The following is a 71199-nucleotide window of genomic DNA, read 5'->3' as shown; positions in this document are numbered from 1 at the left end:
AGTGAGTCTCCTTGACACGGCAAAATAAGGAAATTTTCGAAAAGGCCAAAATACTAAATTCTGTTTTATGTTGTAAAATATTTAACTAAATTCTGTTTTATGTTGTAAAATATTTAACTAAATTCTGTTTGTAAAATACTTAACTAAATTCTGTTTTATGTTGTAAAACTAAATTCTGTTTTATGTTGTAAAATATTTAACTAAATTCTGTTTTATGTTGTAAAATATTTAAATAAATTCTGTTTTATGTTGTGAAATATTTAACTAAATTCTATTTTATGTTGTAAAATATTTAACTAAGTTTTGTTTTATGTTGTAAAATATTTAACTAAGTTTTGTTTTATGTTGTAAAATATTAAACTAAATTCTGTTTTATGTTGTGAAATATTTAACTAAATTCTGTTTGTAAAATACTTAACTAAATTCTGTTTTATGTTGTAAAATATTTAACTAAATTCTGTTATATGTTGTAAAATATTTAACTAAATTCTGTTTTATGTTGTAGAATATTTAAATAAATTCTGTTTTATGTTGTGAAATATTTAACTAAATTCTGTTTTATGTTGTAAAATATTTAAATAAATTCTGTTTTATGTTGTAAAATATTTAACTAAATTCTGTTTTATATTGTGAAATATTTAACTAAATTTAAGCCGCGTATAAATCCCCCCAAAACCGGTTTCAATTGAGCGCCGGCTTAAATCTTCAAAAATTGAATACAATTTTAAGTGATACAAAATATATTTAAGCCGCGGCTTAAATTTAAGTTGCGGCTCAAATTCTTGAAATTCGGCCTCAGGTCATTTTAACATTTTTGTTGATTGGTCTGCAATGCATATAAAAGAGAACATGTTTTAAAACTCAAACCCAACAATATCAGGTTGCCAATACAAGGATTAGAAAATTAGAGTTTGAGAAAAATGAAAAAAATAATAAATAGGGGGGAACAAGTTGAATCGCGTAGACGTAGTCGAACTACTTCTCTTTTTCACTGGGTCTTATTAGTTTAACTAATTCGTGCATTCCTAAGGGAGTGACCGGCAATGTAGGGTTGTTGAACTGAGATTGCAGTATTGTCGAGAAATTTTTTTGGATTAATTTGAGACATATAAAAAGCGATTTAAAGGTCTATAATTACTAAATTTGAGCACAAAGTCAACGTTCAAAAACGTCAATTTGAGTGGGTACTTTTTGAGAATCGGCTTTTTAAAAATTATTCAATATGACGGCGACAAAAATTGAAACAAAAATTCTTCTGTAAACTAATTAGTTGTTTAGGAACAGGTTGAGAAAATAAAATTTAGCTCTTACAAGTTGAGAAAATAAAACTTAATCTTATATCATAGATTATAAGTAATCTTATTAAATTATTAGTTTCTATAATCTCTCATTATTCACAAAGATTTTCTGCAGATTTTCTAGAATTTTTATTAAAAAGAGGACATTTGAAGAATTTGTAGAAATCCGCGAACAAACTCATGTAAAATAAGAAATTCAATATAATGATGAAAACGAAATAATTGATTCTAGCATTGATTTATTCACAAAGGAATTGAGTCTTTGCCACAAACTCTGATTTTCTAATCACTATATCTTTGGAACCAAATGTTGCATACCTTAGATATTTCAAACTATGAATTCTGTTAGATCAAGTAATCTGAGTTTGAAATATCAAAGGTTTACAACATCGAGTTCAAAAGATATTGTGGTTTAAATATTTGATTTCGTTCCAAAGACTCAATTCCTTTCTTTTGAGAAATATGTTCCTAAACATCTTAAAGTTTACTGAATAATTTTTACTATATTTTTTGTCGTCGTAACTTAATAATTTTAAAAAACCGATTCTCAAAAAGTAACCACCCAAATTGATAATTTTGAACGTCGACTTTGCGCTCAAACTCAGTAATTATAGATCTTTAAAACGTTTTATATTTCTCAAATTAATCCTAAAAGAATTTGTCTACAATACTGCAATTTCAGTTCAACCACCATACATTGCCGGTCACTAACTTTACACCTCGTTCAAGTTTCTTTTCATAAAGAAACAAAACAAATGTTCAAGTTTTAAATTTGAATCCATATTTTTGTTATTAATAATGTAACCTACCCGTATCCTCTCATTTCTCTGACGGTTTTCACTTTCGCATTCATTATCAGAGTAAAATCAGGATTATTTACAATCTTTTTCATTATCTGGTCAACAATAACTAAACATATTACATTTTTAAATTCAAAATTTTAAAAATGTCATAGATATCGTTTCTCTTTCTCTTTACGGTAGGTTTTTAAGAGAACCCTAACAAGAAAGCCGCGAAGGCACATAGATTCAGATTGCTTATTGAAGCACATAGATTCAGATTGCTTATTGAAGGCACATAGATTCAGATTGCTTATTGAAAGCACATAGATTCAGATTGCTTATTGAAAGCAATTTTTCAGACAGGGTCGACTTTGAAGTGTCGCAACGCTTTGGGCTTTGATTTTACCGTTTAAATTCACGAATGCTTTTCTGTACCCCTTTAGATATATTATAAAGTTTTTCTTCTTAATCAGGTTTATAAACTTATCTCTATAAAACTAAGACTTTTCTAAGGTAGTATTTAAAATTAAACAATTACAACCAGATATAAGAAGATACAGCAGATACAGGCTTTTGTTGTGTAAAATTTTTCATTTGCACAAACCGACACCATAAAAAGTATGTACATTTTAGCCACTTTAAAGCACTTGTTTTTAGCTTTGGTTTTTAAGGTTATTCTCATCAATATATGCAGTACTCTTTTAATGAAGGAATTTTAAGAATTAATTTAGGTGTATTTTATGTTAATTTTGAGTAATGCCAAACTTACGGGAAAAAACTTTGTTAAAAAACTTTAAAAATGAAATTTAAAAATAACTGATGACTGATGCAACCTGATGACGTAGGCCTTAGATATTTTAAATCTTGAAGTCTGAATTATCAAAGGTTTACACCATCAGATTGCAAAAATATTAGAAAACAGAAAATTAAAGTTTGATGCAAGTGATGAGTGAATCGGTATTGACCTGCTGAGCCGTTAACAACCTCGGACCAATCATTCGGAGATTTAGTTAGATTTATTAAATATGATAAATCTGAATCTGTTATCATTTCATCCACAGATAGCCTGCAAATATGGGAAATTTTCAATAATTTAGTTTAGGGTTTAAAAATGAAGTTTTCATCGACCTAATAATTTTTTTTAAAACGTTGAATTTTCCGCTCGATCCCATATGTATTTTTTATTTTATTAAAAGATGCTAAAAAGCTTTGGAATTTCTGATATTTTATTTTATTTAAAATACTTGCCCGACAAAAGTACGAATATGTTTTAAGATCGCTATAAGGGAACCAATTTCCTAAAACAAAATTAACTTTATACAAAAATAAATTTTATTTTATGTACTTCATTATTTCCAAATTATCAATTCTTCAACTTTACTGATACAATATACTGCTACTTTATACTGCCAGTTTCTATTTTATACTGCTACCATATACTGCCAGTTTCTTCTTTATACTGCTACTATATACTGCCAGTTGCTACTTTATACTGCTACTATATACTGCCAGTTTCTACTTTATACTGCTACTATATACTGCCAGTTTCTACTTTATACTGCTACTATATACTGCCAGTTTCTACTTTATACTGCTACTATATACTACCAGTTGCTACTTTATACTGGTACTATATACTGCCAGTTGCTACTTTATACTGGTACTATATACTGCCAGTTTCTACTTTATACTGCTACTTCATTAATTAACTTTGTTCTAAGGGAACAAGATAAATACTTCTCTGTCACGTACTTTTTAACCTTATCATGATGGGGGGGGGGATCAATGTTAGACAAAATTTCCAATTCAGGATAGGGTTAAGCATTTACCTCTGGATATCCCATCTCTAGTAGTTTGATTCTGAAAAAAAAAGATCAAAATCTAAAAAAGTTTCTCAATATAAAAAAGAATCTACTTAAAAAAGTTGCCCACTGTTTTGTCTTCACCGCACAGTTTTTCATCTTCTGATTTATCCAATATTTGTGATCCAATAGTGTCAGGGGATAGGAGTTTACCAGATTTATCTTTATTTAACAATATTATTATTATTTAGTATAAACTTCTTTAAAAACAACAATTGAAATTAATTGATTTTCAGATAAAAAGATATTTTTATCACATGTTCTCAGACAAAGGTTTTAAAGGGTACCGTTGTAAATTTGTAAACAGTTTAATAACGTCGTAACTCCACACCTACAGTCCCTTTAGAATGATGCGTGCAAACAACGACGACTTTGAAATCCAAAATTTTAATGACATTTCAAAAAAATATAGAAATATATAGTATACACTATACACTTTAGTTTCAATATATATTGTTTTCGGAAAAATTTTAAGTCAAGGTTTTAGAAATGTATTTAGAAATGTATTTAGGAATGTATTTAGAAATGTATTTAGAAATGTATTAAGAATGTATTTAGAAATGTTGTTAGAAATGTATTTAGAAATGTATTTAGAAATGTTGTTAGAAATGTATTTAGAAATGTATTTAGAAATGTATTTAGAAATGTATTTAGAAATGTATTTAGAAATGTATTTAGACATGTATTTAGAAATATTAATTTTCATGAGAAATCTTAATTGTATTGTTCCTTTTGGCATATTTTCTCTTTCTATTCCAAAAAGTGAGTAAAGTTCTGCTATATGGGTCTGGTTTGTGTTATTCCCAACTATTAAAAAGTAGAAAACATTAATTTTTATAAGTTTTAATCTTTTTTTGATGTTTTTTACCGAAACTCTCTTTTGGATAATATTTGTTATTGATCCAAAAATAACTGCCCTGGTCCCCTTCATTCTAAAAATATCAATTATTTCTTTAGACTTTTTTAGAAATTTAGGAAAAACTTTCCATCAAAATCTCAAAAAAAATCCTATCTTAAGCATTAAATATTAAATATTTAGTAATTGACTAAACTCGTCTAGTTGAAATGTATATTACCGTATTAGTAAATAATGCTGTAGGGACATCAAACAATTCAAAAGTCTAAAATTATATAAGTTAGAAACTCAAAGCCAAACAAAAATGCCAAAGCAGAAAACTAAAAAGAAGTGAACTTCTTATTTTTCTCCAAGAAACCTATTTTATTTTTCATCTACCTTCTGAGCCATGAGATGGAAAGGAGGGAAGCGCATACAGCCTGTAACAATTCACAATCGGAACTTTCCTCAAAGGAATTGAGTCTTTGCCACAAACTCAAGGTTTCTAATCCTTATATCTTTGGAACCTGATGGTGTAAAGTTTTAATATTTTAAACTTAGATTATTTGATCTAACAGATTTTATAGTTTGAAATATCTAAGGCTTGCAACATGAGGTTGCAAAGATATATAAATTAGAAAATCAGAGTTTTTTGGGAAAACTCTGAAAAACTCTATTCCTTTCAGGATCGTTTCACGTGCAAGTTTTACTCTGCAAGATTTTAAGAGCCAAGCTAAGGACATTACCATTGTTCTACCGAGATACCCAATAAGGATTTGAACCTACTTGGTTAAGGTGTTGATGAGTTATGATCAGATAAAAAACGACGTACAAATAAAGATTACTACTTTATAGACGAAGATGTTACCAAAATCTGTATAGTATCCATTTCCATAATATGTATAAACTCGACCACCAATTCGATTGCTAGCTTCCAGAACCGTCACCTTCAAATGATAAAGACAGTGAAGAGAATTGTTTATGTTGCTCTTGCCGTAACAACCTTTACCATAATGGTCACATTTTTCATAAAGGTAACAATATTATCCTGAGCACTGAGAATCACCTTTTGTTTTCTGTTTGTTTGTTACGAAGTGTACTATTTGTTTTTAGTTTGTTTGTTACCAAGTGTACTATTTGTTTTTAGTTTGTTTGTTACCAAGTGTACTATTTGTTTTTAGTTTGTTTGTTACCAAGTGTACTATTTGTTTTCTGTTCGTTTGTTACCAAGTGTACTATTTGTTTTTAATTTGTTTGTTACCAAGTGTACTATTTGTTTTTAGTTTGTTTGTTACCTAGTTTACTATTTGTTTTTAATTTGTTGGTTACCAAGTGTACTATTTGTTTTTTAGTTTGTTTGTTACCAAGTGTACTATTTGTTTTCTGTTCGTTTGTTACCAAGTGTACTATTTGCTTTTAGTTTGTTTGTTACAGTGTACTATTTGTTTTTAGTTTGTTTGTTACCAAGTGTACTATCTGTTTTTAGTTTGTTTGTTACCAAGTGTACTATTTGTTTTTAGTTTGTTTGTTACCAAGTGTACTGTTTGTTTTTAGTTTGTTTGTTACCAAGTGTACTAGTTGTTTTGTTTGTTTTGTTTGTTACTGGGTGTTCTATTTGTTTCTGTTTGTTTTCTGTCCTATTTGTGATATAGGCCGTCCTACTTGTTTCTGTTTGTTTGTTACTTTGTGTCCTATTTGTTACCTTGTGTCCTATTTCTAGAAGAAGGTATGCGGACAGAAGGCCGGACAGTCCTGCCCCAACAACAACAAATTCAAGTTTTTTCCCAGATGTTTCAGCTTTAGGACCCTTCAGAAATTTCCTGCAAATCAAAAATCCAAACAACTAAAACAACTAAAATAATTACATAAACGCCGGAACGCACTTGTACAGGGTTACCCTTAAAGAATGAAAAAATATCTACAAAATTAAGAAGATTATTTTCTACTACCTTGGCTCTTCTAATACTTCCACCATATGAGGAACAAACCTATCCTTTCTTTCTAAATATTTATATTTAACATTGGTCCAACTAATTATATTTTTACAGTGGTCGAAACTTTTTTGAAAATTGCAATTTTTCAATGCCTTAACTTTGATAACTCAAAAGTTTCAGCCTCCTATTACATATTGCCCCCTTTATAAGAAGTTAGATAAATTTTGATCATAAAGAAACTGAATTCTGCCACAAATTCAAATTATCTACGGTGGTCGGTGGATGGCGATTATATCAATATAATGAAGACGGCTGTCTATTTCAATTTTGATTTATTTAAAGCTTTTAAACAGCATGGATGCACAAAAATATGAAAGCAAAGAGAAGCTGTAAATTTAAAAAGCTTCTCTTTATTTACTCGAAAAAAGCATGTTAACAATTAAAACTTAAATAAAAAATACGTCTTAATTGTTTTGATATAATTGCCTGCCACCGTGGTGCCTTGCAACCCCTGGTTTACACCCCTTTCATATTTAAACTTGAATTATTCTATAATTACAATTATTATAAACATCAGAGTTTGTGGCTAGCACATATTATACCTAGTTTGCAAGGTGTCTTTATTAATTTCCTACATGATGGTTCTGCTCCTGAACAAACAAATATAAACTATTACAGTCAATCAAATAATAATTCATTTTACCATTTTTTGGGGATTTTGTTTTGGTAACTGATAAATATTCCTGGCCAAACACTATGTTTGTAAAAACAAACCATAATGTTAAAACTAAATTGAATATCATTTTTTCTGAAATATTTAGTCTTGCTGATATGAACGAGGGGGTGGTGGCAGATTTGAGTTAAAATTTCAGAGCTTTGAGTTAAGATCTTTTGATTCGAAGATAAAGTACCAGGGTTTGGAGTTAAGACCTGAGGGTTTGGAGTTAAGACCTGAGGGTTTGGAGTTAAGACCTGAGGGTTTGGAGTTAAGACCTGAGGGTTTGGAGTTCAGACCTGAGGGTTTGGAGTTCAGACCTGAGGGTTTGGAGTTCAGACCTGAGGGTTAGGAGTTTAGATTTGATGGTTTTGAGTTAAGATCCCAGGGTAGGAGAACAGATACATGGGTTTTGAATTAAAGATCTCAGGTTTTGAAGTAAAGATCTTAGGTTTTGAAGTAAAGATTCAGGTTTTGAAGTAAAGATCAAAGGGTGTGGAGTAAAGATCCCCGTGATTAAAATCAATATTACAGGATTTGGAGTAAAATTCCCAGATCATACGCTGGAAACAAACATAAACACATTTTATTAATAGTTTTCAAGTAATTTTCATTCATAAACATTTTAGACTTTCACTGGAGTATAAGTATTGCTTTCTATCACAGATTTTCTTCTTTAGATTCACAGTTATGCTTTAACTGACTAATTTATATTTAATGCTTGGATATATTGTTTCAATACTTTGACAATTGTGAAATAATTCAGTACTTTATTTAATACATGAATGGAGTTTAAAAATAACCGAATATACATGGATCTCATTTCATTTCATCTCATCTCATCTCTATGGACTTCGAAAAAATGCATTAGAGATTAGAGATTAGGGTTTTTTTTTAAATAAATATTTCTACATTGGTAAAAAACTCTAGAATAATACTGTTAAAGTAAGTTTTTTCTAAATAAATATCAAAGCATAAACGTTTCAACTGAATATAAAACTATTTTTGTATACTTTAGTCATTCTTTGGAAGAATAAATTGTGAGACTCGTCTGTGATATGAGCGGCAATAATTTGAATGAAAAAACATGATACTTATTGAGCTAAAAACACAGCCACTCATTTATTTTGGATCATTTTTCTATTATTTCTAGGTGATTTTTCCGTGTGTCCGTAAATCCCCGAAATCAATTCAAATTCTTTAAAAGGTTTACACAATAAATATTGAGATCAACCAAAGGTTTTAACCTCTGAATTCAATTTATTCAAATGATTTTTCGACTCACTTTTCAAAATTCATAAAACTATTTATTGAAATTGTCACTTTTTAACATAGACAACTGTAAAAAAAAATTAGATTTAAAGCCTTAATATTCACTATCTTCTTATCTATCTCTGTTCCCCCTAGCTACTATATATGACCTATGACACCGGCTAAATACATCAATGAATCACATTAATTCAACACTCGTAATGAATTCATTTTTTGCTAGACATTCCTTGCTGCATTCAAGTCTTTCTTATCATAAAACTTCTGTAAGAAACAACAATTCTTGTCTCATGTTTATTTTGTATAAACTTTTTAACCAACTTTTCAAATATTTATAAAAGCGTAGAGTAGAGTTAACCTGTGTTTATTTATGCGCCTGTTTTCACGACCTACAGGAGTAATCCTATTTCAGGTTCTTGCTTTCATTTTTAACTAGCAAACTTATTCTAGCAACATAAGATTAGTCCTATTGTGGTATCCATTCGTTCATTATTTGTAAAATTCACTTGCCATTGTTTAATTAATTTTCCATTGTACAATTTATTTTCATTGTACAATTTATTTTCATTGTACAATTTATTTTTCATTGTTCAATTTATTTTCCATTGTACAATTTATTTTCCATTGTACAATTTATTTTCTATTGTACAATTTATTTTCAATTGTACAATTTATTTTCTATTGTATAATTTATTTTTCATTGTACAATTTATTTTTCATTATACAAATTATTTTCCATTGTACAAATATTCATTCATTCATATTGATTGCAATTCTTTTTTTACTGTTTAATTAATTTTTAATTCAATTGTACGATGCATCATACCATTAAAAATACACTCTTTCATTAAACATACAAAGCATTCCATGAAATTCACAATTCTTTTTCTGTTCATTATAAAATTCATTTTTCCATTATAAAGTTTCATCTCTCAATCTTCTTGCATTTAAAAATAAAAATTTCAAGTAGACAATCTGTACTTTTATCCTTTAGTTCATAATACAGATTATTTTTCTGTAATAATAAGATGCAATAATCTTAATTAAGAATACTTTTACATTGTACTGCATAATATAAACAGCCTAGAGGTATTTACAACTGCCTTCAGATATATGTATTCACAAAAAGCATATTTTGGGGAAAAAAGGGAGAAATATTGAGGGGGATTATCTACCGAAAAAAAATTGATTTTTAAGGGGAATTTTTATAACTTGAATAACAAGGATCCCCCCCTTTTTTAATTATAATCTTATCCTACTACAGTTTCTAAAAATTACCATAAATATTCGCTGTGTTACAACTTTTTTTTGAGAAATTTTCAAAAATTTTCAAACAACTTTTTTAATAAAAAAACAACCGACAAGACAAACATGTACACAGGGGGAAAGTAAAATTGTGCACATCTTCCGTACAGAACCTTTATGAAACCATGGTGTTGGAATTAAGGTTTATGAATGGATTAATGCCATTCTGTAGATACTAGATATCATTTATTTTGTCAGACAATATCAAAGATTTGAACGGTTAAAGGGACAAATTCAGCTTTTATTACAAAATCTGGTTTTCTAACCCAATGTTGAAGACCTTAGTTATTTCAAACTATGAATTCCGTTAGATCAAATAATCTATCTTTGAAATATTAGATTTTAAATCATCAGGTTTCAAAGATATAGGGATTAGAAAATTTGAGTTAGTGGCAAAGACTCAATTCCTTTATCTAATTTTTGTCTTTCTTAAACTTTAATAAAAATCATAAAACAAAAGATAAAGATGTATATATATATATATATATATATATATATATACATATATATAATCCTTTAAACATATGTTGAAATTCAGATTTCCAATTAAAAGTCTAAAACACGATACAATGTCTAAATATTGTTAACAAGAAGGAAAGCCGTAAAAATATGTTTGGAAAAATTAAAATCAGAAAAATCAGATTGTTATTGCCAATCATCAAGGTTTTTTCTTTTCAGGAGAACATTGCGAACATTTCAGGCCAAGAATGCCCATAATGTGAATATTTAAAAAGTATACACACATTTCTATATTAACTAATTTATTTAGAATAGATACTTGTATCACCCTCAACTAAACTTTAGGTCTGTTCTACAGTGACCGAAGAAATAGTTGGTTTCAGTGGAGAGTGTTATCTATATAGACAGGGGTTAAAGCAAAGTGATGGATGATGGCGTAGTGCTCGGAAATATTGGTCAATCTTCTTATCTGAAGATCTAAACCATCTTTCAATTCTCTCCTCCAATCCTTCAGTACTATCCTTCTCTTCTTTAATCCTTCACATCTTCAATCCTTCAATCCTTCATATCCAGCTCATATATCTGCTATCCTTAATTTTTATAGTCTTACATTTCTTCAATCCTTTATATGTATAATCCTACATATTATAAACAACAACAGTTCGAGGTGATGTACTTTTTAACCGTCAATGTAAGAATGCACAAGACTGTATTCTGTATTTACATATATTCCGTAGGTTGTTCATTTATGCAAAATACAAAATATGAATTAAATTATGGTTGTCCACCACACACGGCCTAGTCCAGCAGAATGAATGGTTTTGGGTATATGGTAGCTGTCCTGTTTCTAAATCAATATTTAGGGGAGTATTGGGGGAGGGGGGGAGGGTCCTTTATAGACTTGTTATAGTTAGTTCTTAGATGTAAATCATCTGAATCTTGGCGAAAACTCGTCTTTCTCTTGAGTTTTGCTTTACCTCGGGCTCCCGTCACCAATTTGAACTGCAAAACATTCCTAGTATTACACTTTAGAATACTTGAAGAAATTAATTACTATCCTTAAACCAGGCATTACGTTGCAATGTTATAGGGGTTAGAAAGTTAGAGTTTGAGGTGATTAATAATTATTTTCATCTTGAACCCCATAAACTGTGGATTAAATCATTAGTATTCATTAAAATCTTTCATACGTTCATTTTTATCCATTATTAGAACTCAAGACTGTCAAAATCTATATCATAATATCTAAGAATCATGTTTAAGGCATATATGCTTATAATTTACTTTCGCCCCCCCCCCTGCCTCATCCTCAAAATTACATTCCTATACTTTGATGTATGATACCGCGTATAATATATTCGTGACAAAACTGCCCAAAAATCCACCAAATCTCCTTTGGTCACTGAATTAAGATATCGATGAACAAAATTCAGAGCTAGGAGTTCAGAAATCATAAACGCGACTCAAGATTTAATGACAAGATTAAGAAGTATAATTTTCTCAAGAGACCTTTTTCATTTTTCTTGTAGTAGTGTCCATTTTTGAAATACAATTTGCTATTTTATATCATGTTTCATATATACATATAAAGACTATGGTTGTCTATGGTAGGTTGGCTGTCACGATCTCAATCCAATGTTTAAACTTTAAAAGAGGAGGGTTCTGTATCTAACTTTACAGGAGTAGGGTTCTGTATCCAACTTTATAGGAGGAGGGTTCTGTATCCAACTTTATAGGAGGAGGGTTCTATATTCACCTTTACAGGAATATGGTTGGTTCTATATTCAACTTTACAGGAGGAGGGGTCTGTAGTATCCAACTTTATAGGAGTAGGGTTCTATATTCACCTTTACAGGAATATGGTTCTATATTCACCTTTACAGGAGTAGGGTTCTGTATCCAACTTTATAGGAGGAGGGGTCTGTATCCAACTTTATAGGAGTAGGGTTCTATATTCACCTTTACAGGAATATGGTTCTATATTCACCTTTACAGGAGTAGGGTTCTGTATCCAACTTTATAGGAGGAGGGGTCTGTATCCAACTTTATAGGAGTAGGGTTCTATATTCACCTTTACAGGAATATGGTTCTATATTCAACTTTACAGGAGGAGGGGTCTGTATCCAATTTTACAGGAAGCGGGTTCTGTATCCAACTTTAAAGGAGTAGGGTTCTGTATTCACCTTTACAGGAATATGGTTCTATATTCAACTTTACAGCAGGAGGTGTCTGTATCCAACTTTACAGGAAGCGGGTTCTATATTTAACTTTACAGGAGCAGGGTTCTGTATCCAACTTTACAGGAAGCGGGTTCTATATTCACCTTTACAGGAGTATGGTTCTATATTCAACTTTACAGGAGGAGAGTTCTGTATCCAACTTTACAAAAGGAGGAGTCTGTATTCAACTTTACAGCAGCAGGGGTCTGATTCCAACTTTACAGGAGGAGGGTTCTGTATCCAACTTTACAGGAGGAGGGTTCTGTATTCACCTTTGCAGGAAGCGGGTTCTATATTCACCTTTACAGGAGTAGGGTTCTGTATCCAACTTTACAGGAGGAGGGGTCTGTATCCAACTTTACAGAAGGAGGGTTCTATATTTAACTTTACAGGAGAAGGGTTCTGGATCCAACTTTACAGGAGAAGGGTTCTTTCTGTATCCAACTTCAAAGGAGGAGGGGTCTGTATTTTCCTTTACAGGAGCAGGGTTCTGTATCCAATTTTACAGGAGGAGGGTTCTGTATCCAACTTTACAGGGGGAATGTTCTGTAAAACTTTCCAGAAGGAGGGTTCTGTATCTGACTATACAGGGGGAGGGTTCTGCATTCAACTTTACAGAAGGAGTGTTCAATTCTCTGCAAATAACTTTGCGTTTTTGAGTAATCTTATAGTCAAAAATATATTATATAATATATATAATATATATGTATATAGAACAAAATAATGTAATATTAATATTTATATTTATGTAGCAGACACCCCTTCTGTTCACTTATTAAATTATGCTAAGGAATGGAAACCTATAGAATCAATATGTGTTTACTACACAATAAACAATTAAACATAGACTAAGGCATGCAAAACACCTGCATTGCAAAAACACAGATACATGAGGGCATACAAAAAAGGAACATTTGCAAATTTGAAATGAAATAACAAAATTAAGAGAGGAAAATAAGTAGACTAAGGATTAAAAAATTTGTCAGAAAGACATTTTTCAGCAATGTCATCATCTTCTTCAACAATATCATCATCTTCTTAAACAATATCATCATCTTCTTCAACAATATCATCATCCTCTTTAATAATATCATCATCTTCTTCAACAATATCATTATCTTCTTCTTCATTCTTATTATCCTCTTCAATAATATCATCATCTTCTTCAACAATATCCTCATATTCTTCATCCTTATCATCATCTTCTTCAACAATAGCATCATCTTCTTCATCCTTATCATCATCTTCTTCAACAATAGCGTTATCTTCTTCATCCTTATCATCAGCTTCTTCAACAATAGCATCATCTTCTTCATCCTTATCATCAGCTTCTTCAACAAAATCATCATCTTCTTCGAGGATATCATCATCTTCTTCAACAATATCATCATATTCTTCATCTTTATCATCATCTTCTTCCTCATCCTTATCATCATCCTCTTCAACAATATCATCATCTTCTTCATCCTTATCATCATCTTCTTCTTCAACAATATCCTCATATTCTTCATCCTTATCATCATCTTCTTCAACAATAGCATCATCTTCTTCATCCTTATCATCAGTTTCTTCAACAATATCATCATCCTCTTCGAGGATATCATCATCTTCTTCAACAATATCATCATCTTCTTCATCTTTATCATCATCTTCTTCCTCATCCTTATCATCATCCTCTTCAACAATATCATCATCTTCTTCATCCTTATCATCATCTTCTTCTTCATCCTTATCATCATCCTCTTCCACAATATCATCATCTTCTTCATTCTTATCATCATCTTCTTCTTCATCCTTATCATCATCCTCTTCAAAAACAACTTTACTCCCAGAGACATTTTTTTCTTGGGATTTAAGAAACTTCTGCTGTCTGTAAGTTCCTATCTATGTATGTATGTATCTGTATGTTTTCTGCTTGTATTGTCCTATTTTTCTGTAGATCGTGTATTGAACTAATTACTAAGCAAAGGGTGTATACTCTACATATACAATACAACTGTATACTACAGGTTAATCCTACAGTTGAACTCGTCTCAGGTTTACACAATTTCTTTTAATAATTAACCTGGAGTGGGAAATAGAAACCTCATTAGGAAATGTCACCTTTACATCCCGACCACAATCTATACTTTGAACCACATAGACCAACCAATATTTATACTTTGAACCATGTAGACCAACCAATATATATACTTGGAACCACAAATACCAACCAATATCTATACTTTTAACCACATAAACCAACCAATATCTATACTTTGAACCACATAGATCAACCAATATCTATACCTTGAACCACATAAACCAACCAATATCTATACTTTGAACCACATATACCTACCACAATCTATACATGGAACCACATATACCTACCACAATCTATACATGGAACCACATAAACCAACCACATTCTATACTTGAAACTACATATACCAACCATAATCTATACTTTAAACCAAATATACCAATCACAATCTATGCTTGAAACCACATAAACCAACCAATACCTACACTTTGAACCACATAAACCAACCACATTCTATACTTGAAACTACATATACCAACCATAATCTATACTTTGAACCACATATACAAATCAAAATCTATACTTAAAACTATATAAACCAACCATAATCTATACTAGGAACCACATATACCAACCACAATATATACTTTGTGACACACATACCAACTACAATCTATACTTAAAATCACATAAACCAACCACAATCTAGACTTTGTGACACACATACCAACTACAATCTATAGTTAAAACCACATAAACCAACCACAATTTATACTTGGAACCACATATATCAACCACAATCTATACTTGGAACCACATATATCAACCACAATTTATACTTTGAACCATAAATACCAATCAAAATCTTTAAATGGAACCACAAAGACTAACCCCAATCTTTACATGGAACCACATAGATCAACCACAATGAATTCTTGGAACCACATATACCAACCACAATAACATTCCTCTGAACATATATATAATAAATTAACGTCTCCTGTAGTGATGAGAACCCTAAGGGACTGTTCCCTTCAAATTCATGATTAATTACCATTTATAAACAATACAAATATATTCTGCATGCCTATCATAAGTTCTTCTCAACGTAACTTGAATTTTCTCCAGTTTAAGATGCTTTCTCGGAAAAGTTTTTAAGCGGAATTTTACCCCTGAATTTCCCATGGTGTAAGGAATCTATTTCTAATATTTAAAATTGATCATTTGATTTAAACTAAATTTAATTTTGACACAATTCACTTGATAGTGAAATTTGAGATTATATGTTTTATTCTAAATAGTATCAAAATAATTTGAAATTAGTTATGACTGATTCTTTATCTTTAAAATATTTATTTTAATTTCAATATTAATTTCCAAGAGATATGTAACAAAAGCAGATTTTATAATAAGCCCCAAAAATATGGAGATTTAAAAGGAAAAAGTTTTGTTATTTTCATATTATATTTAAGCAACGGTTTATTTTGATCGTTTTCCACAGCACATTGAGTAGCAGCAGCAGAGGGTAGAGAGTACAATTATGATGAGTACTCCAAGTACAGCTGGTCCAGTCCAGTACTCTAGGACACACTAGGATATTATGATTAGAGGACATACAGTACAGCTGGTCCAGTCCAGTACTCTAGGACACACTAGGATATTATGATTAGAGGACATACAGTACAGTTGGTCCAGTCCAGTACTCTAGGACACACTAGGATATTATGATTAGAGGACATACAGTACGATTTTATTTTTTTTTCTTCCATCTTAAGACCAATTTAATTAAAAACCATCTTTGGTTAGGCGGGTCAGCCCAAACTAAATATTTGTAAATATTCACCTTACGTATAATCTCATCTGTGTCATTACAGCACATTAGAGCAGTACACTGTAAACAAATTAAAATAAAAATGTAAATGTTTAGTGTTAAGCTGGTTTTGTTTATTCACTGTTTACCTCTAGTTTAGGCCCGCAGTAAGGTAGCATGGACGGGATCTAATCAAACCATTAATATTTTTTTCTTTTAATTTCTATTTTCTGAGAAATAGTCAGTTTATATTAATATCAATGTGAGTGTAAAGAAGTTTAGATGGATAGGGATTGTGTACACACATTGTACTATTAGGATAACTAGAAACTAGTTGCATCAGAAATATTTAACAAACATTAACAACAAAGGTTGCGATTTTCCAAGGCAGGATGGAAGATTGAGCTATTTTAATAACTATTCATCTTAAACCAGTTCCTAATCGGTCCTGAAATGAGACAGAAAAATGTGCGCACATCCTATCCCCCACCTTTCACTTTGATCAAAATAAACCTCACAACACGTGTCTATATGTACAGACTCAGGGGCGTATACAGGGATTTGTCAAGGGCCGTGGGGGTCATGGAATCATTTCCTCGAGGGGGGAGGGTCAACCCTTTAGCTACCGTCACCTGAATAAGCTCCTGTTAGGCTTTTTTTTTTAATGAAATTCTTACCAAGTCCTGAACCCAGGTTGAAATATCTTGGAAGATTTTTGTAATCCCTTCTTTTGGTTCCTGAGTAAAGGTTTTATTAAAAAAATCCAATTAAATCAAATACATTAACGAACTAGATTTTACGTCATAGATTTCACAGATAGAACAAGATATTACACTTGTTGGACAAGAGATTACACAGCTAGATATATGGACAAGAGATTGCACGGATAGAACAAGATATTACACTGATTGGACAAGAGATTACACAGCTTAGATACATGGACAATAGATTACACAACTTAGATACATGGACAAGCGATTTCACAGCTAGATAGATATATGGACAAGAGATTACACGGATAGAACAAGATATTACACTTATTGGACAAGAGATTACACAGCTTAGATACATGGACAAGAGATTACACAGCTAAATATATGGACAAAGATCATACAGCTAGATATATGGACAAGAGATTAAATTGATAGGACAAGATAATAAACAAATTGGACAAGAGATTACAAAGCTAGATATATGGACAAGAGATTAAATTGATAGGACAAGATATTACACTAATAGGACAAGAGATTACACGTTAGGATAAGACATTACACGGATAGGAAAAGAGATTACACGGATAGGACAATATATTACACAGTTAGGATAAGCGATCACTCAATAAGACAATAGATTGCACAGTTAGGACAGGAAATTACTTACAGTGATAGGAGAATAGATTACGCGGATAGGAAAAGAGATTGTACAGATAAGGCAAGAGGTTACACGAATAGGACAGGATATTTACACAGATAGGACAATATATTAAACAGATATAGGACACTAGATCACACAGATAGGAAAAGAGATTACATACACAGATAGGACAAGAGATTACACACACAGATAGGACAAGATATTTACACAAGTAGAACTGGACAAGTAGTTTTTCTAGTATAATCTAATTTTAGATGAGGACCCTCCAACCACCAAGAATATAGTCCCCCCCCCCTCCACCCACTCAATAGTATTATGTACAAAAGATCACAAACAAAATTACGGCATTTTTTGTTCTATCTTTAAACAACATGAATATTGAATAGGTACAAATTGTACCTGGGAGCATGTTTCTCCACCTTGTACAAGAATTGGAATTTGGAAACAGCTGATGTACATGAAAACATGTACACACATGTGTACTGCTCGGTTTATGAGTGATAACATTTTCAGCAACAAAAAATCTAAATTAAATTTAATCAATTATCTCGATTTTTGGGATCATGGAGTTTATAGTTCACAGTTTAAAGTTTACAGTCTACAGTCTACAGTCTACAGTCTACAGTCTACAGTCTACGGTCTACAGTCCGCAGTCTGCAGTCTACAGTCTACAGTCTACAGTCTACAGTCTACAATCTAAAGTCAACAGTCTACAGTCTACAGTCTGCAGTCTACTGTCTACAGTCTACTGTCTACAGTCTACAGTCTACAGTCTACAGTCAACAGTCTACAGTTTACAGTCTACGGCTTACAGTCTACAGTCTACAGTCCACAGTCTACATTCTTCAGTCTACAGTCCACAGTCTACAGTCTACAGTCTACATTCTACAGTCTTCAGTCTGCAGTCTACAGTCTACAGTCTACAGTCTACCTTTAGACCGCCGATAGAATGAGTTTTATGATTTTTAACTATCAATAATGTGATAGTTCTGCTGTTGATATTCTGTACAATTTGTCCAATCTAAGTATAAGTTCAGATATCTGTGATAAGTTTAAACGGAAGCTAGAAGTATTGATAAGGAAACTGAAAAAATAAATTATTCAACAAATATAATATTTTTTAACTCTTTCATTTCAGTTTTCTGCTCGCGTTGTAATTACTATGAAAAGCTGAGTGATAAAACAGTCTGACCCGTACTTTTATGCATTCCTTTCCACACCACCATTCAGACATTTATAGTATTTCATACGCAAAACATTATTCTTAATGGAAGGTGTCAAAAAAAAGTTAGATGGGAGCAAAGGTGGGATAATTCTCGTGAGGAAAAGTTTATGCGAGGGTTAAAGTTTTTAATTGTTAGACGCTCTGAAATGGCGAGTTATATTCCAGCAATAACAGTTTCTACAAATATGGGTATACAGGATTATCCACAAAGGATGAGACATAAGAGACGACTGTACGGAATTTGTTTAGTCCCTTGCCTTACATTCAGGTGTCATAGCAGGCCAAAACTTACAGTTAGGTGTCATAGCAGGCCAAACCTTACAGTCAAGTGCCATAGCAGGCCAAACCTTACAGTTAGGTGTCATAGCAGGCCAAAACTTACAGTCAGGTGTCATAGCAGGCCAAACCTTACAGTTAGGTGTCATAGCAGGCCAAACCTTACAGTTAGGTGTCATAGCAGGCCAAACCTTACAGTCAGGTGTCATAGCAGGCCAAAACTAGCTTAATTTTGTGCTTTATTATCTAGTAAACCATTAGACTAAATTGAAGGAAGAAACTAAAAATCAAGCTTCAAATTGTGATATTTTGGGTAGTCTTTACAGTTTCATCTTTACAGTCTCATCTTTACAGTCTCATCTTTTGTGACCCTAAAATGGTCTAGTGAATTTTGCTGCTAGAAATAAGTAAATAATTGGGTCAAAAAAACGTATACATTCACTTGTACATGTATCTCTAATTATGTCTGTACACGTGTCTCTAAATGTGTATTTAAATGTGTCTGTACAGAACATTTGTTTGTACACCTCTAAATGTGTTTGTACTTGTATCTCTAAACGTGCTTGTACATGTGTCTCTTTACATGTCTACACATGTATCTTTAAAGGTGTTTGAAAATGTCTCTGTGCATGTGTCTCTAAAGATGTCTGTGCATGTGTCTCTAAAGGTGTTCTCTAAATGTTCCTGTACTCGTGTCTATAAAAGGTTTCTGTTTGAATGTCCGTGTGTCTGTAAGTTAATCCCGGTATGATGAATGTAAGGAGTTGAAAAGTTAAATCAAAACGATGTGAGTTCAATACCTCAATATGTAAACTTCGAAATGAAAATTATGCAAACCACATTTACAACTTGTTTTCTGTGGTAATTTACTGCTCGATGTTACATATCAATATACATTAAACGAGGATAAAATGTGCCTAATATTATATAAAATCCGAAATCAACAATATAAATTAGTTAGCTACGCCTGGGGACATTTTCAGCATCTCATTGTTCTACAATATAAATAATACATTATAGATTTATACATTATACGTTATACATTATACATTTATACATTTATGCACGTTTGTTGTGTTTATTAATCTGCTCTGGAGGTACGAAAAGAAAAAACTCCTGTTCATTTGAAGTATCGGACTTACTTTCCGGCAGCTAGAGCAATTTGCACAGTACGCTAACTATAGGCGGCAAAACGAGACAGTTCGCCTAATGAAATAACTACTTCTAATGGATTTGATGTGATTTAGTACCCTTTGATATCGTATACTAGGACGGATCCATCGTAGATTAGGATAAATTAACCTCCACGTTTAAGAAACGTTAAAAAAAAATTCATGTAAATTTTGCCAAGGTGTATATTCTTTTAATGATATAATTAACATGTGAAGATTGTTACCAACTCGATCTGTATTTCCTTGTAAGAATGATTGTACTGAATGTAAGGAATAAGATTTTGTAAACATTTTTGTGAGAAAGGAGTTCAAAAATCTCATTTCCATTTACATAGTTTTGTGAAACTAGGAAATGCTATGACCAAATATGTGAGAGAACAGTACTGTCCTCCATACATTACATGGGCCTAGGCAAGAAACTACAATATTCACTACACAATCATACTTTTCCAGAGATCGGAAACACAAATGTTGTGAATCTTGGGATATCAATCATTGATCTTCATCTTTTGCCGATCTACGGATTAACATAATCCCTGTTTATATCTCGTGGTAATCCTTCCTTGAAGGGGATCAAGAATTGATCCTCAAAACAATGAAAAAAGGTGATTTCAATCAAGAAAAAAATGTAAATTGGTTGGAGAAGAAATCTAAGAAATTATCAGTTTCAGCTGTTATGAAAGAAAGGAACATTCTATAATTTAGTATTTTAAATTTAACGAAAAGACGAATTAAAAATAAATAACTTTGTTTTAAAAAACGTTTCTTTACAATTTTTTGTTTGTTTTTCTACGTCGTTAACGAAACAATCAGTTCGTTTTTTTTCAGAAAAGTGAAACCGATAATGCATCCCTACGGCCATATTGGATATCGAAATCAGAATCGAGATCGAGATTAGAAAGTTTAAATGTGAAAAAGCAAAATTTTTTTTTATTTTTCATTGGCTTGGCATTATCATTTTTTTGACTGACAACGACTTCGGTTTTAATGGGTTAACACTATTTCCTGCTTATCTTCCTGTCCATTTCCTGCTTATCTTCCTGACCATTTCCTGCTTATTGTCCATTTCCTGCTTATCTTTCTGACCATTTCCTGCTTATCTTCCTGGTCATCTCCTGCTTGTCATCCTGACTATTTCCTGCTTATCTTCCTAACCATTTCCTGCTTGTATTCCTGTCCATCAGTCTTCTATCCTGCCTGTGTTCCTGCTGATATGAGTTGTTATCTAGATAAAATGTATAATTGAATGTGACCTCGACGTAGAATCGTCGATTTATATAGAGTATATAAATATTTTACCATCTTTACCAGTGTTGTATATATTCGTTTTTACAAAAAATCCTTTTTAAAAACTGTAACAGCATGCATTTTTATATATAATGATGGAGTTACTCCTATCCGGTTTAATCCAGTTGTTGAAAAAAAAACGAGTTAAAGTGAAGATGAGTTTCCCCTGGTTTGATAATTCTCTGGTCATGAGTTGATCATAACGTTACTCAGCGGTTATAAATATATATGTGCACACCAGCTTACATATCTCATAGATAGATAGATACATGATAGACCTGATCAATAGATAGATAGATAGATAGATAGATATATAACTAGCTTGGGAACCCAGCGTTGCACAGGGTACTCATAGTTACTCCCGCCGTTTACCCGCACTTATACGATTTTTACCGCGAAACTAACTTTTCGCCATAAAAGTCAACCCACTCAACTTAGAATCTCAAAACAAAACTAAGAACATTTCCGTGGTTCTCCCGAGGTCCCCAATCAAAATTTGGGGCAAATCTGTCCAGAGGTTCCTGAGTTATGATCAGACAAACCTGGAGAATACAACTTTATAAATAATAGATTGGATATGCAGAGAGATAGATTCCTATACATAGATAAATTTATGCATTGAGCAGAGTGTCTGAATATAGGTGTACTAGCCTTAGAGGGCGCTTCGCGCCCATCTTCTGAATTAATTGTGAACATGTTCTCTTTGTGTACATCGTAAAACAAAACAAAAATAATTCGCGGATTTTCACAAAAAATTTCATGGATTTTCAAAATTTTCAAAAATTTAATGAAGATCGAATTTTGATGGAGACAAATATTTGAAATTTCGATCATTCATAAACCTTCCCTGGGGCTCCGTGAGGTCCCACAAAAAATTTGGGCCCGATCGGTTCAGCCGTTTTGACTTTTATTGGATACAAACAAACAAACAGACAAACAGACAGACAGACAGACAAGCCAAATTTATGTATAGATCAATAGATGAATAGATGAATAGGTGAATAGATGAAGGGATGAATAGATGAATAGATGAATAGATAAATAGATGATTAGATGAATAGATGAATAGATGAATAGATGAATATATTAATAGTTGAATAGATGAATAGATGAATAGGTGAATAGATGAATAGATGAATGGATAAATAGATGATAGATGGAAAGGATGAATAGGCGAATGGATGAATGGATAAAATGATGAATAGGTGAATAGATGAATGGTTGGATAAATAGAGGAAAGGATGAGAGGATGAATAGATGAATAGATGAATAGATGAAGGACAAGGTGTTTCTTTAATTTGTTTAGATCTTGTATTCAACTGTTTCACGGTACAGAACATAGTAATGGGGCGGGGCTGGGCCGGGGTAATTTAACAAAGAATTTGTATACTTTGATATTTCCAAAAAAAATCGAATTAAATCTGATCCAGAAACCGTTTCGGAAAGCACTAATTTTCAAGGTGTTTTCTTGTTGTATTCAGCTTATACCTAATTTCACACCTTTCCGGTTCTGTTCCGAATAGAACTGAAGAAACCTAGGGTAATGGAACACATGGATGTCAGCTATTTGGACGGGGGGGGGGGGGAATTTGAGCTAAATTGACACTTGATATATTAAATTTCAATAGAGAAAAAAGAAAATTTATGTATTAGCTTGTTGTACATTGATAAGTAGAAATCTCTCATTGTTAGGTTACGAGGTCGCAAAGTCTTGCTAACAATTCATCATTTGATTCAACCTTGTTGACTGTCGACGCAATTTCAAGCAACACTTAATGAAAGCGTTAAATGCCCTATTCGTAATTATACTCTTTAAAACTTAGTATAAGAAAATTGATAGAAATATCCATGTTTTCTACCTCCAGGCTCCAAATTGATAGAAATATTAATGTTTTCTACCTCCAGGCTCCAAACTGATAGAAATATCAATGTTTTCTACCCCCAGGCTCCAAACTGATAGAAAAATCAATGTTTTCTACCTCCAGGCTCCAAATTGATGGTTTGCAATTGTGTTTATCCATAAAGTAAATAGCGAATTTATACAGCAAAAACAACGAAGAAAATTGACAGAAATTATCTCCTTTCGATCGATATAAAAAGGGTGATTCTTAATAAAACCACACAAAATGCAAATTTTTATTTATTTGAGCTTAAACGGTAAATTCAAAGATTAAAAATGAATCATCTAAAGGTTTGCATCTCACCTTTTTGTTGATCTGACTCCCATTTTTATCTAAAACGAACTGTAGTTGACATAGAATAGAAGCCAGTAGACGTCTTTGTAACTTTATTCAAAGTAAATCACTTTTTTTAAAATTTACTTATCAATAACAACTTTCTCTAAGCAGCCATGTCCTTAAGAATACTCAAAAAGTTCTTAAATCCAAACATTTGCCATTTTGGTGGTTGGAAGACCGTAATCCAGCCTGGAGTTGAACATCTCTTTTTCAGCAGAGATTTCAGCTCCTTAGCTCATAAGGCACTAGTTCGATTTGAGTTTCTATTTTTTTGTGCCTAATACTTAAATTATGGCTTGAATCTAGATTTTTAAAATGTATGTCACCCTTCAGGTCGTTAAACAGAATATTTTACATGTGATTTTATTTTTTGTATTAAATATGACTTATGAAGCTTAAGAAGTTGTTTGTGTGATGGATTTCGACTAGAAACATGGTACATACCCGAAAATAGTCAGTTTATAATTTCTCCAGCACTGGCTTATTTTGTATACACAACTTACGCACCTCTGCCCCTTTAGTAAAAGTAAATTCAACCTATATGAAGCATAAAGTCTGACCGCGTCAACCTTGTTGCACCGGCTAGTCCTGTCCATAGAGCTAGGTTTAATACAAACTGGGAACGGAAAGGTTGACCATGCTGCCCGTGAACTTGATCTCTCTTTTCAAAATGGGTTGAGATGTTTTTGTAATTATTTTTCCATCAATTAATCTTATAGGATCCTGTTCTTAACATTTATTGAGTTTTTGATCATATTCTCTCTGATTTTGTTGGTTAATTTTGGAGTTTTACAATCTTGTTTTTTTTTAGAATCACCCTTTTTATCTTATTGTGGCACAGTTTATCTATATCTATTTCTATATCTGTATCTATATCTATATCTGTATTTTATCTATATCTATTTCTGTATCTGTATCTATATCTATATCTATATCTATATCTATATCTATATCTATATATCTATTTCTGTATCTGTATCTATATCTATATCTGTATCTATATCTATATCTATATCTATATCTATTTCTACATCTATATCTATATATATATCTATATCTATCTATCTATCTATCTAGGTAGAAATGTGCCCCGCCTTCTAAACCTGGTATATTGGGCGTTGACACCTCATTAGACGTCATTAAATGACACTTTGATCCTTTTAGACCAAGAACTGTCTTGTTCAGTTCATTCAGTTCATGATACAAGAATTATATACAAGGTTAACCACAAATAATAAGACTTAAAGGGACGGCAGTGCAGATGTAATTTCTTGTGAGAGTAGTACCTAGGGACAGGGTTGCCTTCCAAGGATGAGACTTTAAAGACGACAGTACGGAACTTAAATGGTCTGTTTCCTCAAAATCACGATTTACTGCAACCATAAACTTCTTCCTTTCTTGTCAAATCATTCAATAACCCATTTAAGACCATATTTAAGGCAGAACACTTAATTCAAAGCTTGGGATTTTCATATTTTAAAAGTTTCAACTTTCAAGATGTCCTTACAGACACATCCTTTATAAATCTCTGTACCCCGCCTGGGTACTAGAGTCTGGAACTATGGGAACTCCGCCTATTTTTTGCTTCCATAAGTGCTTAAACTTCACCTAACTCTGCTTTAATTCTGTCTAAACGTATTCGATCAAGGATCCGGTAACCGTTTGCACTTCATCTTTTCTTAGCAAGACGACCCCTAATACAGTCTTTATATCCCCAGATTATCTCCTAACTCTGCCTTAATTATTTGAAAACTTCGCTGGATTCTAATCTATGATCATCTCCATAATTTTATCTTCTGTTGTTCATACCATATCATAATAAAATATATTCTAGCAGATATAACTTTTTCATGACAATGAACATTAGGTAATTATACAACGCATTCTTTACAAAGACGATTTTGTCTTAATTCCCATGTTTATTGGGGCCCCCTGTAGATAATCTGATACAGGGTGTCCCGAACACGATTAACATGGGAATCAAGCGACGACTTCTTTATTCTTTTTCTCCACACGGCATTATTGTTTAATCACAATGTTAGTAGTATTCTAGTTAAAATTTTAAGTCCCGAAAACTATTAGACTTGGGAGCCTTGGGCTTCAAATTGTGGATTACTTTTTGCATCCTCAAAACTGACCTAGATATTGAGAAACTCGTCCAGATTCCCAAACACTTTTTTTTGAAAATGTGGATGTGGTGTATATTCGTAAATTTTTATAGATACAGAGTTTGAAAAGCTCATTAGACGTACAATCTTTTTTGGCATCCCTTTTTGTCATCAATTAAATCATCAGAAATAAAAGACGATTTCTTATTGGGACACACTGCATCATAAAAAACCATAATATACCAGTGATGTATTCGTCGAAAACAGCGGGCCATAATGTCGTCTTTTTAGACAGAGTTTAACGGTGGTGTATTTTTCGACCTACGCATATCCTCTATATTACACTTCTGACCTACTTGCACGTGGTTTTCCAGCTGCTTTTTAGCTGTTGTAGGTTTGTTAAACTATAGGTCAGTTGCACCTTAATTCAAAAAACTTTTGTTTGATCCGACCTACTGTAGGTCGGATGTACAATTATTTGTAGGTCGGATAGTCATCGATTGTAGGTCGTATTTATACTTAAGTAGGTCGGATACATATGCATTTGTAGGTCGGATGGTCATCAATTGTAGGTCGGATTTACACTTTAGTAGGTCGGATGCATTTGTAGGTCGGATGCACACATTTGTAGGTCGGATGGTCATCGGTTGTAGGTCGGATTTACACTTTTGTAGGTCGGATATATGCATTTGTAGGTCGGATGGTCATCTAGATATGTACATCTGACCTCGCTCCATGCACATGACTAGAACTCAATCATGCCTGTAGGTCGGATTAAAAAAATAAAATGTGTAACCGACCTACAGCTGTCGTAGGTCGGATATAGCAATAGGTCAGAAAGTTAGTAGGTCGGAAGTTCAGTATAGAGGATGTTGCGTTTAGACGATGCAACATTACCAGTTTGGCCTAAGCCGTTTTACCCACAATTGATGCTTCAGAGAAGACTGTGCGGATTTTGTTTACTTAAATATATGGCTTCCTGCTACTTTGAAACTTGCTTTTTTATTTGCCCAATCAATCATCAAAAAAGCTATGGAAAGCCGAAAGAATATATATATATTTTGCTCAGTCCCTAAATAGGATAAAAGGAAGACGACATTATTAAGCGTCCTATTTATCCAATTTTTACAGACGAAACTTGTTTAATTTAACATTAAAATTTGCTACCACGGACTTCAGTTTAGGGCTTTATTTCCATGCAATATCTTCATACAGAGAATGCAGAGCTTATTCGATCAGGCGTGTATACAGGGGGGCAGTAGTCCTCTTGCCCCCTCTGAGATTTATGGACGAAGTATAAATCAGTTGTGGTAGATAAAATGAACTTGCACCCGTCTGCAAAGGGGTTATTTTACCCATAAAAAGTAGTTGAACAATTTTCCCCTACTTAATAAAAATTATAGCTATGAGCGCATTATGTAAGTGTTTGGCATGTCTTCCCGCAACCCGGAGAAGATTATATTGAAGAGGAGAGGTGGGGGAGAAACAAAGAGGACAGAGGGCTAATGATATTCTTCAGGAGACTAAACAGGACTTGAGAGAGTAATACAGAACTATACAATTACAAAGGGATACATAATACTTGTTAGTCCTTGAATTGTAACTATAATGGGCTACATAGGGAACATGCAGTAGACTTAATATAAAATAACTGAATTTTTAAGGCCAGGGTGGGAAACATTTTTTTAACTTGCCCCCCCCCCTCGTTTAAATCCTGTAAACGCGCCTGCACAACCAACCAAAATACAAGAATTCAGATTCCTGGACGTACAGTAATGACCCGTCTTTAGAAATGTAATAAGAGCTATAATGCTTAACCTATTTTTTTGGCATACAGTGAAACCCTTAGTAACGAATACATCGAAAGAATTCATCAAATGTCGTATTCTTCACTTTCTGATAATGGAATGTTGCAGATATTTAGTTTTTTAATTAAATGATTATATGGAACTCTTTAAAACTGTCCCCGCATATTCATTGGCTATTTTTTTATTTTCGCAAATACTGAAATTTACGTAATACAGGGTGTCCCACATCATATTAGACCGAGAACGGGTCTAAATTACGATTTTCGGGACTAATTAGAAAATTTCATTAGAATGAATCATTTTGAAAAATAACATAAGGCTTACATAAAAATTTTCTTGCGGAAAATGATAAGTTTTTCGAGTATTAAGAGTCTATTTTGGTGTTAAAGATTGGAGATAATCTAATATGATATGGGACGCTCTGTATAGTATAAAACTCATTGAAAAATTGTCAAGACGACTTTTGATAAATTCTTCCGATGTATTCTTTATTAAGGGTTTCACTGTAGTCTCCGACAGCTTTTAAAAATTAAAATTAAAATTACGTCGTCTCTAAATTCCCATGTTCATTAAGGGCGCACAGACATCACTACAGTTATCAATAATAAAATGTAATAGCTATGGATAATGGATGTCAATCCACAAAAGATTGCCAATGACTAAAATCTGGTCATTTTTGCATTGATTTAAGTGCACTTGCATGACAGTTTAAAATCTGTGGTAATTGAAATAAACTGGATTAATGTTTCCGACGAAAATAAAATCTTTATTTATTTTGTTTTTAATTCTTAAGTAAACTTTTTAAAGTTATTTTATCACCGAATCCCTGTATCAATATTTAGAAGTAAAACTTTACTAATATTTTTATTTTCTAATGAAAATGGAATTCATTTGAATCAATTTTAAGAGTGAGATGCTCTTACAACATAATCGTTAGTGTTAGGAGGCATGGTCTCATTCATATCATGTTCTACAGCCTTGGAAACATCAGGGTGCACCTCCGGACAGTGGTAGGGTTCAACCAAACTACAGTCCTGAATAGTAAAGATGGTAGGGTTCAACCAAACTACAATCCTAACATTATAGGGTTTAAGTGCAAACTACAATCCGGCATGGTAGGGTTCAACCAAACTACAATCCTCCAAATTTTATAGGGTTCAACCAAACTTCAATCCTAAACATTTAGGGGTTCAACCACATTACTAAATATTATAGGGTTCAATCAAACTACAATCCTAAACATTATATGGTTCAACCATACAATCTTAAACATTTTAGGGTTCAAAAAAACTACAAGCCGTTCCAATAAACATTGGAATTGAGAGACAACATGAAAGTCGTCTTTGATTTCTAATTTAAGCCATGCCAATGAAACTTGAAAGTAAAAAAATGTGGCTGTACGCCCTCCGAGTTTTTCATAAAGTGGTCTATACCCTTCTTGTGTCTTCAAAATTGACGAAGGTATTATATATTAAGACAATTTCTATTTATTAAAAAATTGAAATTTCAAATTTTCCAATATCTCCGTCAATTTTGAAGATGCAAAAATGGTATACTTCATTTTGAAAATCTCAAGACCAGGCATGTTTGGTATTAAATGTTAAAACTGGAATACTGCAAAAAATGTGTTCATGAAAATATGCCTCATGGATCGAAGACGATATAAATGTCGTCACTTAATTCCCATGATTGTTATATATTTTTATTATAATACTAAACATTATAGGGTTTAACCATACTATGTACAATCCTAACATTATAGGGTTCAACCAAACTACATTCCTAAACAATATAGGGTTCAAATAAACTACAATCCTAAATGTATAGGGTATAACCAAACTACAATCCTAAACATTATACGGTTCAACCAAACTACAACGTAAACATGATAGGATTCAACCAAACTACAATCCTAAAGATTATAGGATTCAACCATGAACATGCAATCCTAAACATTATAGGGTTCAACAAAACTACAATCCTAAACATGATAGGATTCAACCAAACTACAATCCTAAAGATTATAGAGTTCAACCAAACCATTATCCTAAATATTATAGTGTTCAACCAACCTACAATCCTAAACATTAAATGGTTCAACCATACTACAATCCTAAACATTATATGGTTCAACCAAATTGCAATCCTAACCATTATAGGATTCAACCACACTACAATTATAAACATTACATATGGTTTAACCAAACTACAATCCTAAACATTATAGGATTCAACCAAACTACAATCCTAAACATTACATGGTTCAACCAAACTACAATCCTAAACATTATAGGATTCAACCACACTACAATTATAAACATTACATATGGTTTAACCAAACTACAATCCTAAACATTATAGGATTCAACCAAACTACAATCCTAAACATTACATGGTTCAACCAAACTACAATCCTAAACATTATTGGGTGGTTCAACCAAACTACAATCCTAAACATGATAGGATTCAATTAGACTATACAATCTATTCAGAACTTGTAAACGTTGCACAAGCAAATTGAATTAAATATAATCAGTGGGTCTTTTATAATTTCTACGAACCTTTTTTATCTCAAAATTGTTTCAATAAGATTTACCTCTGTAAAGATAAGATAAACTCCAGGGTTGGGAGCAGGAGCTGGAGCTGGAGCTGGAGTAATTGTTCCTCCTGTAACCCAGAGCAGGAGTAGGATGCATCTTCCGAGTTCACAGATATTCATCACTACTATCTAGTCTTTATAAAATTAATTCGCAGGATTAGAAAAAAGTATGACCAATTATTTTTTATCCTTTTTGTGAGCTATCATCCCTTTAATTTACCTTTCTTATCCCAACCAAATCACTTTTACATTCTTATTATTCCATTTTGTTCTCCCATCTGACCGCTTTATTATTTTAGTAAAGGTAGACTATTAGCTAAGCGCCCATGAGATGTTGAAATTAGAGAAAAATGTTTCGTCTTTTTGTGGTTTTATGGCGTGGACCGGATATAACACTGCCAGTTAAATTAAACTCCTGGGATACACGAGAATTTGACCAAGAATTAAGAAATATTCTAAAGAAAGGACTGCATTGTGCATGTATCGTGTGACTTTAATTAAACCACAACCGGGGCCGGGAGAAACCGACTGAGCGCATTCTTAACAAGTTTTGACCTCTGAATTATAATTTGAATGCTGACCTGTTGAGAACTAATCTTCTAATGAATAATTCATCTTATGAAGGATCGTTTATTTGCATCTGGATGAAAGAAGTTGATCAGTTGACACAACAAACATAATTATTATTGTTTAATGTTTTGACTTGTTTCATCTTTGTTTTATCCTTCATTGATATTAAATAAAATCTATGACAAGAGTGTGTGTACTGTACAAAGTAAAAGTAAAGTAAAAGTAGAAACTAAATTTGAAAAATAGATTTCATTTCAATTTATGCTTTGATACAAAATGTATTTATTTTAACAGAAGTAAATATCAAGATTTTTAGAGCTAAGATTAAACTAATTTTTCTTGGATATTCTGTGATCAGAAGAGTCCGAGAGATCTAGAACTAAAGTGGAAATCGAGATCAAGCTTTGTAGAGTAGCACATGTGTTTAATAGAGTTGGACTGGACATCTATTTTTCCTTATGTTTCAAGATCTAATTATATATGTATTCCCCTTTTAGAGCATATGTTAAAGGGAGTGACCGGCTATGTAATGTAGTTGAACTGGGTATACAGTATTGTAGAAAACTTCTTTCGGATTCATTTGAAACATATAAAACTTTTTAAAGATCTGTAAATCCTGAGTTTGAGCGCAAATTCGACGTTCAAAACTCCTACTTTGGGGCTAGATGCGTTTTCAGAATTAGTTTTTTTTAAATTATTAAATAACAACGACAAAAAATAAAGTAAAAATTATACAGTAAACTAATTAGATGGTTAGGAACAAATTTCTCAAAAGAAATTTGTCAATAAATCATTGCTAGAATCAATTATTTCGTTTTCATCATTACATTGAATTTCTTATTTTTTTTTTAACTTATTCGCAGATTTTTTTCAAATTCTTCAAATGTCGTTTTTTCAATAATAATTATAGAAAATCTGCAGAAAATCTTTGTGAATAATGCAAAAATAGAAGCTAATAATTGAAAAAGATTAATTTTTTTCGATGATAAGATTAATTTTTATTTTTTTTTAACCTGTACAATTTTTACTTTATTTTATGTCGTCGTTATTTAATAATTAAAAAAAAAACTATTTCTGAAAACGTATCTACCCCAAAGTAGAAGTTTTGAACGTCGAATTTGTGCTCAAACTCAGGATTTACAGATCTTTAAAAAATGAATCCGAAAGAAGTTTTCCACAAAACCAAAACTGCATACTCAGTTCAACTACCTTACATAGCCAGTCACTCCCTTCAAATGTTTAGATATACACTATACAGTTAAAAAAAAGTTCGAGGCTGCAAGGTAATTCTATGTATGACATGACAGTGTGTCCCAAATAACATGAATGTTAAAGACGACTACAAAGGATCTTTGAAAGGATTTGCTGTTTTTTGTTAACCTACTTTTTTGGAATGATTCATTGCCATTCCCTTATGGATGTGATCTTCTTTTTCTAGAGTGCTTTAAATTTAAATAGTGATAAAGATTTGCATTATGATCTTCATCTATCAAACAAAACCTAAATTGTCTAAATCTATAGAAACGCAGAATTGCAATGAATCATTCCAAAAAAGTAGGTTAACAAAAAATATCTCAAATCCTTTCAAAGATCCTTTGTAGTCGTCTTTAACATTCATGTTATTTGGGACACACTCATGTCATACATGGAATTAAATTTATGTATATAAAGTAATTTTTTACTCTGGTCATTTTGAGAGCACAATTTAGAAACCTTGTTTTAAGAATTTTTCTTGTAAAATTAAAACTATGTTGACTAATAAATGTTGCAAATTATTTCAAAGACAATCTTCAAGTCATTTCTCCAGTGTCATGTTTCGTTACTTCGTAAGACTTCCTGTAAAGTGTACATACATTGCAGAATTAAACGCGCATAAATTAATGTATATCACAATTAAGAGTGACCCAAAGGCCGGTTGCAAGCTCTCACGCATTAATCGATGACAGATTTTCCCAGTTACTTCTTAAAAACTAAAGAAATGAATAAGTGCTTTAAAGTTTATGAATGTAAATGTCTAGGGTTACAAAAAAAGATTAAGTAAAGCGCACGCGGCTCGATACTTCAAAGTCAACCCGGACTGGAAAATTATTATAACTTTTCATTGCAGCCTATATCTATGTGATCTGTATGGTAAAATAACATATTTGGATCTAGATATTTCTAACAAATGATTATAATAATTACACATTATGACATTACTTTCATTTCTGGGGCGTCTTCTGTTATACGTAATTTAAGTGGCAGGAAGTATGACGGATAGATAGATAGTCCTATTTGGGAAATGGATGTTCTATTTATTCAGTTTGATAAACTCTTTGAATACCAACGGATGCAGAAGAAAGTTAATAATAGAAATAAAAGTGAAAGTTTTTTTCAGTTTCATCTTTTCTACACTATAGAGAAACTGATGATGTATTACACAAATTCTTCAAGATCTCTTTACTATCGTTACGACGTAAACAGGAGAATTTAAGAGTAACTAGGGGGGGGGGGGGGAGGGCAAAGAAGGGGCAAAGGAGGGGGTCCTTGATAAAATTAAATATTCCAAATTCTGTGCGCTTTGTGTTAATTGCTAACATAAAATAACAGCTTAAAAGTATGTATATATACAGAGTAACCCCAAACAAAACTTGGATTAGCGTTTTTTAGCCCCAACAATCTTCTAAAGTGACTCAAAAAAAATAGTCTAGGAAAAAAAATGTTGTATTAGAAAGGATCGTGAATGTTTTATTATATCATTCTATGCTGACTTTTGGCATAAAACTATAATTACTTTAAACAATTAATAATTTATATTATTCTTTTCAAGTCTATCGCATCGAGAGAGAGAAAATATAATTAGAAATATAATAAGGAATAAATAATTCGATTACTATAATTTTTATATTACAAATTATTTCTTACAGAGGCACCAATTTGCTGCCATGCAAAAAAATTGCATATTTGGCATTGGATATGAATGTTTTTGTAAAATATTGATTAGCTGAAGTTAACGCCAACAAAGAGATTTGCAAATGTTCCACATAATGTCACACTTAATGGATTGGAAGAAAAAAACTTTCTTACAAGACCCCTTATGAAATTAAAAACTATCCGCTGAAGCATATTAATGAGACTTTTTTAACGATAAAAGGTCTGAAAATCCGTTATTCCTGTTTTTTTTTAGGGTCACCCAGCTTATATCTAAAATCATTGAAATTCTTCTTTACAATATTCTGACAATATAAACTATTTTTTTAAGAAAAAAGAATAATGTAGAATATTAAAGAATGGAGAATAAATTCCTAGATTTCTGGTCGGAGAATCATAGAATAATAAAAAGGTAGCATTTTAGTTTATATCACGGCGAAGTAGAGGACATTTTTATCATTCGTTATGAATTTTTTTCTATAAACATTCAGCGAAACTTGATACAGTGAAACCCTTAATAACGAATACATCGAAAGAATTCATCAAATGTCTTATTCTTCACTTTCTGATAATGGAATGTTGCAGATATTTAGTTTTTTAATTAAATGATTATAAGGAATTCTTTAAAACTGTTCCCGCATATTCATGGCTTCATTTATGGTCGTAAATACTGAAATTTACGTAATATAGTATAAAACTCATTGAAAAATTGTCAAGACGACATTTGATAAATTCTTCCGATGTATTCGTTTTTAAGGGTTTCTCTGTATGCTAAAGATAATTCTAAGATAAACCAAGCAAAATACCCAGGCAAAAAATTTATAAAAACAAAAATAAACAAAGAGTGCTGCTCAAAATTTGCGACCAAAAATAATTCTGAGGACTGAGGAGTGCTTCATTAATTATTAGGCGCACATACACTTTTAATGTTTAATGTCAACCCCTATCTTTATATAATCTTTACAGAGGCTTTGCCACTTCTCTATTTCTTTTTTAGCTTTCAATTGTTGCTCTTCAGGTTGCCTTTTATTGCTATTCATCCAAAAAAATATATTTAAAAATAACAAAATGTCGACATTTCTTCGCGGCCAAATATTTCAACGTTGATAATCCAAACACCATCCCTGGGGTTGACAATGAGTTGATCATGGGCCCGTTTTAATTGTGCATTGCAATATTACAATACATATTTAACCCTGTAGCAAAAACTTCCTCATCCTCCCTGTTAAATAGATAATTACGAAAAACAATTCCAATTTTGAAATTATAAAACAAAGCTTTTCCTTAAAATGATGTTTAACTTAACATAAATGAACAATATTGAAGAAAGAGTTAATTATTCGGCTGGAAAATAGTAAAACCCTGGATTGCTCATTTGAAAAACTTGAATTATTTTGAAGAGATGATTATGCTGGGGAGCCCCATCAAGCTGGATTTGCTACTGTAGAAACTGTTCAGCTTTTGGCACAGGTAGAATAAGCCACCTTGGTTTATTGTATGTACAGTTCCACTGCACAGCTTGTGCAGTGTACATTTTACAGTTACACTGCACAGTTTGTGCAGTGTACATTTTATAGTTACGCTGCACAATTTGTGCAGTCTACATTTTACAGTTACACTGGCACTGCACAGTTTGTGCAGTGCACACTCTACAGATACACTGCACAGTTTGTGAAGTGTACATTTTACAGTAACACTGCACAGCGTAATTTCAAGTGACCCTCCATGCAAAGATCGGGCATTGCTATCTATGCAGGAAGGGTCACTTGAAATTACGATAACAGTTTCTTTGAATCTAGTTTAGGTCAAGTATATACTATGCGTACAGTACAGCAACTATAATTATAGTTCTGGACGGTACGGTGTACAAGGTATATATAGCACATTAATCTTAGTTCAAGTTAAGTGTGCAATCTACATTGCACTGTACAACCACCATAGCTCTAAGTCTGGCAAATTGCACACTGTGCATTGTACAGAAACCATTATTCTAATTTTGAAGTGTATACAGAACGCAGTACAATGTACAGTGTACAGCCACCTTAGTTCTTTATGAGGTTAATTGTACACTGCACATATTTTACAGCGACTATATAGTTAAGGTAAAGTGTAATCTAGTGATATTTATAATAATAATGTTTAATTTTTCACTCCAACCTTCTCCAATTCTTTCAAAATCATTTTCAACTTTTCAAAATTTATATCCCTAAATAGGCAGTTTAAAATGAAAGTTTAAAATTAAAGTTTAAAATTAAAGTTTAAAATTAAAGTTTAAAATTAAAGTTTAAAATTAAAGTTTAAAATGGAAGTTTAAGTTTGATTATTTTTAGGTTCTAACCATAGGAGGGGTTATTCTGCTGAGTGCTCTAGCTGGAGATGGTATATTTAACAGATTTAGGTTATGGTAAGTTCGACGTACCATTACAGCCTCTAACTCATTCATTTGTACTTAGTAGTGTAATTGTGATGCAATTTTCTTGTTTACAGGGCAGACCCTGCCAGATTTGGATATCCTGCTCTAGGGTATCAGTATCCTGGTCTACACCCTGCTGGTGGTGTTCAGTATCCTGCCCTACACCCACATAGTAGTCTTCCTTATACTAGCATATACTCGGAGTACTTCCAGACACATCCGTATCTTAGAAGCTCTCATATACAACCTGTTTACACAACAACTAAACCAGTTCATTTCTACAAATACAACCAGCCAAAACCAGTTTATCAACAACATAAACCGGTTTATCAACAACCTAAACCAGTCTACCAACTTCCAAAACAAGTCTACAAACCGCAAAAACCAGTTTATCAACCACGAAAACCAATCAACCAACAAAATAAACCAAACGATAACTCTGTCTACCAGAAACTAAGGCAACTCTACAAAAATCAACAGGATTACAAACAAACGAAACCAGTCCACTATCAACACAAACCTATTTACAAGCAACAAAAACCATCATACAACCAACGAAAAGAAATCTATCAAAGACAAAAACCTCCTATCCATCAGAAGCAAAAGCCAAACCAAGCCTACAAAACGCATGATATTCCCTATAATAAACCTAAACAAGTTTACCAACCCCCTAGATCAGCTTACAAGAATGAAGTATCTTCAAATCCACAGTATGGCCATGTTTCTTTTCCTAGTGTAAATGATCATCAATACAATCAACCTTCCATTCAAACCTCAAAAAGTAAAAAACCAGAAGCTTCAAAGTATCCGACCTTTTTGCCGGAAGAAAATTTTACTGTTAATGATGACAATACTAATAAAAACCCAGAAGCTTCAAAATATTTGAATTTCCCACCGGAAGAAGATTTTACAGATTATGATAATAAAGATAAAAAGCAAGAAACTTCAAAACATTTGACTTTTCCCCCAGTGGATGGATTTTATGATGATATTTCTAAAGATTATACAAGAGATGCCACCCCAATAGACGGCAGTATTGAAAAACAACAGCTGAACACACCTAACCAGTACAGTACAAACTTTGCTGAGAATGTACTAGCCAGCAAAATACCAGAACCAAAACCTGTATTGAGTATCACCAATTCAGAATTAGGAGGATATAAGACACAAGATTCTTACCGATTTAAGTCAAGCCCCAGGTAATTTTGTAAGAGTTAGATACTCCTAAACGGTTTAACAATATCAAAATTAATTGAATTTTGTCAGGAACTGGATTAAATGAGTTTTGAGAGGTAGTTGAACTAAAATTTAGCCGCGCCGGTTCAAATTCTGAAATACGATTCACTCTCTAACTAATTACCTGAATACTTATGAATCTTTAACTTTAAATCTGTGATTCAGGATTTGAACCGGCAGTGAGTGTTCAAACACCGAATTTAATAAATTGGAGAGGTTGTTAAAGTACCCTCCGTCATCTAGTTCAAATCCTAAATCACTATTTACTCTCAAACTAAATACCTAAATACTCATGAATCTTTAATTTTGAATTGGTGATTCAGGATTTGATCCGGCGATTGTTATTTCAACGACTGAATTTATAATGAATATGCAAGGTTGTTGAACTACATTTTAAATTCTGAATTAAATCTTAAATCCTAAATCACCGATTCACTCTCCAATTAATTACCTTAATACTTAAAACTTTTTAACATCGTACTGTGATTCAGGATTTAAACCGGCGGTAGGTCGGTCAACCTAAATTCGGTCCCAGTTTTCTCTTTTCTCAAACCTCAACACTTCAGCAATCCAACCACTGAATATTTACATAATCCTATCTTGTTTACTGTTTAGACCAGTTTACAAACCAGAGAAGAAGTATGAGAGTGATTTTGTTCCCTCCTCATATGATTCGTTTCATATAATACCAGCACAAGGAATGATTTTGATCGAAACCATTTATACGACATCACTTCCCTTTACAAAAATGGAATCCAAAATAATTTTTTTAAATGATCTCTATCTCGAAGAAATATAAAATATTATGAATATTATGCTGCAAGGGTAACACACTTGATGTAAAGCTTTTACAAAAATGTTGTCAAACATCAAAATCATTTTTATTAAAGTTCTTGCAACACCTCCACCTGAAAGACTTTACCCAACTGCAGTTATTGAAAGGTTTGTTGTTTTTTCTTTGTTCAAAAAACAGTGAGCGTAACTTTATGTGATCCTCCATTTAAATAGGGTCATGTCCGATTCGAAACAGGATCCTTGAAACCCATGATCCGATTAATAATGTAGCCATAAACAGGCTGGGGAGGGGGGCGTTTGGCGTCCCCCCCCTTGTAGTTTTTTCACCTAGCATTTTTGACTTAATAAATAGAAATTTAAAGGATTTTTATTTACATTTTTTTTATTTATAGGGTAAGGGTACAGGGCGGAAAAAAAGTCTGGTCTGTGAAAAAATCTAAAATAGCACATAACTTTTTTGTGACTAAAGCTAAAGATCTAAAAACTATATTTTTAAAGAGTCGTGAAAAATTCATGTAGAAACATGTGTCACACTTTGATGTTTTTTTTTCACTTTTTTGACCATTTTTAGGCATTTTTTTCAACCCTCCCTAGCACCCAAACAATTAAAGTTATCGATCTAATTTTTTTTTCTATGAGCTGGCCTTCAAAAATTGGGCTATGAACATGCATTTCAACCCTACACCTATTCTCTAAGGACTTTTTCTATGGAGGGGGGCGCCAAACGCCCCCCAGGCTATACATAGATTCAGAGTCCCTTTTTTTTGGTGTCAAGAGTGTTTGTTCGATTCTGATAATTTCTCCTTTGTTTCTAAATCAAGAATAACTTTAGAAGACAAACCCCCAATTGTGAAAATACTCAGTTTTTAGCATAAAAACATGGATATTTGATCTAATTCATGCTTAATCAGACTTGTAAGGGTACAGTAGTGAATAGGACATGCCACTCTATCATAGAGGTTTCCTAAAATACTTTAAAAGTTCATATTTTAAACCTGAATATTACTCGTTTAGGATTAATAAAGACTCTGTACAAGTAAAACACTCAGAACAGGCCTGGACTTCAAATGATTATCTAGACCCCAGTTGGCAGTACAGTACAACACAATCTCCTCCCTACCAAACATTACCTTACTCGAACCCCAGCTCAGATTGGACTCCGATCAAGTTAAACAACAATAACATTGTTAAAGATAAAGTAACAACTAGATACAGTGAAAACTTGGGTAACAGTCTTATAGATGAATATGAGGGCGGCAGAACAAAAGATTACACTGATCAATATTATGAATACAATGATTATGATGAATACAACATATCTGACAATGATTCCGAAGTATATGACACTAGCAAGCTTTTAACAGGTAAAAACAACAAGAGTTTACCTCATAAACTAACAAATGCTAAACATTTTTAATTTATTAACCTGTAACATCCCATCTGAAATATTTCACTTAGTGGAAAATAATTATACATTCCTCGAGAGTTTATCAATTTCTTAACTAATTTTACTAGGTCTATGATAAAAACATTTACATTTAGTTTATGTTGTTTAAAAATTGGAATTCACCCATAAAATCATCCGATAGTCATATCTTGTTAATTCATATCAAACAATCAACTCATTTTTCAATCCATATTCAATAAAACAGTCAACCAATCTTTCAATCCATATTCAATAAAACAATCAACCAATCTTTCAATCCATATTCAATAAAACAGTCAACCAATCTTTCAATCCATATTCAATAAAACAGTCAACCAATCTTTCAATCAATTTATTAATCAGTCAATTAATCAAACAGTAAACCAATAAATAAATAAAAAATCAATCCAATCTTCAATAAATCAATGAATCGATTAATAAATTTATTTTTTTCAGAAGATCCTGAGTCTGGAGGATATATTAATAACCTGCAACCTCAATATATCAAGGAATAGAAATAAAAATAAATAAATAAATTATAAAAAAGTTAAATTTTTGAATTCCAAACTATGATGACAATATTTTATATTTTTTTATCTTTAAGGGAGGAGAGCCAACACCAACCTCTAAAGAATCAATATCAAAGGTAAAAACAAATAGTTTATGCTAAAGTTTAAAAAAATAACAACAGAAAAATAAAATTTTCTCAGAAAAATTATAAAATGAAAAAAATTATATTTTCAGGAAACTCTTCCCGACTATGCACCGCACAATACCTTTATCCAACCAGCCTACTCGGGTTCCTATACACAAGTAATGAAAAATTAATCAATTGAATCTAACATTATTTAAAAAAAAAATCAATTCTGTTACTTTAAAAAAGAACTTAATATTTGTTGGTTACCTCAACAAAATAAACGTATTCTCAATCCAGAAAAACGTTATTTCAAAACTTGATATTTAGTATTTACAATTATTCTTATATATTAGTATTCTAATTATCATAAAACCAATTTTCGTTTTTATAGCTTTTTCCAATTTTTGCCAGAGCCTCAAATATGAACCGATTTACATATTTTTGGACATAAAGAATATCTACTTGATAACATCTACTGTTAAATCTAATAGTGCAAAGAATAATTGTTAAAAATTAAATGTAAGTTTAATGTTTTGATACGTAACAACTATAATGAATAAAAAAGATTTTTCATCTTGCAAGGATTTTAAGCTGGATTAAGCAGATAGTTAATTGTAATGTCCAAAATAAAATCAGTGGAAAACTGAGGTTTTGGCATCAATTACTATGAAAAAAAACTAAAAAGCATAAAGGGATTTTCAAAAATTAAAACTGTCAAAAACTTGCTAAACATATGATGCAATGTTTTTGTTTGTTTCGTTAGATCTGATTTTTATAATAAAAAATTTTTGCACATAGAAATGCATTTTCGGCAAAATTGTCGAAAAAGTAAAGTTTTCTCTGAAAGCAACCTGCCGTGATTATACTATTCCTGATTATGCTATACTGGGAAAGATAAATATTTATGAGAGGTTGCTCTTATTCAGAAGAAGGGGGGTTGGGCGAGTTGGGCTCAGGGGTCTATGGCACATCCAATAAGAAATGGATTATAAGATAGTGAATTTTTATTTAAAAGATAAAATATAATTTAGTTATGAATCTAAACATTATCAGGCTGTCAGTGTACAACAAAATGAATGGATGAACGGACATCAGGATGTCCAAGAGAAAGAATGGAAGGATGACTACAAAGTTTTCCAGAAGGATGAAGGGATGAATAAACCGACCAAAGATGAGTTGAGTTTAAAAGACTCCAGGTAACACAATTTAATCTGAATGAAAGAATTGAAATGATTGACATTAAAAAAAGTATAAGAATAAAAATTTAGCTTATAAATATTTAAAAAAAAAACAGATTTATGTGAATATACCGTTGCATTGCTTTTCCATAATGAAAAAACTATAATGCCTTTTCAAGATTTGTATCATTTAAAAACATTATTTATCAAACCTTCTTGTACTAAAAAAATAATATTGCTAAGAAAAGGTGTAAGGTGTACGCTACTTTGATAACACCCTTCCTCTATAAACGCTCCCAGATATAAAGCTACTAAGGAACAAAAATACTTTTCAATTTTAGATTTAAACATTAGATTGGATTTTAAATTTTTGTCGTAGTTATGATGAACTTAACCTGGAAGAATCAGGGAATCAACAAATACAAATTCAGGTAAGAAGACGACATTTTAAAAACCAATATGATAAAATATTCAGCATGCATGCAGGAATTAATGTCATCCCTAAGATTTAACTTACTGCAGAAATATATAAACTTAAATATTATCATTTAACATAACAATATTTGCTTTCAACGTCAATCAAATTTTTTCTGGCTTTACCTTAAAAACCAGACTAGATTCTTTATAATAATTTAAGGTAATTAATTTACATTAAATTGGTATTTGGATTAGAACTGTGGTTATCACCTTTAATAGAAAAATGTTTGCCAGACATTTTATTTTTAGGATTTATATCCGGAATTCAGAGAAACGGATATATTGCTTGATGACGGGGAGACCTTGGAGGATCGGATAAATTCGGAGGATCAGGTAAATTTGGAGGATCGGGTACATTAGAGGATCAGGTAAACTGGAGGATTATGAAAATTTCGAGGATCAGGTAATAATTTGGAGGATTATGAAAATCAAAAGATCAAGCAAACTCAGAGGATCTAGTAGATTTGGAATATAAAGCAAGCTTAGAGAATCTACTAAATTCGGAGGATCAGGTATACTCAAGAGGTTTAAGTAAATTCGGAGGATTAAGTATACTCAAGAGGTTTAAGTAAATTCAGAGGATCAAGAATACTCAAGAGGTTTAAGTAAATTCGGAGGAGTTAGTATACTCAAAAGGTTTAAGTAAATTCGGAGAATTAAGTATACTCAAGAGGTTTAAGTAAATTCGGAGGATCAGGTATACTCAAGAGGTTTAGTAAATTCTGAGGATTAAGTATACTCAAGAGGTTTAAGTAAATTCGGAGGATTAAGTATACTCAAGAGGTTTAAGTAAATTCGGAGGATTTAGTATGCTCAAAAGGTTTAAGTAAATTCGAAGGATTTAGTATGCTCAAGAGGTTTAAGTAAATTCAGAGGATTGGGTATATTAGGAGGATAAAGTAAATTTGGAGGAAACTCAAGTAACTTTTGAGAAGTTAGTAAATGGGGAAAAAAAGGTTTCACTTCCCCCCCCCCCGCGACTTTCGGGTGATGTTAATTCTATAAAATATTAACCCCTGTTTTCTAGAACAAATATAAGAGACATGGACTACCTCCTACTGCCGAGGATGATGAAGAAGATGAAGAAAATATTGAAGTTGTAACTCCTGTTTATACATTTCAAGAGTTTAACATTGATGATATACACAACTATACCTACCAGGGGTTTAAACAAGTACATAAATATCCGCTTATCTAGTGTACAGTACATCTTTATATACGTAAAATTGTAATCTTTGTTAGTAGATCCGATCATACCTAAAGAGCCCTTAGAACAATTTTCCTCAAATTTTTGGTTAAGGGAACTGGTAGTACCATGGGAATGTTCTTAGCTTAAAGGGAGTGACCGGCAATGCCTGCTAGTTGAACTGAGAATGTTGATTGTGGAGAATTTTGTTAGGAATCATTTGAGACGATTTTACTGTGCATACTGCATATTTGTTCACCAAGAGCGCAAATTCAATCTTTAAAATCCTCTTAGATTGATCATTTTTGTGGGATGATTTTGAGAAGCGGATTTTAAAAACTTTTCAATAACAACGACGAAAAATGTAGTAATAATTCTACAGTAAACTATGTAGTTGTTTAAGGACAGGCAGAAAAAAAAATTACTATTATCACCGAAAATAAGTAATTTTAATCTGATATTGGGTTCTGTAATGTCTCATTGTTCACAAGCATCTTCTGTAGATTTCTTGAATTTTTTATTGAAAATGCGACATTTGAAGAATTTGAAGAAATCTGCAAACAAATTCATAAATATTAAGCAATTCAATATCATGAGGAAAAAGAAATAATTGATTAAAACATTGATTTATTGAGAAAATTTCAATTGAGAAGTATGTTACTAAACATCTAACAAGTTCAATGTAGATTTTTCTTTACAATTTTTGTTGTCGTTATATAGTATTAAAAAAAAGATTCTCAAAACGGTACCACCCAAAGGCATGATTTTGAACGTTGACTTTGCCCTCAAACTCAGTAATTATACATACATCATTAAAACATTTGATATGCCTCAAATGAATCCTGAACCATGTCACCACAATATTACATTCTCAGTTTCACTACCATACATTGCCGGTCACTCCCTTTAAATTTGAGTTTTATATAATGATCTTATATTTATGATCTAATTGGTGAACAATTCAGGGGTGAATATTTGTCAACAAGTAATCAGTGTATGATATAACAAGATATAATTCAATGAAGGTTTTTTTTCTTAATTTTCGAGAATGCAAAAGAAATCTCTAAAGCAAAAACAAAGCAGAAAGCAACCGAAATTTGTTTCCAAAACAATCTATTAATTCTCTGTAGTCAATTTTCAAATCTAGGATATTGTTATTCGTTTAATTAAAATAACGTTTATCTAGTTATTTAATTGTTTCTATGTCTGAATCCGAAATTAGAATCTCATAAATTATAATATTGTATCTCAGATTAATTTAATAAAAGTCGACCAACATCATTAAAATAATAACTCAACTCTTTAATCAAAAGATGTTAACTTTAAAAATAATTAATAGTCATGACGTAAACGTTTTCAATGTTATTTTATGATTGCAATGAAAATATCAGTCACATGGCATTACATATGTAGATAGATACGACATTTTATCTGATATAAAAGCTATTTAGATTTCCGAAAATTTATCAAACTTTTCCATACGTCCGATATGTCACAGATATGAGGTGTATGTCGTACGGTCTATTTTATAAATTAACACGTTCTCGTCACCAACATGATTGACTCATTTTTGTCTAATTCTTAAAAACTGTCGAGAAATATTAAAGAAACATTTATATTGTTAGGAAAGGACAAATACATCAAAATTAATTTCTAACATTTAACAACAATGGTTTTAATAACAGCAGTGTCAAGACTAGGCCAGTATAGAGGGGGGGGGGTGGTAGCATTGGTATAACATTCTGAAGATAAAGGAAAATGTGACTAAATCTATGTGAGGGGGGGGGGGGAGCCTGAAGGAGGGCTTAGATATATTTTGAGGTAGGTTTCTAGCGGGTAGCCGTATATACGGGACAAAATTCTAAAATCAGAAAATTAACATAAATTGATCAAAGTTTTGGTTTAAAACTTAATTCATTTTACAATCATAACAGAAGTATTTTCTATATTTAAGTAAAGAGTCAAATTCTCCAAGCTCTTGTCCGTCCAATTTTATAGTTTTGTTCTATAATATGTTTGTATTGGTAAATATTGTTCATTTCAAATCAAGAAAAAAGGGAAAATCTTAAAATATCAGTTCATATCATATGAACTTAAGAATTCAACGCATTGATGCCGTATTTTAATTTTCTCTCCTTATGACACTTATTATTCACAAATTGACTAATTGCTTTTAAGTAGAATTGTAGTGTTGGGTCCTGAAAAACGTAGACCATAATTACATTAAATCCATATCGTGCAAATATTTGTTTACAAACTTACAAACAATTTAATAATATTATTACAACAATTAAATATTTGATAACAATAATCTGACTAATTACGTTGCTCATTTTGCTGTTGATGAACTTTAAATGTATGCACCGAGCCTATGTGCTTCCTAAGATCTCCTGGCTTCACACATGCGTACTCACAATGAGAACATTTATAATTCCGCGTTTGCGTATGAATAAATCGCACATGCTCAGACATGTTTGAAACATGCTTTCCACACTCTTTACACATCTTTTTAATGCCGCCGTGTACGCTTTTCATGTGTTTTGTTAGATCACTCTTGTATCGTGTCTTATATTCGCACATGGCACATGAGTAAGGTTTAACGATAGTTTCTTGTATGACCTCAACCTGAAAAATAGACAATTTTATCAGATTAATATTCTATTTAATTATAAAATTGTATAAAGAAAATTTGAACTAGATTTCATCTTGATTTTTTACGTAGAACTAAATTTGACAAGCATTTCAAATATGCGAAAGTAAAAAAAGCTTGGTAAAATTCAGTGATTTAGCCAACTAAAAGTTTTGTTAAGGACGGGAGGGGGGGGGCTTAGAGAAAGTCTTTCGTGAAAACGAAAGGATAGATATAATTTGCAATGTTCACTGTTCAGCAATGTTGATATTTGGATATAAAACATTCTTCACGGACCAACATTATTTTTCTGTACTACCCAGTAGAGTAGACGTGAGAGAGACAGAGCTCAAAAAGAAATCAGCTTTTACATTGCGTTTTCGGAGTCCGGTGAAAGCAGAAACATCAGACAGAATGAAAAAATAAAATAATAAACCCCCTCATCTCCCCTACAATTAAAACAACACAGAATCAATGGTTTTCCTGAAGATAAAAAATATAATAAATTTGAATAATACACCCCCTCATCACCAGAAACAATGATTTTGCTAGAAAAAAAGTTATTAAAACTTATATATGAATACCTTGTACTTTATTTCCTGGTCAGCATCACTTGTTTCCAACGGAATAAGAGTCTAAACAAATACTAATCAAATTTCCCCATTACATTTAGTAAAGATAAAGAGAATTTCAATATTTATTAGTTTCTTAATCTAGACAGAAACCCGACCTAAGTTCAGAACTTTTGGACGAGATAGCGCTGATCTTCATTCTTTTAACTCAATATCATATATCCACAACGAATACTTACATTTTTAAGCAATTAAGTGTGCTTAATCAATGAAAAAAGTCAACTCGTATTTTCGCGATCTTTTCTTGCGTAAGAGAAATTTTTAAGTGTATTCTAATTGGTTGGACCTCATGATAGAAATACGATCAGATTAGCATAACCCGTCGGACTACAACGGATACGGATTAACAGTATAAAAGTTTTTGGGCACTGTTCAGTAAAGGGGGAAGAATAAATATATTGAAGATTAGGAATATACAGTACATTTGGGAGGGGTGTTCAATATTTGTAATGATTCTAATGTTATTGCTCAATCTTAAAAATGTTTTTGTAAAATTTTCTACCCCTGCACTGACAACCTTCAGAGGCATAAAACAAAATAGCAAGGTGGGTATGATGTTTGATGTTGGGGAGGGGGGGGCGGGGGATTTAAAAATTTGACATCAAAAGACTACTTCTTTCATTCTTAATGCTACTCTTTACCGATTTCATTTATTTCTCCTAAAAATATTTTTTCCTCAATTCAGCGAATTAAATCATAAAAAATTTTTCCCACTCCTCGCAAGGATAAATATCTTATTAAGGAAAATGATTTTCAAAAATAGGGAGGGGGAGGAAACAGGCTTTTTTGAGAAAATATACACCCCTGCAAATTAGCCAAATATTTATCCCCATTTAGTGCCATTGATTGTTTGTGTATGACTAGAAACTGTGCAGTATCAAAGTATATTTTACCACTGTTTGATGTTCCTGTGAAGTGCTCTCTTTCGCGATATTTTCCTAAAATTAGATAAAATTTAAAAAATTGTAAATATTTTGACGAAGGAATGAATAATCAACATTTTCTACAATTAAATTTTTTCAGCAATACATCTCATAATGCTTTAATAATGAGGACATAATGAATTTTTTTATCGTATACAAATTATTATTCTAATAGCGAAAGCCGAATACATTTACATTATTGATTAGCAATAATAAAATATCATTTCTACTTCTCAGAAAATAAAAAACACATTAATTTAGGTTAACTTAAAATATTTGCAGAAAGAATTTAATTGTATTATATCATTTAATAACCAAGTAAATTTGATGAAGGGATTTATATGCTTCTCTGGGGAAATAAAGGGGAAAAAAGAATAAGAAATAACAAAGAGAGAGAATATATTTGCCAATTAATATGCAATTTGTCAGTTTTCCTTAAATTTCTTTAAAACACCTTACCCTGCCTTGCCCGTAACTTAATTATTCCGTCCTAGTATAAAATTCCTCCCACATGCGGTTTAAACTAAATTTCAACATAAAAATGATATTTGTCTTCCATTATTTCAGGATTAAGTAGGGAGAAGACAATTTCAAGACCGAATGCTGCGGCTAGGACAGGCTAAGGTTGCCGAGCGCTGCGGCTAAGCCATGCTAAAGACCGAGCATCGCGGTTGGGATAGACTTGGGGGCTGGAGCTGTGACCCACAAGTCCAACTAGGATTATGTGTTGCATAAAAGAAGCATGTAAAAAATTATGGGAGGAGGAGGGGGTCCAAAAATCTTTTACCAGTAAATTACCCTCACCTCCGGTTCTGGTTTGAATATTTTCAAAACAGGTTCTTCCTCCGATTCGACTGAATACTTCAGATGAAGGTTGGATCGTTTTCTAGGATGGATCCAGGACTGATCTCCAGGATTAGACTCCAGACGAGACGACGATGCAATATTCTCCATACTCGTCCTTCTCGTCTCTAATTTAGAAATATATGTGGGCTTTATATAATTATACGGACTGTCGGTAACTTATCTAGCCATTTTTTTCTTTCTGAAATAAATAAACATGTTTATTCTCCAGGCTATCAAATAGTGTATAAATGTAAAATAATTGTTCGTCAAGATCGACTCAATATGTATCTTTATATACCTTCAGCTTCAGGTATTTAAAGGACCAAGTTGCAACTAATACATGTTGTAACATATTTTAAAAAAACACCGAAAATACCTATTGATTCAATGTAAACGTAAACAAAAGCCTATTAGTTGGAAATAATCATTCAGTAAGATATCTTATCCGAGGCTCTATTTTCCAAACATAACGTCATCCGACGCACACTCACACATCCTAAACTATGCATGGCTCTGTATTTAAGGGGTCAATGTTCTTAATAGTAAAGCTTAAAAGTTGGTGTTCAACCCTTTAAAATTTTGAAACATTTTTTTTTAAAAATACTTATGAACTTTTTGAAATATTTTGTTTGCAGTTTCGAAAAAAAAGTATGGAATTAGTATTGTTTTAAATCATTTGTTGAATTTTTTTATCAATGTATAACTAAAGCCGTCTTTTATTATCAAGCCCGAATGCCGCAAGTGTTGAAAGAATTGCTTCAAATTTGAAATAATTTTAAATCAAACAGAGCTCGTTCTCTCTATAGCCAATGGTCGTGTACACTTTGGGGGGGGGGACGATAGTTTGGCCGCTAGATGTCTCTCGTATCTATCAGATAAGAATGATCGGACATTCAAAACAGAGATAACTGTTAACATAGATATATTTTGATACAACTAATTTTGTTGCTTTATACTTCTAGAGCTTCATTATAAATTTGAAGACGACGTTTGCGCTCAATTTATGACTTTAAATAGCCAAATAGACCTTAAACCAGAGCCCGCGTTCTCTATAGATTGGTCGTGTATTTCACGTACTATAGGGGACGATATGTTGGCCGCTAGATGCCTCATGCTAATTTCTTAACTGATAGATAGATAATTTCTCCGTACACTTGCCGACCATATTTAGGAGACGTCAAGTTGTCGACCAATGTAGTTTATGGAAGGAATTTTTCCCGATCCCCCCTAGGGGGGACATAAGTTAAAAACCCAAGAGGAGGGGAAGGGAAGGAAAAAAGTAAGGGAAAGGGTAATAGCGGATATAAGGGAAGGGAAGGGTGGGTTAGGGGGAACTTATAAGGAAGTGGATAAGTAGAGAAGGAGATAAGAAGGAAAGGAGATAGGAAGGAAAGGTGGTAGGGAAGAGGATAAGTAGCGACGGGGAAGGTTGAGAGGGAAAGAGCAATATAGGGAACTACAGAAGGGACAGGGAAGAGAAGTCGAAGGGAAAGGTAAGAGGAAGGCAGTATAGATAGGAAAGGGGAATGTAGAGAATCGATGGAAGGTTGGCAATGGCAGAAAAAAAAGTGAAGGAAAGGGGAATAATATAGGAAAGGGAAGGGCTGGAGCTCTTTTCCTCTACATAACTACATAAATTTTTCTAAAATCAGAGAGTTTTTCACAAATAATTTCCCCCAATTGTTATAATGCAGCAAAAAAAATGTCAAGAATTTTTCGAGCTCCACGCACAACTTAATAATAAATATGATAAAAGAATGCTCATTACTCAATTATTTTTTAAAATAGTCAAACCTACGAAAANTACTGGAGTAATCTAAATAATCTGCAATCCCGACTTTTTTGCCATTGCCACCATACCTGTACCCAAAGTTTAAACAAATTTTAGGGATTTTTATGTACTGCAATATAATTATATTAAAATATTATATCTTTTCAGTTCTCGAACTTGGGAAAGAAAATAAAAAAAATAGGAGGGAGGGAGGAAAAGAATAAAAAAATTGGAATTATATACACCCCTGTAGTTTGGTCTATTTTATTTCATAAATATGAAGGTATAAATATAAATGTTATTTTCAAAAATTATTAAACCGTGTAAATTATAAAAATTGACAGTTCTTATCATCTATCACAACAAACGTTCATTTTCATTCCACCATGCCAGGCCAGGACTAGGAAACTTTTTAATTCTTGATTAAACAACAAATATTAAACTAATGGCAATATTCATGTATAAAGTATACATTGTTCTAACTAAAAGTATTTAGCAATTAATTTGATCAAGTCATGACAAACTGTTAAATTCTTAAAAAATGTGGTATGTGTGATGGGAAAAAATGAAAAATTTAGGACATCAAAAGGCCAGTTTTTTTTATTCTTTTTGATACTTTTTAGTTTTTAGAATCTTTTATTCTCCCCTTAAAATCATTATTTTTCCTTTGAAAATTATTTTTTCTCTTATTCAGCAAATTAAACCCTTATCAAAATATACGAGTTCCGGCGGAAAAGAATAAAATGATTATCTATAAAAGGGGGGGTGATTTTACAAGAAAATATACACCCCTGGCAACACTCAGAATGAACCACAACTGATATAAAACATCAGAGAACATTGGATTACATTTTATCTGATCACAATGTTTTTAAGGATATTTTTTTATCCCAAAAAATATGATCGTTTTGAACCGATTACAACTGGTTTAAACGTTGAATATTACACGGCTTGCAGAGGAACAATTTATCCAGGGGATAACATTCATGACCGGGTTTCCTACTGTCAAACACGAGGCTGCAATCCTGAACACAGATTTAATTCAATTTCAAGATTTTTTGGGATTAAGTTTCAGGGTATTTTCCGAAAATAAAATTTTTCTCAAAAAAAATTCAAAAAACGGAGGAAAACTTGTCAGAAACATTTCCTTTACCCGGACCCCCCCCCCCCCTAAAAATCTTTAAAAGTCATCATTCAAAAAATCATTTATTGACCTGGCATTTAAAGCAAGATGGATGAAAGTCAGATCCTTGAACTCGAACCCGTTCTGCAGTCGTCTCTCCAGGTCCAGGAACTATAGGTTCTCCGCATCCACTGCACTTAGCAGCATACTTCCTGACAAATATATTTTCTTCTTGTCAACTTCATCAAACATCAAACAAATAAAAAATATTTTTTAAACCAATTTTAGTTTTGAAAAATTTAACGAATTCAGTTTATCAAATAATTTCTCTGTAAAATGTATCCGAGATGGAAAATTGAAAATAGAGAAGATAGTTCAATTTTAGTACGCCTTGAGATTAAAATAAACCATCTCATTTGTTTGAGTTGATTTCGGCGAATTAACGGGACTGTAGATGTAATTCTAAGTTACTTTCCATTTTTTAAAGTAGCATGCCCGATTCACAACAGTAACTGCTTTGATAAAGAATGAATGCTATCATTTGGGGGTTTTCTATACAAGTGACTAGCGGTTTTCGATGATATCTTTCACATTATTGATCAGTTAAAGATTTAACGGTACTGTTGTGAATTGGACATACCCCTTTTTTTTATTAAATGACGGGTCACATGAAATTACTATGGCCTCTGAATAGATTTAAAAACCTCTAAGTACTACCTCTGGAAGTCCTTAGTACAGTACACCTTCTGATCCTCATCCTGGGAGAAGGAGACCCCGGCCAGGTTCATCCCGCACACCTACACAGTACACATTGTATAATAGACATTACAATGAAATGTTTATTTGTGGTTTTCCTTTCATATGAATTGGCGCAACCGGGGGAAGTAGTGGGGGGAGGCGAAGAAAATTTTTTATTGCGCATATTCCAAAAAAACTAAAAAAAATGACAACCTTTTCACTCTTGTCTACCAATTTTACACAAGATGATAAACAGGACTTGGACGGTGATAATTTGTTTTAAAGGCTTTAAATGCTTTTTAAATTAATTTAAAAATGCTTAACAGTTTAACTATATTTATATTTGTTGATAATTCTTCATAGAATTAACTCAAAATTTTTGATAAATTGATAATTTTTTAGAGTTTTAAACATTTAGACCACATTTTGGAATTCTTAGAATAAGGGATTTATCTTGTTTATCGCTTTGACCTTGTCATTTCATTGTCCTTTGATTTTTCATGTTTATGGGCTGGGAAAACCTTGTAGAAGGGAAAACCCATGAATTTTTCATTAAATTTCCCCAAAACACTTTGAACTTATTGTTACCGTGCAGTTGAAACAGGTTGGATGAAAAACTTGATCTCCAAGCTTTAGAAGTTTTCCTTCAACTCCTCCTCCACATATTCCACAAGCAGCAAGTTGTTTTTTATAATCCTTGTCACAAAACGGTTTATCATTGATCTTGTAAAATCCACCAGTTAGCGTGGTTCCACAAACACTACACGCCTCCAAACTTGCCTAAAGAAACAAGTAATTTTTAAATTTAGTGGAATTCATTGAATGTAATGAAAATGAGTGGAAAGCTCTGAAAATTACTTAACCATTTGAATTTAAACCCAGTTTTTTTCAGATACTAAACTTTCTTTATTAAAGTCAACTCACTTAACTTAAACTTTAAAAACCAAGCTAAGAAAATTCCCGTGGTTGTACCAAGTTCCCCAATATATTTTATAACTTTTATACTTACCTTGTAGTCCTTCTCACAGATGAAGTTGTTTCCGCTTGTAAAGTAAGTTCCGGTCAATTCTACCTCACAGATACTGCACTGAAATTATACATATTTGCTCCAAAGGAATTGAGTATTTGCCACTAACACACATTTTCTTATCCCTATTTCTTTGCAACCTAATGGTGTAAACCTTTGATATTTCAAACTTAGATTTTTTGATCTAGAAGAATTCAGAGTTTAAAATATTTAAAGTCTACGGTATTGGGTTGCAAAGATATAAGAAAGAAAAAATGAGAGTTAGTGGAAAAGAATCAATTTCTTTGCAGAAATGAGTTTAGTTAATTCATCTCTCGTTGGTAAAAAGTAGGTTTATATTTTCTGACAAATCATTTACCCTCCTCAAAGTCCTGTACTGACTCTCATGTGAAAGCAATATTGTCAAAACATGTTATTTAGGTATCACTCAATAAATCTTCTTGTCCAAAAAAAGTTAGAATACTTCCTTTGTGTAATGTTTAAAAAACCTGTTGCAATTCTAATGTTTAATGCACGACGAACTATGTGGCCAGGATTAAAGAGTGCTATGGAAACGCCTCACCACGGAAATGACTCAAAAAAGACTCATAAACTAATTTAAAGTCGAATTCTCACATTAAAGAAAATTAAGTTTTTTCAACACTATTTTACCGTTAATTTAGGATAGGTTAGGTTGCACCGAAGGCTACGGAGGGGGCCGGGCTAGGACGTGCTAGGAGGTCGAGCGATACGTCTAGAACATGCTATGGGGCCGCTTGCTGTGCTAGGACAGACTAGGGGGCCAAGCGCTGCGGCCATGGCTGTGAAAATCGTTAGAATATAGTCTTTTTAATGAGAGAAGACGACATTAAATTAGTTTTGAGTCAATTTTTTAAGGCATTTCCGTGGTAAGACCTTTCCGTGGTTAGGCGTTTCCATAGCTCCGGATTAAAGTAGATTGGAAAAAAATCTCATGTTATTTCAGAAAAATTATCCAACTTCTGAGCAAACCTTCATGCAGTAAGTGTGAAAGTACTTGTCTCCAGACTTCAAAGAATCTCCAATTATTAAACCCTGGCATTTAGAACATCTTTCTCCATTCTCCTGAAAATAAAGAAACTGATTTCTTCCCTCAAACTTCGATTTTCATATCTCTATTTATCAATCTTTCTAATGTGGTTTAAATTCTTAGTTTTACTTATGGCCTGCAATATCAGGTTGTAAAGATATATGAATTATAATATTCGCAATCTTTTTTATATACTGTAAGGTAACTACCTCAAAGCAGTTATCACAGTAAGGAGAGTCTTTCATGGAGTTAAACCTGGCCTGAAAAAAACATGAAAAATCTCTTTCCAGGTTTTTCATATGTATTAAGCATTGGTTTTTATTTTGATTTTCAGTCTTTTCCCATTTGAGCTGTTTTGATCTCCGTTCCAAAATTTTCGACTTTTTTATCCAATTTTTTTTTTATTATTTAACTTTTCAAAATTAGAAAACTTTAAGAATTTACCTGCAAGACTTTTCCACAGTCCGTACATTGAAAGCATCCCTGAAATAATGATAAATAATAGTCAGAAACGGATTAGGGTGAGTGGGGACGTCGCCCCCCAAGGAAAAATTAGGAGCGCAAAAAACGAGAGCGCACACCTTCTATCCTTAATACGAATTTAAAGAATAAATTCAAAAAAATGTTTGCCGGCGGTTCACTCAAAATGAAGATTTAAAAAAAAGTCCATTTATCTTGATAACACATTTTCCACCTTTCACCCACAGCTGGTCATGGTTTTCACATAAAATTGACCATACTTCTAGTAAAAAAATCCAGGGGAGGGATAAAAATTTCGACGCGCTTTTCCACCGCCTGAAAAATATCGTAAGCTGCCCCTGATCATAGTTAATGAAAATCATATTTAACAACTAACATACAGGGTGTCCCAAAAAACATGGGAATTCAGTGACGAATTCGATATCGTCTTTGTTATGAATTAGCAGTGTAATACCTAATTTCAAAATCCATAATATTATTATGTCTGCTAGAGTTTATTTTATGAAAAGGGTTAAAGACTGCAAAGATGTGTCTATAATGTCTCCGCAAGATGAACAGTGAAGACGGACAAGTTTACTCTGTTTGTATACTGCAATTTTCTTGTTTTACTAAGTATACAACCGTATGCAGTCAAAACATAAACAAACAAAATGTGAACATAGCAGACGAAACTCTTACAGATTACAGCTTTCTCAGTAGGTATCACTATACTAAATCAAAGAATTGTTTGAAAAGACGATATCGAATTCGTCACTGAATTCCCATGTGTATTGGGACACCCTGTATTAAATTAAATACTATGGCATTGGCTACCTTATGATATGCACGGTTCATGGCTAAAATGGCACCGTAATCAACCAGATCTCCACATTTAAAGCATTTGTCTAGAAAAAATTTAAATTATAAGTTTTATCGATATTAAATCTGTAATTTATATTACCTTTGCTAAATGAAGAGGCATCCATTTCAGGGGCTGAACTATTTTAAAAATTTCCATTAAAAACAAAATTAAAAACTCAGTTTTTGTAGCAAATATTAAAATATTAGATGATTATCTAGGATTTAGAAAGTTCGAAATAAACTCAACTATTAAAAACATTATATGCTGGGAAAAGAAAAAAATTTGTTGAAAAAAAATATAAGTTAAAAGTGCCTGTAGCTCCTGTAGCTGTAGGTACGCAAATGGTAAAATTAAGAAGTTTTGAATGAGAAAGTTGAATTTCTATTTAAAATTGACTTTTAAATTCCTAATTTTAGTTTTGCTTGTAAGATTTGAAGTACTCTCCTTTCTTCCGTCTACTCGATCCTCTAGGTTTTATTAAAAAATTATTGAAAACAAGTCTAATTTTTTGGGGAAAAAATGAGTTGCACCCCCCCCCCAGCCTCCCCCCAGTACAAATTACAAACGTCAGCTAAGGTAATGCATAAAAATGTCCAATTATTCACAGTAAAAATTTTCCATCTATATATAAATTTGGCTTGTCTGTCTGTTTGTATCCAATAAACGTCAAAACGGCTAAACCGATCGGGCCCACATTTTTTGTGGGACATCTAGGGACCCCATGGAAGGTTTATGAATGATTGAAATTTTAAATATTTCTTTCCATCAAAATTCGATCTTCATTAAATTTTTTAAAATTTTGAAAATCCACAAAAATTTTTGTGAAAATCCGCGAATTATTTTTGTTTTGTTTTACGATGTACACAAAGAGAACATGTTCACAATTAATTTAGAAGACGGGCGCGAAGCGCCCTCTAAGGCTAGTCTATATATAAATTTGGCTTGTCTGTTTGGGTGTCTGTCTGTTTGTTTGTGTCCAATAAACGTCAAAACGGCTGAACCGATCGGGCCCAAATTTTTTGTGGGACCTCACGTGACCACAGGGAAGGTTTGTGAATGATCAAAATTTTAAAAATTTGTGTTTAAAAGGTTTTTATTTTTGAAAATATTGAAAATGCGCAAAAAAATAGTATGAAATCCGCAAACTTTTTTGTTTTTGTTTTATTTTGTACAAAGAGAAGAAGTTCAGAGATAAAGCCACAATTAAAAGTTGAAATAGAAGATGGGCGCGAAGCGCCCTAAAAGCCTAGTTTAATAATATTTCTATCTCCATTGAAAAATTCTTGATTTGATGTTTGAGGAAAAATGGGATAATTATGACGGATCCAAGGGTTTATTAACATTTTCATTTTTAATCTACATCCTAGGCAAAATAGAAATTACTTGTAAGGAGAATGAGAAATTAAAATCTTTTTTAGATCACATAATTGAATTCCTTTTGAATAGTAAGTCTTTGAAAAACAGTAGGTTAAAACCTATTTTTACCTTTAAAGTGTAAATCAACAATATTGTCTTGGGATGACTTCCTATCAATAGAGAACCCATTGTTAAGGGATCGTTTCTGCTCAGGAGACGGTCTCCATTCAGTAGATTGTTTCCGATCATATTGGAAGTCAGCAGATGGTTTCCGGTCAGGAGATGACTTCCGGTCAATAGATTGTTTCCGGTCAGTAGATTGGAAGTCAGCAGATGGTTTCCGGTCAGGAGAAGAATTACGGTCAGTAGACTGTTTCCGGTTTAGAATAGAAATCCTCCTGACTCCATCTTCTACCTGAGTCTCGTTAAAGCTTGCTAGGGGTTTCTCTGTAGAAAGTTTACGATCAGGGATTAGTTTCTTCTCTGCAACATTGTGAACCAGACTGTTAGCATATCCAACACTACTGTAATACACAACAAAATTTAAACTTTAGAAACTTTTATAATTTTTAAGANAAGCATTCTCATACTGATTAGATTTAGGCTTCTGAGTTTCTGCCTCTATCTCTGCACGAGAAACATCTCCTTAACAAAAAAGGTTAATAAATTGATTTTGCTAAACAGATTGATTGATTTATTTATAAACTACTATTTATCTGAATATGATCTATTCCTTTACCTGAAAATGACTTATTTAATTACCTAAAATCATTTTTTTATTTACATGAAACGAATTTTTTATCTAAAAAGATTTATTTGTTTACCTTATTAGTTTACTTATTTACCTATTTATTTGAACAAAACTGATCTACTTTTTTTACCTGAACTTGCTTGATTAATTTTCCCTGGGTTGAACTTAACCGGTCTGTAGGCCAGACCCTCAGTGGAGGAGTTGAATCCCTAAACCATTTAAATTTATATTATACTCTTTACAAAATGTAAATTTTCAAGACTACGTAGTTAATTGAAAAATTAAATTTACATAATATTTTCCAAAAAGAATAAACGGAAAAAAATCTAATTATCTATTAATGAAATTAGAAACTAAAAGTTCAGTAATCTTAAGAAGGTATGTTTTAGTAAATTAAATCTATAATACTAGGTGATTAAAGTTTTTCAATCAACAAAAAATTTCTATATATTGTTCTTTAAAAATCCGGATTTGACTGACAATATAATTAGACGTGTAGAGTAGACATTAGGATGACCCCCTTTCAAAAAACATTTATTTTGTGATTTACTTTTTCAATTGAAAATACAAATATTGAAGAAAAAGTTTTTGGTGAAAAGTTTTCTCAAATATTTTAAGATGGAGTTTTAGTAAAATCTGTTTATTTCTTGTAAGATGATGTTTAACGTATAAAATTACATCATGATAGAATTTGTTTTGACTTTTCTGTGTTGAAATATGAGTGTGCAATATTAAATATACAGTTGATTTCTTTTCACTTTTAAATTACAGCTTGCAAACTTTAATAACATAATGCAAGATACTAATAAGTGATTTTTTTTAAATTCAGCTTTTTAATCAAAAATTTACATCTCCCATCTCTTAAAAAACAATACAAGACAAGNAAGAATGTAAATATCTTGAACCATAAACCCTAGTCCACAAATCATGTTTTACTTATCAGAAAAAAAATATCTGTAGAATTTTTAAATTTTAATATTAAGACCATTTTGTTTTGTCTTTTATTTAATTAGAATATATAATAAATAGTATTTATCAATATATGCAATATATATATTATTATATACTAAACAAAGTAAAATAAAAATTTAAACATGAGACGTAACTTATTTTTTATAGTTCAGCATTTCCTTTGTTTTCTTCGTGCTGTCTGCCAATTTTAGGAAAAACAATAAAACATGGTTACAATTGAATTCTACACCAGTATTGAGTTTCAATTGAGAGGATTAAAATTAATTCTTAATATCTTTTCATTAATAGTAGTTATGATAGTAACAAACAATAACAAACCTTGGGTCCCATCGGCTCAGGTGATACAGACTTCAATCCTAGAAATAAAAGAAAATATTGTGTACAGGGGTAACCAGAAAACTATGCAATCATTGTCGTCTTCTTTCTTTTTACTTTTAATTGTTGTAATTTATAGATCTGAAATTGTTCAGAGCTGGGAACTTTTGAATTGGATATCCAGCACAGAAATTCAGCAGCTCAACTCGATATCCCGTGGACATACAAAAGTAAAGAAGATAGGATCAACTTTTGAAATCTTCAGCTAGGAAATTCCAGACTTAAATACCAAAGACAGACGACAGAAATCCAACAATTATCTGGTTATTACTGTACACAAAGATAATGCAATATATTTCAAGTTTTTACAGTTTACAGAAAGGAGGCTTAATAAAACTAATAAGCTAAAAGAAATGATATCAAAGCTAAGAAACGCAAATAATAAATTTAACCAATTTTGTATAGAAATTTAAATACACCTTAATATTCTCATGCTGATGTTTTTTTAAGATATGATTAGTAAGGCTGATATTTACATAAATCTATCTCTAGAAGCTGGGATGGTTCATGTGTTGTACTTTACCGCTTTGCCGTCTATATTCTGTAGGTATACTGTACAACTTGCTTTATTAGCCTGGAAGTTAGTCCAGTACTTTAATGAACCGGAGTTTTCAATGGCTGATTTTATTTGTTCTTTTATGTCATTTCTTCAAAAATATTTCCTTGAAATGAGATGGATATAAAATATTACAGCAAGTATTAGTAACATGTACTGGAGTATGTATAGGACTTTTTGTACAGTCATTATCTATTTATGTCTGTTTAATCGTATTCCTTGCTCTCAATCCACTCTAAAAGTTGCATGCTCCGAGCCGGTACAACATGCACTGTATATGAATTCAGTCGTACTGTCAAGTCTGAACTACCAAGTGTAGAGTCGACTAAGCACGTTTTATGAAACAAATGTAGCCTGGCGAGATCACATTCATATTTTTATACGCAGTGAATGGTTACAAGGTTAGGACCCTAGATAATAAACATCACGTATATATACAAATCCTTCCTGTGTCCACCTTCACTGTGCATTCAAATCTTTATCAGTCATCTTCCAACACTCCCTCAAAACTTCATATTCTAATGTATTATTTTCCTTCTAACCCATTACAGTCTACCCTCTTTTGAACCCTCTGAACCCATGAAACGTTTTGTTTTTGTGCCTAGAAATTCAAGACATGGGTTTTGAAAAAAATAAAATTTTAGAGATGTTCAAAATTAGCCTTAATTATGCAAATATTATTAAGAAATGTAAGGATTATTTGGCTTAAGTAAGGTGGCAATTCAGACTTAAACGTGTACTGTAATTATTCTTTTGTATGTCTATTTTACAGATAAGTAATCAGAGTTTATTAGATTAACTCTGAAACTAATCCTGTTAACTCTGTATTTTCTAATCCTCTTAGGACAGAAAATAGTATTTTAACACTTTACAGCAGCGTAATTAACAGTCTGCATAAATGAGGCCGAGTACAGTAGAGTTTTTGTGAACATTTCATTCATTCATATTTTTATTCAACTACAAAGCACGAGATAATACAAATAAAAAAATACNACATATTGAGTCCTATTTACTAAATAGTTTTGAAACCATGTGTTAGCTACATTTTTAAAACCGTAATACTCTAGTTTTTTTAAAAGAATATCTAAGTTGCAACAGTCAAAAGCTTTCTTAAGATCTAAAAAAATTCCCAGTGTAAATTCTGGTTGGGGTTTATTAAGATTTTCGTAAATTTTATTCATTAGGTGTAGTAAAGGTTGATTAGTATTATGTTGTGGTCTAAATCCATATTGATGTTGATAGAAAATCTCAAACTTGTTAAGATATTTAAACATTTGAGTCGCAGCTATTTTTTCAAGAAGTTTACTTAGCGCTGGTAGAATACTAATTGGTCTGTAGTTATTAAATTTATCTTTTTGTTCTGTTTTAAAGATAGGAATTATTTTTGCACATTTATAATCACTAGGGATATATCCTGTTTTAAAAGAAAGGTTAAACAAATGCGCTATAGGATAGACAATACTTTCAATTATTTCCTTCATTTGCTATATTTGAAAGAATATATTTAAATTCAGGGTGGGGCTGGTTTATAGGCGTCTGTTTTTGTCATTTGCGTGATGTCCCGTGAATTGTTTTGTCTGTATGTGCATGTTTGCCTGTAAATGAAGCAATATATCCGTCCTGTGTAACGAATAACTATAACCACGGAAGCACTATTTGATTGATAGATTGTTTAATATCAAAGACAATAATAAAAAATATTATACAGGAGTCATATTATAGTAAAATTAACTTCAATGTAAAATATATTTGAGCAAAAGATTTTTTAAACGAAACAAACTGCAAACAGTCTTTAATATCTAATACAGTGTATGGAAGACGAAATTCAAAACTATTTATCAACTGTTTCGTGGGAAACCCTGTTTATCCCTAACACTCTTTTCACTTATATTTCCCATTCGCATCCTCGCGTCCCACCATTTTCCTTTTATATTCGCTAATTCTACATTCTTAAAATTTTTTTTTAATGCTCGATTATGATATTACCAAAGTCTGTATGCCATTTTTGTTTTTGTTTTCTCAGATATATTATATTTGTACACAAAATGTTTCTTAATTAATTTGGTTAAATAACGGTTCTTCAATTCGAAATTTGATTCAAAAGTTGATCAAGATTCTTAGGAACCAAACTTAGATTTTCAGAACCAGGTATAGATTCTAAGGAACCAGACCTAGATTCTTGGAAACCAGATCTAGATTCTTAGAAACCAGATCTAGATTCTTAGCAATCAGCTCTAGATTCTTAGGAACCAGATCTAGATTCTTAGAAACTAGATCTAGATTCTTAGGAACCAGACTTAGATTCTTAGGAATCAGATCTAGATTCTTAGGAACCAAATCTATATTCTAAGGAACCAGATCTAGATTCTTAGGAACCAGATCTAGATTTTTTGGAACCATATATAGATTCTTAGAAACCAGATCTAGATTCTTAGAAACCATATCTAGGTTCTTATCAACCAGATCTAAATTCTAAGTAACCAGATCTAGGTTCTAAGGAACCAGATCTAGGTTCTGAGAAACCAGATATGCATTCTTAGGAACCAGATCTAGTTTCCTAAAAACCAGATTTAGATTCTTAGGAACCAAATCTAGATTCTTAGAAACCAGATCTAGTTTCTTAGGAACCAACTCTAGATTCTAAAGAAACAGATCTAGGTTCTGAAAAACCAGATCTAGATTCTTCTAGGAAACCAGTTTTAGATTCTGAAAAATTAGATCTAGATTCTAGATAACAAAGTCTAGATATAAATTAATTGATTAGATTAGTTTCAAGATCAGATAATCTGGATAAAATACATCTTAAAATATTTAAAAGCTTATCTAGTACTTGGTTACCAGCAACACTTCAGGGCAAAAAGATATTTGAAAAGATTAGAATAAAGCTTACCATGGAACGAGCGAAGTGAAGTTGATGAAATACATTTATAATTTACCTACTCTGGACAGTGAGATAATTTTAGTTTATGTTGAAAATATCTATGTTACCTGCTCTAGACCTTGAGATAGGTTGGAGTTTAGGTTGAATATATCTATATTTACCTGCTCTAGAGATAGTTTGGAGTTTAGGTTGAATATATCTATATTTACCTACTCTGGGGATAGGTTGGAGTTTAGGTTGAATATATCTATATTTACCTACTCTGGGGATAGGTTGGAGTTTAGGCTGAATATATCTATATTTACCTGCTCTAGAGATAGGTTGAAGTTTAGGTTGAATATATCTATATTTACCTACTCTGGGGAAAGGTTGGAGTTTAGGTTGAATATATCTATATTTACCTACTCTGGGGATAGGTTGGAGTTTAGGTTGAATATATCTGTCCTCATCCTTAAAATAAACAGTAATACAAGGACACATAGTTAACAGCAGAATAATTGTCGTCTTCACTTCAAACCTATTTTTACCGCTCATAAAAAGAAGTTTTCTGTTGATTAAGAATAAAAAGCTTTATGATATATCCTACTGAGCAAGAATGAAAAAATATAAGACTGAGCAATGATGATAAAAGCAAGGTTAAAGTATTGAAACACCCTTTTATCTAAAGAGCAAGGTTGTAGACTTGAAACACCCTATTATCTAAAAAGCAAGAATGGAGACTTTAAACACCCTATTATCTAAAGAGCAAGGTTAAAGAATTAAACACCCTCTTATCTAAAGAGCAAGGTTGTAGACTTGAAACATCCTATTATCTAAAGAGCAAGGTTGTAGACTTGAAACACCCTATATTATCTAAATAGCAAGGTTGTAGACTTGAAATATCTTATTATCATAAGAGCAAGGTTAAAGAATTTAAACACTCTACTATCTAAAGACCCTGGTTAAAGAATTGAAACACCTGAATTATCTAAAAACCAAGGTTAAAGAACTGAAACACTACTTTCTAAAGAGCAAGGTTGTAGACTTGAAACATCCTATTATCTAAAGAGCAAGGTTAAAGAATTGAAACACTCTACTTTCTATAGAGCAAGGTTGTAGACTTAAAACACACTATTATCTAAAGAGCAAGGTCGAAGATGGGAAACAGCATATGAACTAAAGAGCAAGGTTTTAGAATTGAAACACCCTATTATCTGAAGAGCAAGGTCGAAGAATTGACACACCCTACTATCTAAAGAGTTAGGTTGTAGAATTGAAACACACTATTATCTAAAGAGCAAGGTTGTAGACTTGAAACACCCATTATCTAAGAGCAAGGTTGTTGACTTGAAACACATTATTATCTAAAGAGCTAGGTTGAAGAATTAAAACATCCTATTATCTAAAGAGCAAGGTTGAAGAATTAAAACACCCAATTATCTAAAGAGCAAGGTTGACGAATTAAAACATCCATTATCTAAAAAGCAAGGTTGTTGACTTGAAACACACTATTGTCTAAAGAGCAAGGTTTCAGACTTGAATCACCCTATTATACAAAGAGCAAGGTTAAAGAATTGAAACACCCTATTATCTAAAGAGCGAGATTATAGAATTAAAACACAATATTATCTAAAGAGCAAGGTTGTAGACTTGAAACACCATATACCCTATTATCTAAAGAGCAAGGCCGAAGTATTGACACACCCTACTACCTAAAGACTAAAGAGCAAGGTTGAAGAGTTGACACACCCTACTACCTAAAGACTAAAGAGCAAGGTTGAAGAGTTGACACACCCTACTACCTAAAGACTAAAGAGCAAGGTTGAAGAGTTGACACACCCTACTACATAAAGACTAAAGAGCAAGGTTGATGCAAGAAAAGAATCTACAGTTTCAGAACACAATGAGCAATTTGCCGGAAATATCCCCTAAAGCCTTTTTCAGATATTGCTTCAAAAATCTGTTCACTAATCATTATGTTTACTTTGTTAAAATAATTGCAAACAAATCACAATTCCCGCCCCACCCCCCTCCTCCTTTAGAGCTTGAAAATGCAGTTAGTGCAAACATTTGCAAGATATTTTTTAATTCAATTAATTTTAATTGAAAAATTTACTACAGCAAATCGTAATAATATTAAATATTTAATATATAGATATTTTTCCATGTCTTTTTGCTTTGTAATTATCTCAATTGATGTAGATTTCTATGACGATTTATTTTTCTTCACGTAAAAAAATATTACTCTCAATTAGATTATCATTTCATAGTTGCTTAATGTTTTGTTACTCAGATAAAAAAGGCCTGTAACTCGTTAAATAAAGGATCACTTAAAACTATGTTCGACAATAAACCATAAACATTTTTATTTGAAATGGATATGGAATTCATAATTATAATCTTTACTTTTTTACAATCTGCATAGGACATGAGTTTTTGCCGCAAATTCTGTTAGGTCAAGCAGTCTAAGTTTGAACTATAAAAGGTTTACATCATATGATTGCAAGTGGAAAACACTTATTTTATTATTTAATCATAATTTAGGACATACCGATTTCTTAGGAGATAGTTTGGAGTAGTCTGGAGGGATGATACTGGGGGGTGGAGGGATATCAGCAGTTGAAGGAGGAGGGGGAGGGGGAGGGAATGGAACTGAAACACAACTCTAAAAATAAAACATTTTCTAGCTTATATTTATGACAATTTGTTCATTATACATAGTTAATAACAGAGTACAAGACGTCAATGACGATTTTGTAGGGAGTATATCCCCGTTTCTTTGTTTACATAAAAAGTGTACTGCAGTTTCTGGGAAGAATGTAAACAATTTACTGCTGCTCAGAGCAAGTTTTTTATTTTCCTAAAAATCTTATTTTGTGCACAAAGAAATGGGTGCCAAGGGTTGTGCTATATACCTGCTTTTCCATAAAAAAGCTGGGAGGGGGAGGCGGTAAATCATCATCATCAACTAAATATATAAAAATACGTTTACATGGAGATACAGAAAACTGAGGGATAAATAACATTTAAGCCATCTTTTGTGTAATTGATTATTATTAGAATGGTTTTCATAAAGATTTTTTATAAATTAAATACTTTTACCAATCGCATGAAAATCGACTAATTAAACGAAACTTGTCTGTGTACACTACACAATTTTGTGCTTAAGTTCGTTGGACTATTCAACATCAAAATAGGACTATTCCACAGTTTTATGAATCTCACTGTGTGCAGAAATAATTTTCGGAAAAATAAATGTACAGATTTACCTCTATTGGTTCCATAGGTTTGAAATACGGGCGGAGGAGGGGGTAGAGACTCTAATTCGTCTAGGAAATAAAAACACTTTAAACTTGAAAAAGGAAAAGAAATTAAAAAAATAAAAAATAAAAAAGAATATAACCTAAAAATATATCAAATAAAGGTTAAATATAATGATAAGAAGAAGTGATTCAAAACACAACCTATTTTAACCTGTCGATAACAGAAAACAAATCTAGGAATGGAATTTCAAAATCATCTTTTGTGGCATATCAAATTTATAGAACAATTCCAATTTATGAATCGAAATTTTCAGCCTGAAGATGGAGATATCCTTATATTTAAATGTTTAATGGAGGATAAGAGGGCATTTCTGTAAAATCGTGAAGGAATTCTTTCTCATTTTATTAAATGGTTTCTACCTGAAGATCCAATCCTGTTAAATTTACTAGACAGTTCTCCCAGTACATTCTGCTTTTCAGCCTGTAATATAGATAATAAAGGGGTTATTAGATATTTAATATTTCAGCCTGTAATATAGATAATAAAGGACTTATTAGATAATTAATATTATAATATAGATAATGAATGGGTAATTAGATATTTAATATTTCAGCCTGTAATATAAATAATAAAGGAGTTATTAGATATTTAATATTTTAGCCTGTTATATAGATAATAAAGGGGTTATTAGATATTTAATATTTCAGCCTATAGATCATAAAGGGGTTATTAGATATTTATTTTTTCAGCCTGTAATATAGATAATAAAGGAGTTATTAACCATTTAATATTTCAGTCTGTAATATAGATAATAAAGGGGTTATTAGATATTTAATATTTCAGTCTGTTATATAGATAATAAAGGGGTTATTAGATATTTAATATTTTAGCCTGTAATATAGATAATAAAGATGTTATTAGATATTTAATATTTCAGTCTGTTATATAGATAATAAAGGGTTATTAGATATTTAATATTTTAGCCTGTAATAAAGATAATAAAGGAGTTATTAGATATTTAATATTTTAGACTGGTATATAGATAATAAATGGGTTATTAGATATTTAATATTTTAGCCTATAGATCATAAAGGGGTTATTAGATATTTATTTTTTCAGCCTGTAATATAGATAATAAAGGGGTTATTAGATATTTAATATTTTAGCCTGTAATATAGATAATAAAGATGTTATTAGATATTTAATATTTCAGTCTGTTATATAGATAATAAAGGGTAGATAAAAACGGGTTACTAGATATTTAATATTTCAACCTGTAAAATAGATAAAAACGGGTAATCACCATTTAATATTTCAGCCGTAATATAGATAACAAAGGGTTTATTAATTTTTATATTTTAGCCTGTAATATAGATAAATAAAATTGAACGGTTTTAAATACAAAATTTTTTCTTAAATCGACAAGTAAGTTATTTCGTTATTTCTATACAAAATTTAAAAAATTCAGAACATTAAATTTTCATTAATACAAATTTTAAAAATGCTTTGAAGGATTAAAATTATATGACTAAATTTGATAAAGTTATACATTTTACAACTGAATTGTTTATCAAAACATTTTTTGACAAAACTTATATCTTGCAAAATTCCCCAAATGCGGCGCTCGTTCTTTAACCTTTAATGTATTTCCACAATATTAATTAGTATTTTTGTTCCATCATGTTGACAATTGTTATCATATGTTCACCCTTATAGCGATGTTATTTTCAAGTTTTTAGATTTTCTTCTGAAAGGAACTGTCGTCGTAATTTTAAGTGAACCTCTATTTATAAAGAGTACCATTGTTTAGGTTATTATTTAGGTTAAATAAATAAATTGTCAATAATGTGAAAGATCGTAGTTTTTTTTATCTTGAAAAGTGTTTATTTCTGATATTTTCTCCATTGCACATGTCACATGGCACAAAGCATATCTAATTCATACTTATTCACCCACAGCTATAAGGGCACCGTTGTGAATTTTACAAAACACTCTTTTGGTGAAGATTCACTAAGAATTACGCTTAGTTATTTCAACATTTACAATGTATGTCTTTTTGGTCCGATTACGGTATAAATTAATAACTCTACTTATACTCTAATTTTCTAATCCCTATATTTTTATCCTTTTACTTGATGATGTAGTTTTTCTTATATATATTCAAACTATAAATTCTGATATATTATAAAGATAAACTTTGACATAACAAAGGTTTACATGATCAGGCTGCAAAGATATAGGAATTAGAAAACCAGATTCAATTCAACAATTCTAATCTTATGATTTTTAATTAAACTATTCGAATATAATTTTTCTGTATCTATAAACTGCATAACATCTGTACATTATAATATTATAAATCTTTAATATAGTATCTATAAACTGCATAACATCTGTACATCATAATATTATAAATCATAATATAGTATTTATAAACTGCATAACATCTGTACATCATAATATTATAAATCTNAAGATATAGGAATTAGAAAACCAGATTCAATTCAACAATTCTAATCTTATGATTTTTAATTAAACTATTCGAATATAATTTTTCTGTATCTATAAACTGCATAACATCTGTACATTATAATATTATAAATCTTTAATATAGTATCTATAAACTGCATAACATCTGTACATTATAATATTATAAATCTTTAAAATAGTATCTATAAACTGCATAACATCTGTACATTATAATATTATAAATCAAAATATAGTTTTGGAAAATTATAAATCACCTTGAATGCTGGCGACTGTTCTGACATGTTTTCTGAAATTTAGAGTAATTTAAATATAAATGTAAAAAATTGAAGAATTAAATATATTTGTATATTTGTTCACCTAATTTATACATATAAATATATTTATATATATAAATTTATAAGATCTAAAGAAAAAAATCATTTGGGTTAGTTGTTCAATTGGATTTGCAAAAATTTTAGGGTTCGATTCTAGATTTCTTGTTTTATCGGAGAGGCAAAAAATAATTGAGAGAAAAACTTGAGCTGAATCATAATTGTCCTTTGTCCGTACAACCTCTCCATTTATGGTTAAACTTCTTGTCTATAAATATATCTAGTTGGACATTTTTATCATTTGGTTTAACTTATAACCTTAGATATTCCGTATGCATACATGGACCGGTTCAAACTGAGCTTACACTTGCTTCTCTATATTTACATTTATATATTTAAAAATAGAATATCTGGTTTATTTATTCTATTCTATTCTATTCTATTCTATTCTATTCTATTTCAAAAGAAAACCTTGGTACCCGCAGCGCTTGGTCCCACAACCTGTTCTTATTGCTGCAGCGCTTGGCCCAGAAATTGTAATAATCCAATCTAAGCCTAAGTATTAGTTTTTATAGTTTTAATCAATTGCTCTATTCAATGTTTTTATTTTTTTTAGTGTGGCCATCTTTTAGGTAAATCATTTTAGTTTTATAGTTTTAATGCTTTAGTATATTTTTATACTTTATTAAACTTATTACATTTTATGTTCTATTTTACAACATTATACATTACCCTCTATTCTTCATTATTCTTTTCTATCTATTCTATTCAATCTATTATATACTATCTATTCTATTTTATCTATTCTATCTATTCTATTCAATCTATTCTATTCTATTCTATTCTATTCTATTCTATTCTATTCTATTCTATTCTATTCTATCTATTCTATTCTATCTATTCTATTATATTCTATTCTATTCTATTCAATTTATTCTATTCTATTCTACTCTATTCTATTCTATCTATTCTATTATATTCTATTCTATTCTCTTCTATTCTTTCTATTCTATTATATTTTATTCTATTCTACTCTATTCTATTCAATCTATTCTATCTATTCTATTCTATCTATTCTATTCAATCTATTCTATTCTATTCTATTCTATTCTATTTATTCTATCCTATCTATTCTATTATATCTATTCTATTCTATTCTATTCTATTCTATTCTATTCTATTTTATTCTATCTATTCTATTCTATTCTTTCTATNTCTATTCTATTCTATTCTATTCTCTATTCTATTCTATTCTATTCTATTCTATCTATTCTATTCTATTCTATTCTATTCTATTCTATTCTATTCTATCTATTCTATTATATTCTATTCTATTATATTCTATTCTATTCTATTCTATTCTGTTCTATCCACGTCTGGTCCTTAGTAAAGGGCCCCACCACTTCAACTGAGAGTGAGAACACCTTATCTACGCTCCAGGGTTTCATTTTATAGCAAAAATTAGGAAAAATAAGAAATGAGAGGGGGACATTAAATACGCTGAAACTTATGCAAGAAACCCTAAATCTTTCACTTTCTCCTTGAGAAAAAATATTAAAGGGAAAACGTAAGTTGTATGTTTATAAGTGAAACCCTGTGAAAAGGATGATTCACCGGATAGATGGATAGATAGATAGACTAGGTGCATCAACTGTTAATGTATATATATATTGCAGTAAAACCTATGCAAAGAGCAGCACAGTGCACAGGACTGACACGAAACCAAGAAACCGAATATGTACTGAGCACAGAGCAGTAAGCAGTAAGAAAACCAACCTGTTTCTGTTTAAAGCTGCGTGTTTAGAATACAACTGAAAATAACATCATTCACCATCTTAGTTTTCAAATCACCATTTGTCTTGAATAATACTTTTATCTAATTCCTACTCCGCTCACAAATCATCAAAAAATGCTCAAACAAAGCAAATACTAAATGGAAATCAGTTTTTGTCACAAAGTCAAATTTTCTAATCCTCAGATCTTCGCAACCTGTTGGTGTAAACCTTTGATATTTCAAACTTAGACTATATTATCTAACATAATTTATAGTTTTAAATATCAAAGGCCTACAATACTTGGTTGCAAAGAGATATAGGAATTAGAAAATTTGAGTTTGTGTCAGAAACTCAACGTCTTTGCTGATTAATTGCAATCAAATCAATATGCATGTTTTTTAATGAATTAGTTATAGCAAATAATAATACAAAAAAGAGATTAAGATGTCTGATGTCAACAATCTAGATATAAATATGATCGGTGTAAACATTAAACTGCATTTAGAAGAAATAACCTAATTGATGCTTGGGATATGTGCAGAACGGTTATTTATCAATTGATTAATTCACAAGAATGTATATCAATGAATATTTTGAGGCTAGTTACTATGCAGGGAGAATTTTGATAGTTCAAATTTTGACCTTTTTTATTATATATCTTTTATTTTATTTGTACAGGGTGTCCCACGAAACATGACAGTATGCAGGACGACTTGAATGTCGACTTGATTTTTGATATAATTTGCTGCGTTTATTTGTCAACCTAATGTTAGAAGTAAATTTCTAGAGATAATAGTCACAAAATTTCCCTTGTCCTGCCATTTCCAAAATGTGGTCTGCCTTTTTTTGTGCTTTCAATATTGCCCGAGATATGAAGAATTTCGTTCAGACTTCGACAATTTTGCTTTTATTTAACAAAATTGAAATCTGAACCAAAATCTTTATATCTCAGGTAATATTGAAAGCACAAAAAACGCAGACCACTTTTTGGAAATGCCAGGGC

At 31.6% G+C, this 71199-nt stretch overlaps 8 protein-coding genes and 1 long non-coding RNA gene across 12 annotated transcripts in view; 3 read left to right on the top strand and 6 right to left on the bottom strand.

Annotated features, from left to right (window-relative positions):
• LOC111712914 (L-amino-acid oxidase) overlaps positions 1–7529 on the bottom strand; it is a 10211-nt gene extending 2682 nt beyond the window's left edge. The window contains exons 1-14 of the mRNA XM_023487671.1: positions 7415–7529; positions 7314–7361; positions 6727–6778; positions 6480–6597; positions 5646–5724; positions 5177–5217; positions 5019–5063; positions 4811–4874; positions 4672–4749; positions 3996–4104; positions 3910–3940; positions 3329–3378; positions 3046–3146; positions 2108–2207 (exon numbers count right to left, since the gene is read on the bottom strand). Coding sequence (XP_023343439.1) covers positions 2108–2207; positions 3046–3146; positions 3329–3378; positions 3910–3940; positions 3996–4104; positions 4672–4749; positions 4811–4874; positions 5019–5063; positions 5177–5217; positions 5646–5724; positions 6480–6597; positions 6727–6778; positions 7314–7361; positions 7415–7514 — 1016 coding nt within the window. The 5' untranslated portion in view covers positions 7515–7529. The remainder of the gene's footprint in view (positions 1–2107; positions 2208–3045; positions 3147–3328; positions 3379–3909; positions 3941–3995; positions 4105–4671; positions 4750–4810; positions 4875–5018; positions 5064–5176; positions 5218–5645; positions 5725–6479; positions 6598–6726; positions 6779–7313; positions 7362–7414) is intronic.
• Positions 7530–13716: 6187 nt separating this feature from the next.
• Positions 13717–15088, bottom strand: LOC111712913 (coiled-coil domain-containing protein 1-like). The gene is made up of 2 exons (XM_023487670.1): positions 15052–15088; positions 13717–14486 (listed from the first exon to the last, which is right to left on the bottom strand). The coding sequence occupies exons 1-2, from the start codon at positions 15086–15088 to the stop codon at positions 13717–13719; spliced, it is 807 nt and encodes a 268-aa protein (XP_023343438.1).
• Positions 15089–16037: 949 nt separating this feature from the next.
• LOC111712916 (uncharacterized) lies at positions 16038–18925 on the bottom strand. 4 transcript variants are annotated; one of them, XM_023487673.1, is made up of 6 exons: positions 18820–18925; positions 18288–18412; positions 17192–17251; positions 16664–16702; positions 16548–16595; positions 16038–16294 (listed from the first exon to the last, which is right to left on the bottom strand). In XM_023487673.1, exons 2-6 carry the CDS (start codon positions 18393–18395, stop codon positions 16184–16186), a joined length of 366 nt encoding a protein of 121 aa, XP_023343441.1. In that variant the 5' UTR covers positions 18396–18412; positions 18820–18925; the 3' UTR covers positions 16038–16183. The 4 variants fall into 4 exon arrangements, with proteins under 4 accessions (XP_023343441.1, XP_023343444.1, XP_023343443.1 ...); XM_023487676.1 differs by having other exon boundaries at positions 16038–16284; XM_023487675.1 differs by lacking the exon at positions 16038–16294 and adding an exon at positions 16301–16356.
• A 15484-nt stretch (positions 18926–34409) lies between these two features.
• LOC111712912 (DNA-directed RNA polymerase II subunit RPB1) lies at positions 34410–38528 on the top strand. Its single transcript, XM_023487669.1, has 5 exons — positions 34410–34492; positions 35481–35550; positions 36411–36484; positions 36568–37692; positions 38345–38528. Exons 1-5 carry the CDS (start codon positions 34440–34442, stop codon positions 38526–38528), a joined length of 1506 nt encoding a protein of 501 aa, XP_023343437.1. The 5' UTR covers positions 34410–34439.
• An 89-nt stretch (positions 38529–38617) lies between these two features.
• LOC111712924 (uncharacterized) lies at positions 38618–40460 on the top strand. Its single transcript, XR_002767558.1, has 3 exons — positions 38618–38671; positions 39539–39888; positions 40407–40460. It is a non-coding gene; the product is annotated as an uncharacterized LOC111712924 (long non-coding RNA).
• A 1188-nt stretch (positions 40461–41648) lies between these two features.
• On the top strand, positions 41649–43574 carry LOC111712923 (uncharacterized). The gene is made up of 4 exons (XM_023487682.1): positions 41649–41783; positions 42145–42196; positions 42492–42575; positions 43270–43574. Exons 1-4 carry the CDS (start codon positions 41668–41670, stop codon positions 43438–43440), a joined length of 423 nt encoding a protein of 140 aa, XP_023343450.1. The 5' UTR covers positions 41649–41667; the 3' UTR covers positions 43441–43574.
• A 1453-nt stretch (positions 43575–45027) lies between these two features.
• LOC111712911 (zinc finger protein 64) lies at positions 45028–48678 on the bottom strand. The gene is made up of 4 exons (XM_023487668.1): positions 48417–48678; positions 47583–47627; positions 46642–46692; positions 45028–46053 (listed from the first exon to the last, which is right to left on the bottom strand). The coding sequence occupies exons 1-4, from the start codon at positions 48564–48566 to the stop codon at positions 45745–45747; spliced, it is 555 nt and encodes a 184-aa protein (XP_023343436.1). The 5' UTR covers positions 48567–48678; the 3' UTR covers positions 45028–45744.
• Positions 48679–51069: 2391 nt separating this feature from the next.
• On the bottom strand, positions 51070–57375 carry LOC111712910 (thyroid receptor-interacting protein 6). The gene is made up of 12 exons (XM_023487667.1): positions 56972–57375; positions 55893–55953; positions 55586–55623; positions 55459–55529; positions 54610–54648; positions 54375–54425; positions 54108–54200; positions 53100–53177; positions 52679–52870; positions 52070–52149; positions 51444–51564; positions 51070–51254 (listed from the first exon to the last, which is right to left on the bottom strand). Exons 3-12 carry the CDS (start codon positions 55608–55610, stop codon positions 51147–51149), a joined length of 858 nt encoding a protein of 285 aa, XP_023343435.1. The 5' UTR covers positions 55611–55623; positions 55893–55953; positions 56972–57375; the 3' UTR covers positions 51070–51146.
• A 17-nt stretch (positions 57376–57392) lies between these two features.
• On the bottom strand, positions 57393–68456 carry LOC111712909 (zyxin). The gene is made up of 9 exons (XM_023487665.1): positions 68365–68456; positions 66040–66100; positions 65626–65685; positions 65272–65324; positions 64908–65021; positions 62779–62827; positions 58884–58921; positions 57724–57802; positions 57393–57487 (listed from the first exon to the last, which is right to left on the bottom strand). The coding sequence occupies exons 1-9, from the start codon at positions 68389–68391 to the stop codon at positions 57393–57395; spliced, it is 576 nt and encodes a 191-aa protein (XP_023343433.1). The 5' UTR covers positions 68392–68456.
• Between the last annotated feature and the right edge of the window lie 2743 nt (positions 68457–71199).

This window comes from Eurytemora carolleeae, unplaced genomic scaffold (assembly GCF_000591075.1).
Source record: "Eurytemora carolleeae unplaced genomic scaffold, Eaff_2.0 scaffold724, whole genome shotgun sequence".
Taxonomy (NCBI): Eukaryota; Metazoa; Arthropoda; class Copepoda; order Calanoida; family Temoridae; genus Eurytemora; species Eurytemora carolleeae.
This window is presented reverse-complemented; position numbering and strand designations above follow the sequence as displayed.

Coding starts and splice junctions, on each gene's coding strand:
- LOC111712923 (XM_023487682.1), top strand. CDS start 41,668: ATGAACGGACATCAGGATGTCCAAGAGAAAGAATGGAAGGATGACTAC. Junction 41,784..42,144: donor TTGAGTTTAAAAGACTCCAG/GTAACACAATTT, acceptor TTTTTGTCGTAG/TTATGATGAACTTAACCTGG. Junction 42,576..43,269: donor GGATAAATTCGGAGGATCAG/GTAAATTTGGAG, acceptor CCTGTTTTCTAG/AACAAATATAAGAGACATGG.
- LOC111712910 (XM_023487667.1), bottom strand. CDS start 55,610: ATGGATGCCTCTTCATTTAGCAAAG. Junction 54,649..55,458: donor TGAACCGTGCATATCATAAG/GTAGCCAATGCC, acceptor TCATTATTTCAG/GGATGCTTTCAATGTACGGA. Junction 54,426..54,609: donor ACTGTGGAAAAGTCTTGCAG/GTAAATTCTTAA, acceptor TGTTTTTTTCAG/GCCAGGTTTAACTCCATGAA.
- LOC111712913 (XM_023487670.1), bottom strand. CDS start 15,088: ATGTGGTTGGTTTATGTGGTTCCATGTATAGATTGTG. Junction 14,487..15,051: donor GGTTCCATGTATAGATTGTG/GTAGGTATATGT, acceptor TTGTTTTTGAAG/AGGATGATGATAAGGATGAA.
- LOC111712911 (XM_023487668.1), bottom strand. CDS start 48,566: ATGGAGAATATTGCATCGTCGTCTCGTCTGGAGTCTAATCCTGGAGAT. Junction 46,693..47,582: donor CACAGGAACATCAAACAGTG/GTAAAATATACT, acceptor GTATTTGTTTAG/ACTCTTATTCCGTTGGAAAC. Junction 46,054..46,641: donor ACCAGGAAATAAAGTACAAG/GTATTCATATAT, acceptor TCTATTTTTCAG/GTTGAGGTCATACAAGAAAC.
- LOC111712916 (XM_023487673.1), bottom strand. CDS start 18,395: ATGTTATCACTCATAAACCGAGCAGTACACATGTGTGTACATGTTTTC. Junction 16,703..17,191: donor CAACCTGGGTTCAGGACTTG/GTAAGAATTTCA, acceptor TGGTTTGATTAG/ATCCCGTCCATGCTACCTTA. Junction 16,295..16,547: donor CAGATGAGATTATACGTAAG/GTGAATATTTAC, acceptor ATAATATCCTAG/TGTGTCCTAGAGTACTGGAC.
- LOC111712912 (XM_023487669.1), top strand. CDS start 34,440: ATGGAGAATAAATTCCTAGATTTCTGGTCGGAGAATCATAGAATAATA. Junction 35,551..36,410: donor CTGTTCAGCTTTTGGCACAG/GTAGAATAAGCC, acceptor GATTATTTTTAG/GTTCTAACCATAGGAGGGGT. Junction 36,485..36,567: donor TTTAACAGATTTAGGTTATG/GTAAGTTCGACG, acceptor TCTTGTTTACAG/GGCAGACCCTGCCAGATTTG.